General features: G+C 33.1%; 6 protein-coding genes and 1 pseudogene across 8 annotated transcripts; 6 read left to right on the plus strand and 1 right to left on the minus strand.

Annotated features, from left to right (window-relative positions):
- The first annotated feature begins 2,283 nt into the window (after positions 1-2,283).
- LOC130800829 (syntaxin-51-like) lies at positions 2,284-7,310 on the plus strand. 3 transcript variants are annotated; one of them, XM_057664533.1, is made up of 7 exons: positions 2,284-2,440; positions 3,021-3,290; positions 5,437-5,642; positions 5,741-5,841; positions 5,997-6,041; positions 6,706-6,842; positions 6,985-7,310. In XM_057664533.1, exons 2-6 carry the CDS (start codon positions 3,073-3,075, stop codon positions 6,829-6,831), a joined length of 696 nt encoding a protein of 231 aa, XP_057520516.1. In that variant the 5' UTR covers positions 2,284-2,440; positions 3,021-3,072; the 3' UTR covers positions 6,832-6,842; positions 6,985-7,310. The 3 variants fall into 3 exon arrangements, with proteins under 3 accessions (XP_057520516.1, XP_057520524.1, XP_057520507.1); XM_057664541.1 differs by having other exon boundaries at positions 3,052-3,290; XM_057664524.1 differs by having other exon boundaries at positions 3,068-3,290.
- Positions 7,311-8,894: 1,584 nt separating this feature from the next.
- Positions 8,895-17,226, plus strand: LOC130800844 (putative protease Do-like 14). The gene is made up of 12 exons (XM_057664552.1): positions 8,895-9,158; positions 12,821-12,989; positions 13,073-13,138; positions 13,340-13,438; positions 13,532-13,656; positions 13,732-14,019; positions 14,395-14,528; positions 15,485-15,599; positions 15,696-15,788; positions 16,565-16,642; positions 16,716-16,804; positions 16,893-17,226. The coding sequence occupies exons 2-12, from the start codon at positions 12,830-12,832 to the stop codon at positions 16,996-16,998; spliced, it is 1,353 nt and encodes a 450-aa protein (XP_057520535.1). The 5' UTR covers positions 8,895-9,158; positions 12,821-12,829; the 3' UTR covers positions 16,999-17,226.
- Positions 17,227-22,191: 4,965 nt separating this feature from the next.
- On the plus strand, positions 22,192-24,167 carry LOC130800854 (syntaxin-51-like). The gene is made up of 5 exons (XM_057664562.1): positions 22,192-22,509; positions 22,608-22,708; positions 22,864-22,908; positions 23,573-23,709; positions 23,852-24,167. Exons 1-4 carry the CDS (start codon positions 22,368-22,370, stop codon positions 23,696-23,698), a joined length of 414 nt encoding a protein of 137 aa, XP_057520545.1. The 5' UTR covers positions 22,192-22,367; the 3' UTR covers positions 23,699-23,709; positions 23,852-24,167.
- Positions 24,168-25,786: 1,619 nt separating this feature from the next.
- Positions 25,787-34,094, plus strand: LOC130815661 (putative protease Do-like 14). The gene is made up of 12 exons (XM_057682153.1): positions 25,787-26,025; positions 29,688-29,856; positions 29,940-30,005; positions 30,207-30,305; positions 30,400-30,524; positions 30,600-30,887; positions 31,263-31,396; positions 32,353-32,467; positions 32,564-32,656; positions 33,433-33,510; positions 33,584-33,672; positions 33,761-34,094. Exons 2-12 carry the CDS (start codon positions 29,697-29,699, stop codon positions 33,864-33,866), a joined length of 1,353 nt encoding a protein of 450 aa, XP_057538136.1. The 5' UTR covers positions 25,787-26,025; positions 29,688-29,696; the 3' UTR covers positions 33,867-34,094.
- Positions 34,095-39,062: 4,968 nt separating this feature from the next.
- On the plus strand, positions 39,063-41,038 carry LOC130826783 (syntaxin-51-like). The gene is made up of 5 exons (XM_057692375.1): positions 39,063-39,380; positions 39,479-39,579; positions 39,735-39,779; positions 40,444-40,580; positions 40,723-41,038. The coding sequence occupies exons 1-4, from the start codon at positions 39,239-39,241 to the stop codon at positions 40,567-40,569; spliced, it is 414 nt and encodes a 137-aa protein (XP_057548358.1). The 5' UTR covers positions 39,063-39,238; the 3' UTR covers positions 40,570-40,580; positions 40,723-41,038.
- A 1,619-nt stretch (positions 41,039-42,657) lies between these two features.
- On the plus strand, positions 42,658-50,965 carry LOC130815656 (putative protease Do-like 14). The gene is made up of 12 exons (XM_057682147.1): positions 42,658-42,896; positions 46,559-46,727; positions 46,811-46,876; positions 47,078-47,176; positions 47,271-47,395; positions 47,471-47,758; positions 48,134-48,267; positions 49,224-49,338; positions 49,435-49,527; positions 50,304-50,381; positions 50,455-50,543; positions 50,632-50,965. The coding sequence occupies exons 2-12, from the start codon at positions 46,568-46,570 to the stop codon at positions 50,735-50,737; spliced, it is 1,353 nt and encodes a 450-aa protein (XP_057538130.1). The 5' UTR covers positions 42,658-42,896; positions 46,559-46,567; the 3' UTR covers positions 50,738-50,965.
- Positions 50,966-55,653: 4,688 nt separating this feature from the next.
- On the minus strand, positions 55,654-60,493 carry LOC130811250 (putative kinase-like protein TMKL1; annotated as a pseudogene).
- Between the last annotated feature and the right edge of the window lie 10,734 nt (positions 60,494-71,227).

The raw sequence follows: 71,227 nt of genomic DNA on the forward strand, positions 1-71,227 counted from the left end.
GACAAGGCTAACGTGTTGTGTTGCAGGAATTCAGGTCGCTTCCTCTCATAAGTCGCTTCTCTTGATCCCACTTCTACTTATCTCCAGGTATTTCAAGTGTATCCCACTTCCTCGTTTCATTACCGAAACACTTAGGTTTGGTGCAATTTGAGATTTTTCAATCTATCATGAAATATATTATGTTTTCATCAAAAGATTAATTAAAAATTATATATTAATAGGCTACATTATTCTTATAAACGAAAAGTACATTAACAAATTAAACCATATATATAAGAGCTAAAATAACACATTAAAAACATAAATGCACCTATAATACAAATCAAATATTAATAAACAAAACCACACCTATAGAACCAAATCGTACAAATTATTTTACACTTATGGTACCGATGTTGTAATACCCCAGATTTAGCTTGAAAAGGGATTGATAGACTACTTATATCAACAAGGTGCATCTTCTTTTTAGGAGCTCATTTGCTAAGAACTCCACATTTAAGCGTGCTTTGTGGGGAGCAATCTTAGAATGGGTGACCTCCTAGGAAGCTTTCTCGGGCGCGCACGAGTGAGGCTAAAGTACGCTGGAAAGACTTGTGTTGATCTGTGGGGCCAGTCTACAGTCTCCATGAGTAGTCACCGATGGTCCGTTGAGTTGGGGTGTTACAAATGTAAATCATGAAAAGCACGTTGACTTGGTCAAATTGTCAACTTGACCTTGTCAAGAGTCAAGGTGTTAGTCAAAGAGAAATCATATTTGCCACAACGTAACTAATGAAGGTTAAGGTCTTGTTTGGATTAGAGAGCAAGTATCACTTTTTCATGTAAGGTTTTAAATTCAATTTTTACCTAAACTTCCTCCTATCAGGTAGTAAAAAAAAATCAAATTATGAACAAAGCCTTAGATGATCAGAATTTTACATCACTAGTTTGGACCAAGTCTTTTAGTCCTCTTATGATATGAAGTAAACAAGGGGGCAAATCTTTACTAAAGGGAATGTATATTAACTAGTAGTTTGTATTCAACCATGAATAAACTTTAAGTCTATCAGAGGAAATGGATACTCTTTTTATACATAAATTAGTATTTAGTGCTTGATGTAAACTTTTATGTAACTTTATTATTATTATTATTGGAATGATCGTGTATTTATCTCCTTTTCATGTTATTTTCCTTTGTTCCCATTTCACTAAAAATAGGAAATAATATTTAAGAATACCGTTAAGTCTGAGTGAAACTTACAATTACTTATTCGAGTTACTCTTATATTTTCTAGTTCAAAAAACTAAGCGTTCTCAAGTTTGACTTGAAGAATTGCGTAGTAAAGTGAGTGTTTCTTTTCAATGTATTTCGTGATTCTTACAGGTTGAGTTTTTATTGGTTAAGTTATACACTCATTATGTTTGAGTGCGTATTTTTTGCCTAAATATTCTAATTTGTCATGTTGTAAATTTCATATTCTTTCCTTACTTTGAAAACAAACCTTAGCCCCACAAATTCAACCCTATTTTACCCCCAACTTTTATAAATCAAACACGTTTTTTTCTTTCTCTAAATCTATATGACATTGTAAAGTCTAATATCCTTTTATAAGATTTTTCATCATTTAATGAATTCTATATGAAAGAAGTTGGAGACTTTGCTACTCTTATTCACTGTTATAGTCGTATTTTATTTTTGCACGTTATAATATACACATATTCAAATATAAATATTTCAAATGGTATTTAATTAAAAATCATAAAATATTAATGTTAATAAAATTTACATCAAAACGAATCAAATAAAATTTCTTTTAACTATATTTTTATTATAGACTAGTAATAAAATATAATTAAAAATATCGAATGAATATTAAAAAAAGCAAGTGAGACAATAATAGTGAATAATAGAGTAATATTTTTAAAAAAAAACATGTAAGTGTTGTCGAAGCAATGATTTTCTTTTAAGGGAAAATTGTTAATAATAAATCAACTTAGCTTGATCCGTTGAAAATAAACTTACTTATTGTGTATTTTAAAATAAATCCATTTATTAGATATATTTGTTAAAAATAAACTAACCTATTATTTATTTGTTTACAAACATCTTCAAAGTTTTTTTGTGACCAATAATTATTAATAAGCAATAGTTAATTTTATTTTCATCAAGATAGATTTATTTAAAAATAATTAAAAATTAAATTTATTTTCAGCAAATTAAGAAAAATTAATTTATTTTTAACATTTTTTCTCTCCTTTTAATAATGTCGTTATATTGACACACGACAACCAAAACCAACAACTTTTCTCCTCCTCATTCCTTAATCTTCCCTTGCCAATTTGCGCCCTTTCCACTCCACCGTTCCCCACACGGTCTCATTCTCTCTCCTCCCTTTTTTTCTGCTTCTTCCAAATTTTGATCGAAAACCCCATCTAGCGCTAACTCCATCTCCAAATTCAGGTATTATATTTTTCTTAATTGCTTCTGATGTTGTTTTCCTTTTCCAAATTGTTAAATTATTGCCAAATTTCGAGTAAACTATTCAGTTTTGTTCGTCAACTGTAGTGCTCAATTATTTATGTTGTATCTTATTTGATTTTGCTATTTATATCAACTTCAATGGTAGTAAAATTGGTGATTTTAAGTGAATTGTGCATTGGTTGTAGGAAAATCGATGAACATATGTGGAATTATTAGAAATATTTAAGATTCTGAGAAATTTTCTTGATCAGTGAAGATTTAGGGTTTATGCGAAATCGTTGGATTAATTCTACTGTTTTGTGTTTAATTATAGTAATTTTTGAGCTCTGCTTTGAGTTTCTCGTTGCAGGGATTAGTTTTATGGACTTTTGAATACTGAAGTCAATTTTGGTTATTAGTTTTGAATTTGGATTGAGCTGAAAAGTTACAGTTTGATGTTCGAATTGTGATTGCCATCACACTATATTTTGATATTTGTTGTTGAATTATGATGTTCTTTCAGCTACGTAAGACGGTGATGTGTAATTTTTTGGAAATCATTTATATTTTTTCTTCTTAGGTGTTGGGTTGCCATTTTATTTTGAAGTCAGTTTTGATTATTTTCAGACGAAATGACATCTCCTTCTGAGTCATGGATGCGGGAGTATAATGAAGCATCAAAGCTTGCTGATGATATAAATAGTATGGTATCAGAAGCTAGTGCTTTACCAGCAACTGGAACACAGACACAGCGTCATTTTTCTGCTACCCGAAGAAAGATCACCATATTAAATAACAAACTCGAGAATTTGGAGTCAGTTTTAGCGAAGCTTCCAAGCTTGCGAGCTATGTAAGTATCTAAATGTAAATTACCTGTTTTTATGCTAAGCGACTACATGTTCTTCCCTGGTATTCATAATTGTAGTGTTTTGTGTTTAACTGTTTATCATGAATCATGACTGTATAAAATTTTTCTAGAGGTTATGTGTGATTACATTTCTATGATGAATGTTTCTCCTCATAATTAGGTTTCTTTTTGTTATAAGGTGAATTGGTAGCCTATCAATTCCTCATATATTTGAAACTACAATGATAAGACTATGTATCTTGTTTTTGGTCTTATGCGAAGCTTATACCCAAGTGCGGACCTAGTGTATTATATATAAGCAGGGGTTTGCACTTTGCATAATATGCAACCCCACTTCAAAAGTATAAGAGTTGTAGAATAAAGAATTGTTTGTGACAATTAATGCCAGCTATACTCTTCCACTAAGATGTAATTGATATTTTTGTTACCGTTTTTGCTATTAAGTACTTAAATACTTTATGACATAAGTCGAGTATATTTTGTGGACGTTGTAGTACATAATCAATTAAGATGCACAACCTCATCCTTAAATCCTAGGTCCATGGTCCGCCAGTGCTTATACCATTAAACTTGTCATAGTGATATGCATTAAAGTTAACGTTGAAAGAGTCGTGAAAGTCCAAATTTGGGATTTAGTTTCATATTTTCATATCAATATGCTTTAACAAATTACTCTCCAAGTTTCAAATTTACCTTAAACTCAAAATTGGAATTTTTTTAATGAAAAAGACGAAGTTGGCTGCAGATATCACGGAGGTAAAAGAGCCAAGAATGGTATAATGGTTTTGAAAACATTTTTGTGATCTGCATATTCCTCGCCCTGCTTCTATATGTGAGGTTATGTGCATGAATTTAGGCATCGACTCTTTCTTCCTTTTTATCACGAGTTACTTTTGTATGGTGAGATACAAACTGATTAAGCATATTCTTCCGACTCCCATGAGTTCCTATCTGTTAAGATTGATGTCTGAGTGATTTACTAGCTGAAACATTGGGGTCATGTACTGAACAAAACTCCATGCATCCCCTACATTACAGCACTTCAGGGAAATTTCTCAAAAAGCAAGAGATTAAGCACGACGGAACTGCCCTCAATTTGAGTAGTGTGAAAATAGATGGAGTGGTTTTGGCTTTTGTTATATAGTGAACTAACTCTGTCACTCTTATTTTGCTCTTGATAGTGTTTCCTTGGGAGGAGAAATATGACTGTCAGGAGCAATGTAAAAGGGACAGAGGTCTATCGTAGTTTTGTGTTCTAGCTATAGGATTAGGACCTGACTACTTGATCCGCAAATTATTTTTCCAAGATGGTTTTTTTATTTGGGATTGAAATGCTTGACTTGGGAACATTTAACTTATTCAATATTCAACAATTATGATTCAAGTAGCTTTCATAAATTTTGGGCTTGAATTGAAAATAGAGTAGCTTTTGATCCTTACTATGACTATTGTTCAGATTTGGGCAAAACCTTCTTTCTTAACTGCATGGTTAAGGTGAGTTTACAATTGCATAAATTGAATATGATTTTCTTTTTTGTGGCTGCATATCAGCATATCTAACCTATATGTGATTTTGCTTGGTTACTTAAAAGAGTAATATGTATTCTGAGCAGATATTGTTATTTGTTCCCGATGTAACAGTAATGGGTGAATAAGCATTGCTCTTAGGATTGAATATTTCTATGGCCTTTTTTTTAATTGCTCTGAATTAGTTACACATTCGATGAAGGAATGCTGATGATGTTTATGATAGTAGGCATAGTTCATGAAGGCTGCAAATTGCAAAGGCAATAGCATTTGGCAGAAGACATTGACTTATTCTACTGAACTAGGATAACCCTTATTAATTTTTCTAAAAAGGAAAAAGAGTATTTTGGTCCAATGGATACAGGTAAAAAGAGACAAAGGGATAGCATTTGATATAGTTACATTGTTTTATCTTTTTGTCCTTAACCTAATGTTGGTGGAAAATTAGACTAGTATATTTAAAAATGAGACTGTGATATCTGTTGTTAACCTTATGATTTGTTTTACTCTTTTTTTATCAAATATATATTATCCCCTTTCTTTTTTACTTTATGGATTTCTTGGGTGTCATGCATTGCTGATTCTATACATGTTGATTCAGAACAGGGAAAGAGATAAACAGACGAAATGACTTGCTGACAAATTTGAAATCCAAGGTTAATCATATGGCAAACACTCTCAATTCGCACAGTGCTGCTTACAGGGATCGGTTGTTAGGTCCAGATTTGAAGTCAGACGATGTAATGAAGAGAGCATCTAACATGGACAACCAAGGGATTGTAGGCTTTCAACGTCAGATTATGAGAGGTATGGAAAGAAGCTTACATGTTTGAATTTTATGGTCTTTCCTTTAGGCACATTGCTAAGTGTCATTTTCTTTTCTTGTTTACTTGATGTCTAAGCAGAACAAGACGAGGGCCTTGAGCAATTAGAGGAGACAGTAATAAGTACAAAACACATAGCATTAGCAGTCAATGAAGAGCTCAACCTCCACACAAGGCTCCTGGTAGTGTATCAGAATTTTTTATTTTTTATTTGGGAGGGGAGGGGGGTTATGGTGTAAATATGATCATTCTTATTTTACTTATTGATGCATGATAAAGAAAAGAGTACCTAGACCCAATCTACGAGGTCATAAGCACTTTCAAAATTTTGATGTAGGATACCTTGGATGATCACGTGGAGTCTACAAATTCTCGCTTGCAGGTTAATACCTTGTCTCTACTTTAATTGTTGTATGCCTTTTGGGTTACCATTGTATATTCTGCTTTTGTCAAACACTTAAGTCTACTATTTTCAAGTCTGCTTCGTGCTCTACAGTTTTTCTTTCCCATCTCCTGGTAATTGAGATAGCACTTGAAAAAGTTTTTGTCTTATCACAAACAGTGCTTCAATGATTGTTGAAAACGACTAAATGAGTGTGCTTGTTTACCTGTGATATGCAATATCTATTAACTTCATATAGTAGGGTCTAACCACTGAAACTAGTCAAGATTGTGAATTGTGATTACTGGTTGTGAATGTAAGGCAAGATACTGGGACATACTCTCTTGGGGCCTGGGGGTTTAGGATTACGACTATTTTTTCTATTTTTTCTCTTTCAAGGTTGAGCTACTCTTGTAAGAGACTGTCTCTCGATAAGAAGAACTCAGAACAAGGAGCCCATATGCTAAATAATTGTATTAGTTGAGTTATTCAGCCTATGTATGGAGAATGTCTTACGGTGAGACCGTCTCACACAAGAATTTGTGTTCAAGGTTTCATTTTTCTCCACATGATAAATAAACGATTTACAACTTCATTTTGTGATTTTGTGTAAATTTATTTATATTTCCTCAGTCCTTATTCATTGTTATGGGTCATTGTGCAGCGTATTCAAAAGAAATTGGCGATTTTCAATAAACGCACCAAGGGAGGTTGTACGTGCTTGTTACTACTGGTTGTCTTGATTGTGTTTCTCATCCTTGTCGTACTGGCACTGATCAAATATGTGTAGACCTTTGTTTGGTACGTTCGATTATGCTTTACTCATTTCGAGAGAAATTTTCTTAATTTCTTCGTGTTTCTGTGATTGGGCCTTGCGGGCGTCACTTCACTCTTCTCATTAAAATTTCCTTCACATTACTTAATCTTTTGCATTCTTTTGTAGGTATTTGCTACTACCATAGAATGTTTCTTCACAGTACTTAAACTGTTGAACACTTTAATAGAAGTGTATATATTGGGATCTGCTTATGTTTCATTGCTGGAACTACCTATTTAGCCTATCTATGGTGATTATGGATATCCTTCTTGAAATATGAAGTGTGTAAATTCATTCGCCTTTTGTTGTCAACAAATTTCGCTATCGTGTTAGCAGCGATTTCCCATGCTTATTTGTTTTGGTTTATATTATCTACCCATATTATCGGGATCAAGGCTTATCGTAATTGATTTAATTAAAATTAATATCATTATTATTGTTATTGCTACAAATGGCCAATGTTTCTTTTAGTTAATATTCAGCATCTGCTAAATTTGTACATCTAATGGCCAGTTTTATCATCAGCATTTGTTCCGTAGAAAGAGGCAAATCTAAGGGCATGCTTGGATTGGGCGTAAATATTTAAGGGGGAAATAAAGTCAAACTAATAAATTAAAAGCAAATAGAGATGCATTTGAAGTAGTCGAGATAGTTGTGAATAAGGTAAAATGAGCATGAAATAAAAATAATGAAGGAAAAAGAAGTTAATTTCTCCTATTATGAAGGTAATATATTCCCCCATCCTCCCCTAGGATAAATATTTACCCCATAAAATTAAGAGTTTCCTTTATTTTTTATTACTTTGCAACCATTTTTCCACCTCTACAACTCACTAATTTTTTATTTATCAACTTTATTTTCTTGCTTTGACTTTTTTTACCCCTCAAATATTTACCCTCAATCCAAGCATGCCCTAAAATAAAATTTGTTCCGGTTAAAAATAGACTTCATATCGACGATGAATCACTACTTCTCAGCGACACCGTAGAAAGAGGCAAATTTAGAATAAAATTTGTTTCGGTTAAAAATAGGAAACAATCAAATGAATGAGTACCTTTGGGTGGTTGTAGTGGTAGAACGGTGGTTGGCCGGAGAACCATGGAATTTCTGCAAAATAAACACCAACAACCTCGGGACGGTCCCAGAGGCAGTGCCTTCGACGTCCAAGTTAGTACCCACTTTGAGCTACTATGAATGTATAGTAATATTATTAGTTTAGAGAGAGAAAGTACAACATTTTGCTATGTGAAAGCAAATGTCCGTTTATTTTATTTTCTTCCATCCTTCCTTTATTACCTCGTAAGAGGTATATATAGAGAGACTTTCTAGTAGGCTTTTTTGAAGAGTGGACTTAGGCCATTTAAAATGTAGGCTTATATTTTATTTACAAATAAAATTAAATGATATCGATAATATTTAAAAAAATGTACTTAAGGAGGTTTGAATTCAAGTCAATAGACTCACATAGCAAATCTTCTATCAACTTAAGGAGGTATATAAATTTATACTTCCTCCATTCTATTATACTTGCTACATATTAATTTTTACGCAATTCAATGCGTAATTTTAATCACTTATATCTTAAACAATTCTTAACTAAAAATTATAAAAATTTGATATGACGAAAATATGCGATTCGACGATTCAAACAGGACCTCACTTGACTATATTTTCTTCTTACACATTAGCAACAATATATAAAATAAACTTGAAAGATGAATAATACCATTATGTCTAATGTAGCAAGTATTTCAGAACGAAAAAAATACATAAGTAAAATATGTCCGTTGACCTCATTAACTAACCTCGGATATGCCTCAGGGACTAGAAATCACATTTATCTATCTTATGTTTACTTTTTAAAAACACAACTAATGTATATGTTAACATGTGAGACGACTTCAATTGGGTCAACTCAAACTATTTAGAAAAACTATTTTTTTTATAAATGAGAATTCAATTTGCATTATTTTTTAAAAATATTTTTATACTAACGAGCCTTTTGTATGAACTCCGTTCGATGGTTAGACAATCTTTTATAAGTCTGGCTGTGTTGAAAAAATAGTGAGGTGGCGGCATGCACTTTTACTACCTCAACACAACATTTTGCCGATAGGTTTAAATTGGTTTCTTTTGTTTTTGCCCTTATTCCTGATCTTATTTCACGCTTTGCGCTTTCTCGCTGTACGCCTTCCCCTCTCTCTCTCTCTCTCTCTCTCTCTCTCTCTTTCTCTCCCCCATTGAAGCGTACTCGAAATTCTCCATTGAAGAGGCTTCTGAGCTTTGAAGCAGTCTCTAAGGTTAGATGCTTCTTTTTCTTTAATCATCTAATATTAATTTTGACAATCTAGTGGTTAATCGTGTATTTAATTGTCAGTATATACTCAATTTAGGGTTCTTCGAAGCTGGATAATTGAACTATTGGTTATTGGTCAATTGAGATTTTTGAATTTTTGAATTGTAGTTTATTTATTTTATTTATAGGAAAAACACAAATTCTCAAATTCGGAGGGGTGGGGGAATGGTTTCAGGGGTAGGGGTTTCGAGTCTACGGCGGTTCGGATCAGGGAAAGGGATGCGAGTTTAGGGTGGTTTCGGGTTGGGGAACTTAAGTTTTGGGCGGTTTCGTTGGTGGGGCTGGGGCGGGGGTCTATTGCGCTCATGTGGCTCTGGAAGGAGGGTGGTTTCGGTGGTGGTGCAGGGGGAGGGGGTGGCTTTCGGGGCTGGGCTGGGGAGTGGCTGTCGGGCTGGGTGGGGAATTGTTTGATTAACTTTTTTGATTTTAGGGTTTTTGAATTTTAATTAGATAATTGAATTTATTTTAGATTTTGGGGTTTCATTTTTGAATTATCGAAGTTAATATGTTGGATTTTAGGGATTTTTGAATTCAAATCAAATGAGCTAGCAAGTTAATTTTTAGTTTGAATTTAAATTTTATTTATTTGTAATTTTATGTAATTGAGATTGGATGAAATCGGTTTTTTAGTGGTGATTCGATGAAATTAGGATGAAATCAGTTTTGGGAGTTGATATTCGAGTTGTTATTGTTGGGGTATTGTTTACTTGTTGTTAGAATTGGTTTTGGGATGTTGTTTACTTGTTGTTTGAATTGGTGTCTGGGTGGGGATGTTGTTTACTTGTTGTTATTCGAATTGGTGTTGGGTTGTTGTTTACTACATGTTCGAATTGGTTTTGAGGTGTTGTTGGATTGTTGTTGTTGTTGTTGTTGTTGTTGTTGGATTGTTGTTTGAATTATTCTTGGTATTGTTGTTGTACTTGGATTGAATTGAATTGTTTGAGTTGGATTGAATTGAATTGAATTGTTTGAGTTGGATTAATTTGATAAAAATTGTACTACTATTGGATTGTAATATAAATTTTTAAGTACTATTTGGTTGCAACATATGTTCATGTGTTCTATTGTACTGTAATATGAATTTTTAAAAAAATTTGGAATAAAATCAATTAAGAACTAGTGATCGGTACTTTACGTCCTTCAATAGTAATACCGCAAGTGCACGGCGTAGCGTAGTACGTCGGCAAATACGGGTCAAATCTACAGGGAGTGGGGTGTATATCAAGAGATTCTCAATCAATTAGTTGGTTCAACAACGTATATATAGATGTTTGTTGGTGTAATTAACTAAAACAAGAAAATAAAGACTAAAGCTAAAACAAAGTATAAAACAAGTAAAGATGCTAATTAACCAAGAACATAAGATCAAAGGAAATACAAACACATCAAAAGGTAATATGACGATGAAGAGGCAAAGACTAGGCTTTCTCACCAAAGTAGTGTTAATTATTAATCTTCAACCTAAGGTCATGGATATGGGTTATGGGGAAGAACACATCTTGGATACTAATGTTCTCTCTCGAGCAACAAAAGCTTCCTAAAACATACTCAACTACCTATTCTCATGGAGCTAAGCATATTTTAAGACATGGAGATGATTCAATTTTCAAGCATAGACTATCATTAGAAATCGACTCTCGCCCTCAATCCAATGACACTGCAACATGATAGCAAAATCCATCTTAAACCATAAACAACATAACCAAGCCAAAGGTAAAGAAAGCAAATCAAACTACATACATGGTGATGATGCCTAGCCTAAGCCAAATTGAACTACTCACTCATATTGAAATTGAACATAACTAAAGACATTGAATTCATGATAAATAACAACAAAATCAAAAGCAATAAATTGTAGAGAATAGGAATTACTAGCTTGGAATTCAATCCAAGGAAGACAACCAAATGAAGAATTAATGAATACCAATGATAAACTCCATGAGCTCCAATTGCAATCCAAATGTTTGATGAACTGCTTCAATAGATTGACTTAACCTCAATTACATGAATATATCAAATGATCTTCCTTAATGAACTAATCAAAAGTTTGAACCTTCTAATAAGTGTTTGAATAGAAATTGCAACTAAGAGTACAAGAATGAATCAAGGAAAATACATAAAGGAAGATTAAAACTAACTAATGAAAGCTTAAAATTCAGAACATGAGTTGTAGAAGAAATGGATGATTTGCTTGAGCCTTTTTCTTCTCTATTTATAGGAGGGAGGACAAGTGGTGGGTGGTGGCTTCATGATTTCTCCACCACCCTATGTGTGAGATAGGTAGGTTATAGATGGGTGGCAAATAGGGGTGGTGGAGCAGTAGAGTATGAGAGGAATAAGAAATGGGTAGGGCATCCAATCAGCAGCTTTTAAAAGCGTAATTATTTCTGACCGCCCAAATCGCTCGACCCGAGCCAATCCGCTCGACCTGTCGAGCGAGCATCAGGTACATAGGTCAAAATCTTTAAAAACAGAGCAGTCACAAAAAATAACTCCGCTCGACCCATTGAAAATGCTTCTGTCGACATTCTGAAGCTACTGGAAGTGAATAGTACTTTCACTCGACCCGAGCCAACATCGCTTGACCGGGTCGAGCGGCCTTCAGGATGGTCCTACCCAGCTTCTATCTCTAATACACGTCTTTTTCATGTTCGAGCAAGCTTGGCTCGACCCAGTTTTGGCCGAGTGGGCTTAGAAGGGTCTACTTTAGCTCCTTTTGGCCTTGTTTCCTTGACTTGGGTCATCAAGGTTTTGATTACTAGAGCTTTCGGAGTTAATATAGTATTGTATGCGCCAAATGTACTTGGTTTGTGATCGGTTTTGTTGAATATTACCTAAAATGCACAAAACACCAAAATACCCAACCAAGCTTAAAATCCCAAATAAAGCAAGCATAGTTATGCAAAAATCCCAATACAATAAAGCCAAATAATGGGGATTAAATATGAATAAAATGCAGCTAACAACTAGACCCTAAAGTTTTTTGGTTACCCACCGTCCTAGCAATCCTGTATCCGCCACTGGATGCAGCGACCATAGGCCAGGCGAAATACAGCCCAGATCTAATTACTATTTAGAACAACGAATTTTGCGTTCCTAACGAAAAACAAGAATGAAAAAGATGGAATGTTCATCGTCATCACTCAGTTTATTGAACCCGTAATTCTAAAGAAAAAATGGTCCCACGTTTCCCTTTTTTTTATATTATATATTGCTTAGGTGGCATAAAAATTTGAGCGAGATAAATGAAAAAGTTGATCTCAGAGATTAATGGGAACTCTACCTTACTCGCTCCTCTCGTTTTGTTTTTTCGTTTCGATTCTCCGTTTCCTACACTTTTGTCTTCTGCGAGAAACAATTTCTTCACCATCATCAGGTGGGTCTAATTTCATATTCCTCAATTACTTCATCCATTTAACTTTATGCATTTTTTTCGTTTATTGTGATTGATTTTCAAAAAATAAAAAATTAGAAATTGAATTCATTTATTTGCCATTCAAAAGTCTTATCTGCAATTCAATATTATGTTTTTTGTTTTTGGTAATGTCAATTTTATGTGTTTGCTATTGTGATTAAGTTGTCGTTTTGCCTTTTGTTTTCTCCTAGTGTAACGCCATGGATATGATGTTGGAGGGAACCTCAGTGTATTCTAATCCAATGTCGAGCCATTACGTTTCTTATCCGATGCATATTCCACCTCTACATCATCGATTCCCCGAGAAAAGCGGGACTTACTCAATTGATGCTGGTTTCGATCAATCTCCAGACTTGAAAAGTTTGTAATTGATTCTTTCCCTTATGTTAGTTTAGTTGCTTACTGTATATTTGATCATTATTTCAATGTTTATTACTCTACAGAAATTTACGATCACTATACTAAAGGAAAACCTTCCGTTCGAGTAGTTTCGCAATTGTCTCCTAAAGGTGGTGCTATAGAAATTTATTGTTTATGCTTTTCTTAAACATATTATATTATATTGCTATGGTAATTGTTTTGTACTATATGATTTTGGTTTATGTCATGAGATGTGTGAATGTGTCAAAGGTTTATACTTCCTGTGAATTCTTTATCCGACCACTTACGGGATTCAGGCTTTGATTGAATTGTTATGTATGACGTTGCAGATTTTGCTTCCTCCACGGCCAAGCCTGTGACTGTGCTGAAAAAGAAGGTTGAATATTTTCAACTCTTACCGTCTGTTGTATCAGTGTCTTCCTTTTATGGTAACTAAATATTTATTTTTTCTTCTTCATAATGACATTATTATTATAAAGTAGGGCAAAGTAAAGTAGATTAATTCTGATTTCTTGTCCTAGGTGTTGATAGAACAATCGATTGCTCTGGACTTGTAATTGAATGGGATGCGACTAAAAATGAAGCAGTCATTTTGACTTCGGCAAAACTTCTTTTAAGCCCCGTCCGTGAAACTCGAGAAAATTATGTTAGTTAATGTTCATTTGTTGTAATCTTTTCTATTAAATGAATTAGACTTAAGTAATATCTTTTTTCCCCCTAGATCATTGTAAGGCTGGCAGATGGAACTTTATTACTTGGGAAGGAAGATTATGTTGATTATCATCACAACCTTCTCACCCTCAGGGTTAAGTCAACAATGGAAATTAAAGCGGTAGACTTGAGGTCTAAGCAAGTTGATTGGGATGATCTAGTCGATGGAATGAAAGTGACAACACTAGGTCGTATGTTTCCCTTCTGTAGCTTGTTTGACCATGGCGGAGAGTTACTTTTGCAATACCCTTACTTTGGTTGTGGAGAACTTTTGAGGTCTTCTTGCCATGTTCATCCGGTATTTTCTTTACTCTTTTTATTTGATGTATTATTATTTGGAGCGGTTTTTTATTAGCGTAATTTGTTTTAAATATATTTATGCACTATTAGATGAGAATATTACATGTTGATTTGCATAGTGAATAAAGAAGCACATGGGGTTATCAATTTGACTTAATAGTGATATTTCAAGTTTGTTCAGTAGCATATATTAATCTCATGGACTTAAAGTTGCATTGATGTTTTTGTTTATTATATTAAAGTTAAAACTCCAGAGAATTGTATTCAATCACACAAGCTTGAATTTTTTCAACGATGACTTGTTCTTGTCCGGTTATTGTTTTAATAGCAGTAATTTTTTTGTATGTGTTGACAAAAAAAAATTCTTAAACAGGAGACCGAAGGAGGACCACTTATCACTGATGATGGATTTGTGGTCGGGATTAACTTTGTCGATAATTACGGTTTTGGCAATCCACTTCCTACTCCAGTTATCCTAGCTAGCTTGGATTTGTGGAAGTCTTATAGGTATGATTTGTAATGTCGTCTCATATGTCAATCTTTATGATCAATGCCTTTTGTGTCTACCAAAAAATGTTTTATTCATTGTTTCTTCTTTTCCACTATGTTAGTATTTTGGATGAATTTTTCTAATCTTCTTAGTTAAAACTTTTGTGTATGATTTGTGATCTTTGTGTAAAAGGTCCAACATATTTCATTAATCTTTAGGTTTTGAATTGATTGATTGAGTACCAAGTGGGTTTCAAATTTACGATTTCGTCTCACGATTGTTTGCCTATAGCTTACCTACCAAAAGTTGAGATCAATCAATCAAAGCCTGAATCTATATGAACCAAAAAGATTATTCCATGCGATCATCAACAAGGATTCTCCCCCTTTATCCCTTATGATCCAAAACCTCATCCTCAAGCAAATCCATTTGCTTCATATCTTTCCAAAGTCTTTCCTGCCATGTTATCTTCAGTCTCCCTCGACCTATTTTAAGCTCCTTGCGATCCTCCCACCTTAACGTGTTCCTTCTTAGAGCCCACCATTTTGTACCATATAACAGTATTATTATAGCTGTCCTATAGAATTTCTTCAACTTTAAAGGGATGCTTTGATCACACAACATGCTAGTTGTTATCCATTTTAGCCAAAAGTTGAGATCACCAGTGAAATTCAGTCGCGACTAAAGTTCATTTTTGTTGGAGATCGATTTGATTTTTGTGGTCTAGCACTCTGAAGAAAGAGAATTGCAAGAGAAAGGAATAAAAGCACAAAGAGAAGAGGAGGAAAGATAAATACAAGTGCGAGCGATTGTTGAACAAGTAGGAAGGACATTAAATGTATATTATTAAAATGTTGGGCCTCTTTGGGGTCTAATTATTTAGGAAGTAAAAACACATTACTTAAGCTTAGTGTAGAGAATTTGAGCATGCTTAATTTATATGTATAATTACATATATTTATTTCTATTGCAGGACTATTGTGCGACCGTGGTTTGGATTTAGTGTGGTTGACTTGCATCAGTTGCCTCTTGCTGCATGGGAGAGATTTAATGTATCCCCAACTGACTCATATGTTGTTGTCAAAGAGGTGATTAGATGCTTCAATGGTTTCCATATTGTAGTTGTATAATTAGATTTTATTTGCATATCCTGAATGCTGTGAAGGGTGTTATTTCAATATCAGGTATATAAAGGTTCAATTGCCTATGGAAAAGGTGTATGCCCTGGTGATTTAGTTGCTACCTGTAATGGAATTGCGATACATTCTGCCAAGCAGGTATGATATTTATGAGCCATTGATATATTAAGGTGTAAAATTACAGTTTTAAATCATGACAGTCATCTCATTCTCTGATGAGGTCCTTTAAAAAATGCAATAAAATTTTCCCAATTTTTAGCTTTTTTGTTGCATTATTACATCTTTGGATCAATTCATATTATTCCCACTTGAGGGACTTGTTGATAAATAGTCAAAATATCCTTTTTTTAAAAAACTTTTAAATGCATATCATGTATGAGCAAGATCTTTCCAGTTCATGAGTGTGGGAGCTTCTCTTCCAGTTCCATGGGCTGATGTTGAGATAAAGACAAGGATAGGAATTGGATGCCTATTTTGTTAGCTGACAGTCATATTCCAAAGTTGAGAGATGTGGTTATCTTGCTTTGCTGCAGAATAATAGACTTTTAGTTCCCTATTTATGTAGTCCTGGTTTTTAAGCGGTTTGATCTCAATCCTTTTGCTGATAACTTGAAATGATAAGTTCTTGATAGAGCTTATTGGTATCAATATATTTTCTTATCTTTTCCGTAAAATGGTTAGTTAGATACTTGGTGATCATCAGAGGGATGGGAATTGGGAATGAACACAAACTACACATAGCAAAGCGATTTGTCACAGGAAATATTTTTTGGTTCACCCACTTGTTTGCCATGATTCAGAATTTTGGATTATAGGAAGTGAGTTTCATATGGAATTGAAGGACAAATAATATCATTGGGTTTCTGCAGTTTTAAGCTGTGCTATCTATAATTAATGTCCTTTATCCTTGGCAGTATTTGCAGCTATTGTTGGACAGATCCAGTATGGTGACTGCTAGTGGTGATTCTAGTATGATTGATCAAAGTTTCAAAGTGAGTATGATTACTCTATTGTCAGTTTTGGATTTCTGGTCAGCATGTTAGTGATATCTTAAATTTGCATCAGGTTGTTATTCAATCAAATGATCGTCATATTGGTGAAATTAGCATTGAAGCTGAAAATGTAGCTGTTGTTGATAAGAGGTTTTGTGAATGGTAATCTTCCTTAGTACTCCTATAATTGATTGGAGATGTGTATTGTTTTTGGTTGTCCTGTAACAAATACTGTTTTTTTTGCTTTCAGGTGGCCTTGTTCAGAAGCTGAGTGGGCATCCAACAAAATTGGATCTCAAAGAAATGTAAATCCTAATTTTATCATTACGGCCGAAGGCGAAAAAAAATATTTTTAAGTGTATATCTATAAACTCTATTTTTGGTTGTCCTGTAACAAATACTATTTCCTTCTTTTCCAGCATACAAAGAAAGATTGTTTTTTGTAGGCATATAGCTCAAAAATCTCAATGGTTAATCACCATTTTCCTTTTCTCTCTGTTGTATGTAATAATTGTATCAATTAATTATTAGAAATGTAGGAATTTAGAACATAATCATAAATGTTAATCACCATTTTCCTTTTCTCTCTTTTGTTCGTCAACTGTAGTGCTCAATTATTTATGTTGTATCTTGTTTGATTTTTCTATTTATATTAACTTCAATGGTAGTAAAATTGGTGATTTTATGTAAATTGTGCATTGGTTGTAGGAAAATCGATGATCATATGTGGAATTATTAGAAATATTGAAGATTCTGAGAAATTTTCTTGATCTGTAAAGATTTAGGGTTTATGCGAAATCGTTGGATTAATTCTACTGTTTTGTGTTTAATTATAGTAATTTTTGAGCTCTGCTTTGAGTTTCTCGTTGCAGAGATTAGTTTTATGAACTTTTGAATACTGAAGTCAATTTTGGTTATTAGTTTTGAATTTGGATTGAGCTGAAAAGTTACAGTTTGATGTTCGAATTGTGATTGCCATCACACTATATTTTGATATTTGTTGTTGAATTATGATGTTCTTTCAGCTACGTGAGACGGTGATGTGTAATTTTTTTGGAAATCATTTATATTTTTTCTTCTTAGGTGTTGGGTTGCCATTTTATTTTGAAGTCAGTTTTGATTATTTTCAGCTGAAAACTTTTTATACGTAAGTAACAAATTATTTTTAAAATATATATTTATTTAAATTATTTAATATTGTTTCAATTAGGTTAAAATCAAAACAAATAAATTAGTATGAATCGACTCAAAATAAACTCAATTCATTCATAAATAGTTAGTTTATTTTAGTAAGTTATATTGTTATCTAAAGTAATAATTTTTATTAGAAAATGTTTACATACATTTCTTAAACAAAAGAGTAATTTTTTCTTGCAAAATTCTTTGAAAATTTTATTTACATATTTCTATGTTGCACGGTCTTCTAAAATAATACTCTTATGAGTAGAATAGAATTATTAAACAGACAGATTTCATCTACTTGTATTATAAGGTAAACTTGCAAAATTTTGTTATGTAATTTATCTTAAATTTGCAAAATATGGGTTTTGGTTCATTTTAAAGTAATATAGTACTACCTTCTATTCAGCTGAATTGTCCCATTTTTTTTTTGGCACTATTCACTTATCACTCTTAATTTGTATTTTACTCTTAATCTATAAGTTAAAACATAGTCATATGGGATCTTGTTTGATTCGTCTCAATACAAGGATTATTAATATCAACTTTTTATAATTTTTAATTAAGCATAATTTGAGATATTAAGAGTTAAAATGTTGCCTCGGCAAGTGTGAAAAATCAAATGGGACAGTTCAGCTGAATAGGAGGGAGTATATGATAAGGATGACCTATGGGCAAGCCTTATGATATTTATCTTTTTCGTAACAATCTTAACGTGACACTTACTAATAATAAAAGTCTAAAAGTGAAACACTGATATCTATAAGCTCTATACTATTTCATTCCTTTGTAGCAAACAAAAAAAATTGTTTTTATATGCACATAGCTTAAACATCTCATTTGTTAATCCCGATTTCTTCTTTCATTTTCTCTTGCTTTCTTGATTTGTGCTTCAATGATTCCATTCAATGACTGATCTTGAGCATCAACAATTAAATTACTTCGTATTATTCCATCCAAATACTTTGTATGCACGGCATACTTAAGGTGACATGTATGTATCGGAACTGATACTACATGACTCCAATCAAGCTGAACAACAGGAATAGCACGATTAACTTGAGCAGCCCAATCACGAGCATGGAGTAATGGAGCCCCACTAACTAACTGATAATGCTCGATGATATCTCCCGATTGCAACCCGACAACACGACCATTAAGATTCATTAGGGCCGACCCTGATGAACCAGTCACTAGGTCCAAATCATGCTCAAATACTACCATATTCTTATCATAATTGGCAGTAGCATCACCAAAGTAAGAGTCCTCTGAGCATTTTCGTCCAACTGAAAGTCGCCAAGCCCGCATACGTGGATGAGAAACCGCTAGTAAAGTATCACCAGGGCTAACATTCCATTCACTCTCTGAAGCAAAGAGGAGTTTAGGATAAGTTAATCCTAGCTCCAACTGAACACTCAATATAAGAATTTCACTTTCGACTTGCACAAATCGAGTTTTAGCTTCATAATTCCTACTTGGACCATTTTCACCGTAAAAACACACAAGGAAAGAATCATCAATTCGGTCTTCATTGGTTTTATAACAATGGGCAGTGGTTAATACAATTGCTAAGTCATCTACTTGACCAACCACAAACCCAGTCCAAAAAAAGTTAGTATTATCCCGATATAATACTTTCACAGTAGACATTCTTATATTACGTTCGACAGCTTTCAATGCATCATCATCAGTTGAAGTACTCATTGTTCTCCTGTTAATTTTAAAAAAACATAAAACTTTATCTTCTAGATTATGGAAAATATTAGTAAATCTTTCCAGAATATATTCTATCACATACAACTGTAAAATTGTTCTTAGCAAGTAGCAACAAACTGAAAAGCTTTTGTAAATATTGTATGATAAGTAAACAATTATACAGAAAAATAAAACACAAACAACAATACTGACGGTATAATTCATAGTGTAGTTGAAGTAGAATTCCTCTTAAAAAAAAAGAAAGTAGATTAGGATTTATTGATCAAGTAATTAAAGAAACATTATTTTTCAGAAGGGTATGCATAAATCCCAAATGCTTCCTTCATCATCACTACAGCATGTTAGCTACGAAGACAAACTTAAAAGTAATATAAAAAAAAAGTATTTTTTTTAATAAATTGTAGTCATAAGTAATGTGATTAATAAACTTATAGAAGTTGCCAACTTTCAAGGAAAAGAAACTTAAAAATTGACAAATATAACTTGTTAAAGAATACAACTAAGGTAATAAATGTCAATAAACAATACCTTAAAGATTGTAGGATTGCAGTTGGTGGTTCGCCAAATTATGCTCCAATGAAGGAGAATTGCTGCTCAAGAGTAAAGGAGCCTTGAAGAAGAAGAAGGTGAGTAGGGTAAGTGAAGGAGCCTTGAAGAAGAAGAAGAAGGTGAGTAGGGTAAGTGAAGGAGCCTTGAAGAAGAAGAAGAAGAAGAAGGTGAGTAGGGTAAGTGAAGGAGCCTTGAAGAAGAAGAAGAAGAAGAAGAAGAAGAAGGTGAGTAGGGTAAGTAAAGGTAAATGAGATGAGCTTCAATTATATAACAAATCATAAAAGTCTTGGTCTTGCAGAAGGGTAAATTGAAGCTCAACACAAGTTTGTTATGTAATTGCAGAAGGGTAAGTAAATGCTCAAACCAAGGTATCAAAGCTGCCTTAAGTTGATACCAGCTACGGCAGCTAGTACATTTTTGCACAAAAATTGTCATGTAATTGATGTTCAAGAAAAGGAATATACGGGTATAATTATTCTGAAATATTCGTTACATTATAATTATTAATATTATTTATTATTTAAGATTATTTTATATATTACGGCAATGTGTATGAAAAAATTTATTCATTTATATGTTTAAAGAACAACAACAATAAAAATAATAATAATTAATGTATTTAATTGAAATTAAAATCTATAATTTCATTATATTATTAAATGGTAGATTATAGGGTTCACTACAAAAAACTATCAATTTGGCGACAGACGTTTTCGTCGCCCTTTCATAGCTAAATGGTCAAAAAGTGGGGTTGGCGACGAGCTAGCGACGGCTAATGAGGTGGTCGCTATTTACGTCGTCGCTAATCCATAGATGGACGCCATTTCCTCGCCGGTTTCAAAGGCGACCACATGGCGACCTAAATTTCCATCGCCAAAAATGTTCTAAGGTAGCGACGAATGGGCGACGAAAAACGTTGTCGCCATTGCAGCTCTGAGAGAGGCGACCAACTGGCGACGAACCCGGCCATCGCCATCGCTGCCTGCATTGATAAGACTAATCTGTGTCAGTTTACAGCTTAGCGACCACTTGTCCGTCGGTAGGCCGTCGCTGGCAATAATTACCTTTGCGTGCTGGAATTTATTATTATTATTATTATTATTATTATTATTATTATTATCATTATTAGTATTATTATTATTTTTATTAATATTATTATTATTATTATTATTATTATTATTATTATTATTAATATTACTACTGTTATTGTTTTAAATATTATTATTATTATTAAAATGAATATTATTATATATATTAGTTATATATATTTTATATTATTTATAATTATAAAATAAAAATATAAACACATAAAACAAAAATATTAAAATGAAAAAACTGAAAATATTATATATAAATCTAAAGTTTATTTACAAAGTCACAAAAATTACAAATATCATTCATTGAGGAGGTGGAGGAGGGGGTTGATTTAAATTGAAATGCGATTCAAGGAATTTCAAAAATTGTTCTCGTTCTCGTGCTAATGCTTCAGTCATCCTTTGATGATTCTCATAGGCTGTCTGAGCATTTCCTCTTCGAATCGCTTCCCATAATTGATTATTAAACTCCATTTGCCGGGCTTCTAAGTCCGCAAACCTTTGTTGTATAATGGCGTCATAATCAGGTTGTGCAGGCTGAGAAGACGGAATATCCATTGGCTCGGGAGGATAAATAATCTGAGAGGCGGAACCAACCCCAAAAACCTCTTTGCTTTTTTTGTATTTTTTATTTGACCCGCTTTCTACGTTTTTTATTGCATCCAACCAAACTTTACTTGGGTCGCGAGTTGGATGCTCCTCCATCAAAGAACGATATTCATCCTACAATAAAAAAAAAATCAATTACTAATAAACTAAATATTAATTGATACTAAAATAAATAAATAAACAAGTTTAATAATTATTACATTAACTTTTTGTGACTTGCTATTTGTCCATTGGGAACAATCTCCTGTGTCATTGTCAAAGACCCCATGCGTTCGTGTAAATATTTCGTAGGGCGTGGGTCTTTGATATAGTTACATTGTTTTATCTTTTTGTCCTTAAGCTAATGTTGGTGGAAAATTAGACTAGTATATTTAAAAATGAGACTGTGATATCTGTTGTTAACCTTATGATTTGTTTTACTCTTTTTTTATCAAATATATATTATCCCCTTTCTTTTTTACTTTATGGATTTCTTGGGTGTCATGCATTGCTGATTCTATACATGTTGATTCAGAACAGGGAAAGAGATAAACAGACGAAATGACTTGCTGACAAATTTGAAATCCAAGGTTAATCATATGGCAAACACTCTCAATTCGCACAGTGCTGCTTACAGGGATCGGTTGTTAGGTCCAGATTTGAAGTCAGACGATGTAATGAAGAGAGCATCTAACATGGACAACCAAGGGATTGTAGGCTTTCAACGTCAGATTATGAGAGGTATGGAAAGAAGCTTACATGTTTGAATTTTATGGTCTTTCCTTTAGGCACATTGCTAAGTATCATTTTCTTTTCTTGTTTACTTGATGTCTAAGCAGAACAAGACGAGGGCCTTGAGCAATTAGAGGAGACAGTAATAAGTACAAAACACATAGCATTAGCAGTCAATGAAGAGCTCAACCTCCACACAAGGCTCCTGGTAGTGTATCAGAATTTTTTATTTTTTATTTGGGAGGGGAGGGGGGTTATGGTGTAAATATGATCATTCTTATTTTACTTATTGATGCATGATAAAGAAAAGAGTACCTAGACCCAATCTACGAGGTCATAAGCACTTTCAAAATTTTGATGTAGGATACCTTGGATGATCACGTGGAGTCTACAAATTCTCGCTTGCAGGTTAATACCTTGTCTCTACTTTAATTGTTGTATGCCTTTTGGGTTACCATTGTATATTCTGCTTTTGTCAAACACTTAAGTCTACTATTTTCAAGTCTGCTTCATGCTCTACAGTTTTTCTTTCCCATCTCCTGGTAATTGAGATAGCACTTGAAAAAGTTTTTGTCTTATCACAAACAGTGCTTCAATGATTGTTGAAAACGACTAAATGAGTGTGCTTGTTTACCTGTGATATGCAATATCTATTAACTTCATATAGTAGGGTCTAACCACTGAAACTAGTCAAGATTGTGAATTGTGATTACTGGTTGTGAATGTAAGGCAAGATACTGGGACATACTCTCTTGGGGCCTGGGGGTTTAGGATTACGACTATTTTTTCTATTTTTTCTCTTTCAAGGTTGAGCTACTCTTGTAAGAGACTGTCTCTCGATAAGAAGAACTCAGAACAAGGAGCCCATATGCTAAATAATTGTATTAGTTGAGTTATTCAGCCTATGTATGGAGAATGTCTTACGGTGAGACCGTCTCACACAAGAATTTGTGTTCAAGGTTTCATTTTTCTCCACATGATAAATAAACGATTTACAACTTCATTTTGTGATTTTGTGTAAATTTATTTATATTTCCTCAGTCCTTATTCATTGTTATGGGTCATTGTGCAGCGTATTCAAAAGAAATTGGCGATTTTCAATAAACGCACCAAGGGAGGTTGTACGTGCTTGTTACTACTGGTTGTCTTGATTGTGTTTCTCATCCTTGTCGTACTGGCACTGATCAAATATGTGTAGACCTTTGTTTGGTACGTTCGATTATGCTTTACTCATTTCGAGAGAAATTTTCTTAATTTCTTCGTGTTTCTGTGATTGGGCCTTGCGGGCGTCACTTCACTCTTCTCATTAAAATTTCCTTCACATTACTTAATCTTTTGCATTCTTTTGTAGGTATTTGCTACTACCATAGAATGTTTCTTCACAGTACTTAAACTGTTGAACACTTTAATAGAAGTGTATATATTGGGATCTGCTTATGTTTCATTGCTGGAACTACCTATTTAGCCTATCTATGGTGATTATGGATATCCTTCTTGAAATATGAAGTGTGTAAATTCATTCGCCTTTTGTTGTCAACAAATTTCGCTATCGTGTTAGCAGCGATTTCCCATGCTTATTTGTTTTGGTTTATATTATCTACCCATATTATCGGGATCAAGGCTTATCGTAATTGATTTAATTAAAATTAATATCATTATTATTGTTATTGCTACAAATGGCCAATGTTTCTTTTAGTTAATATTCAGCATCTGCTAAATTTGTACATCTAATGGCCAGTTTTATCATCAGCATTTGTTCCGTAGAAAGAGGCAAATCTAAGGGCATGCTTGGATTGGGCGTAAATATTTAAGGGGGAAATAAAGTCAAACTAATAAATTAAAAGCAAATAGAGATGCATTTGAAGTAGTCGAGATAGTTGTGAATAAGGTAAAATGAGCATGAAATAAAAATAATGAAGGAAAAAGAAGTTAATTTCTCCTATTATGAAGGTAATATATTCCCCCATCCTCCCCTAGGATAAATATTTACCCCATAAAATTAAGAGTTTCCTTTATTTTTTATTACTTTGCAACCATTTTTCCACCTCTACAACTCACTAATTTTTTATTTATCAACTTTATTTTCTTGCTTTGACTTTTTTTACCCCTCAAATATTTACCCTCAATCCAAGCATGCCCTAAAATAAAATTTGTTCCGGTTAAAAATAGACTTCATATCGACGATGAATCACTACTTCTCAGCGACACCGTAGAAAGAGGCAAATTTAGAATAAAATTTGTTTCGGTTAAAAATAGGAAACAATCAAATGAATGAGTACCTTTGGGTGGTTGTAGTGGTAGAACGGTGGTTGGCCGGAGAACCATGGAATTTCTGCAAAATAAACACCAACAACCTCGGGACGGTCCCAGAGGCAGTGCCTTCGACGTCCAAGTTAGTACCCACTTTGAGCTACTATGAATGTATAGTAATATTATTAGTTTAGAGAGAGAAAGTACAACATTTTGCTATGTGAAAGCAAATGTCCGTTTATTTTATTTTCTTCCATCCTTCCTTTATTACCTCGTAAGAGGTATATATAGAGAGACTTTCTAGTAGGCTTTTTTGAAGAGTGGACTTAGGCCATTTAAAATGTAGGCTTATATTTTATTTACAAATAAAATTAAATGATATCGATAATATTTAAAAAAATGTACTTAAGGAGGTTTGAATTCAAGTCAATAGACTCACATAGCAAATCTTCTATCAACTTAAGGAGGTATATAAATTTATACTTCCTCCATTCTATTATACTTGCTACATATTAATTTTTACGCAATTCAATGCGTAATTTTAATCACTTATATCTTAAACAATTCTTAACTAAAAATTATAAAAATTTGATATGACGAAAATATGCGATTCGACGATTCAAACAGGACCTCACTTGACTATATTTTCTTCTTACACATTAGCAACAATATATAAAATAAACTTGAAAGATGAATAATACCATTATGTCTAATGTAGCAAGTATTTTAGAACGAAAAAAATACATAAGTAAAATATGTCCGTTGACCTCATTAACTAACCTCGGATATGCCTCAGGGACTAGAAATCACATTTATCTATCTTATGTTTACTTTTTAAAAACACAACTAATGTATATGTTAACATGTGAGACGATTTCAATTGGGTCAACTCAAACTATTTAGAAAAACTATTTTTTTTATAAATGAGAATTCAATTTGCATTATTTTTTAAAAATATTTTTATACTAACGAGCCTTTTGTATGAACTCCGTTCGATGGTTAGACAATCTTTTATAAGTCTGGCTGTGTTGAAAAAATAGTGAGGTGGCGGCATGCACTTTTACTACCTCAACACAACATTTTGCCGATAGGTTTAAATTGGTTTCTTTTGTTTTTGCCCTTATTCCTGATCTTATTTCACGCTTTGCGCTTTCTCGCTGTACGCCTTCCCCTCTCTCTCTCTCTCTCTCTCTCTCTCTCTCTTTCTCTCCCCCATTGAAGCGTACTCGAAATTCTCCATTGAAGAGGCTTCTGAGCTTTGAAGCAGTCTCTAAGGTTAGATGCTTCTTTTTCTTTAATCATCTAATATTAATTTTGACAATCTAGTGGTTAATCGTGTATTTAATTGTCAGTATATACTCAATTTAGGGTTCTTCGAAGCTGGATAATTGAACTATTGGTTATTGGTCAATTGAGATTTTTGAATTTTTGAATTGTAGTTTATTTATTTTATTTATAGGAAAAACACAAATTCTCAAATTCGGAGGGGTGGGGGAATGGTTTCAGGGGTAGGGGTTTCGAGTCTACGGCGGTTCGGATCAGGGAAAGGGATGCGAGTTTAGGGTGGTTTCGGGTTGGGGAACTTAAGTTTTGGGCGGTTTCGTTGGTGGGGCTGGGGCGGGGGTCTATTGCGCTCATGTGGCTCTGGAAGGAGGGTGGTTTCGGTGGTGGTGCAGGGGGAGGGGGTGGCTTTCGGGGCTGGGCTGGGGAGTGGCTGTCGGGCTGGGTGGGGAATTGTTTGATTAACTTTTTTGATTTTAGGGTTTTTGAATTTTAATTAGATAATTGAATTTATTTTAGATTTTGGGGTTTCATTTTTGAATTATCGAAGTTAATATGTTGGATTTTAGGGATTTTTGAATTCAAATCAAATGAGTTAGCAAGTTAATTTTTAGTTTGAATTTAAATTTTATTTATTTGTAATTTTATGTAATTGAGATTGGATGAAATCGGTTTTTTAGTGGTGATTCGATGAAATTAGGATGAAATCAGTTTTGGGAGTTGATATTCGAGTTGTTATTGTTGGGGTATTGTTTACTTGTTGTTAGAATTGGTTTTGGGATGTTGTTTACTTGTTGTTTGAATTGGTGTCTGGGTGGGGATGTTGTTTACTTGTTGTTATTCGAATTGGTGTTGGGTTGTTGTTTACTACATGTTCGAATTGGTTTTGAGGTGTTGTTGGATTGTTGTTGTTGTTGTTGTTGTTGTTGTTGGATTGTTGTTTGAATTATTCTTGGTATTGTTGTTGTACTTGGATTGAATTGAATTGTTTGAGTTGGATTGAATTGAATTGAATTGTTTGAGTTGGATTAATTTGATAAAAATTGTACTACTATTGGATTGTAATATAAATTTTTAAGTACTATTTGGTTGCAACATATGTTCATGTGTTCTATTGTACTGTAATATGAATTTTTAAAAAAATTTGGAATAAAATCAATTAAGAACTAGTGATCGGTACTTTACGTCCTTCAATAGTAATACCGCAAGTGCACGGCGTAGCGTAGTACGTCGGCAAGTACGGGTCGAATCTACAGGGAGTGGGGTGTATATCAAGAGATTCTCAATCAATTAGTTGGTTCAACAACGTATATATAGATGTTTGTTGGTGTAATTAACTAAAACAAGAAAATAAAGACTAAAGCTAAAACAAAGTATAAAACAAGTAAAGATGCTAATTAACCAAGAACATAAGATCAAAGGAAATACAAACACATCAAAAGGTAATATGACGATGAAGAGGCAAAGACTAGGCTTTCTCACCAAAGTAGTGTTAATTATTAATCTTCAACCTAAGGTCATGGATATGGGTTATGGGGAAGAACACATCTTGGATACTAATGTTCTCTCTCGAGCAACAAAAGCTTCCTAAAACATACTCAACTACCTATTCTCATGGAGCTAAGCATATTTTAAGACATGGAGATAATTCAATTTTCAAGCATAGACTATCATTAGAAATCGACTCTCGCCCTCAATCCAATGACACTGCAACATGATAGCAAAATCCATCTTAAACCATAAACAACATAACCAAGCCAAAGGTAAAGAAAGCAAATCAAACTACATACATGGTGATGATGCCTAGCCTAAGCCAAATTGAACTACTCACTCATATTGAAATTGAACATAACTAAAGACATTGAATTCATGATAAATAACAACAAAATCAAAAGCAATAAATTGTAGAGAATAGGAATTACTAGCTTGGAATTCAATCCAAGGAAGACAACCAAATGAAGAATTAATGAATACCAATGATAAACTCCATAAGCTCCAATTGCAATCCAAATGTTTGATGAAATGCTTCAATAGATTGACTTAACCTCAATTACATGAATATATCAAATGATCTTCCTTAATGAACTAATCAAAAGCTTGAACCTTCTAATAAGTGTTTGAATAGAAATTGCAACTAAGAGTACAAGAATGAATCAAGGAAAATACATAAAGGAAGATTAAAACTAACTAATGAAAGCTTAAAATTCAGAACATGAGTTGTAGAAGAAATGGATGATTTGCTTGAGCCTTTTTCTTCTCTATTTATAGGAGGGAGGACAAGTGGTGGGTGGTGGCTTCATGATTTCTCCACCACCCTATGTGTGAGATAGGTAGGTTATAGATGGGTGGCAAATAGGGGTGGTGGAGCAGTAGAGTATGAGAGGAATAAGAAATGGGTAGGGCATCCAATCAGCAGCTTTTAAAAGCGTAATTATTTCTGACCGCCCAAATCGCTCGACCCGAGCCAATCCGCTCGACCTGTCGAGCGAGCATCAGGTACATAGGTCAAAATCTTTAAAAACAGAGCAGTCACAAAAAATAACTCCGCTCGACCCATTGAAAATGCTTCTGTCGACATTCTGAAGCTACTCGAAGTGAATAGTACTTTCACTCGACCCGAGCCAACATCGCTTGACCGGGTCGAGCGGCCTTCAGGATGGTCCTACTCAGCTTCTATCTCTAATACAAGTCTTTTTCATGTTCGAGCAAGCTTGGCTCGACCCAGTTTTGGCCGAGTGGGCTTAGAATGGTCTACTTTAGCTCCTTTTGGCCTTGTTTCCTTGACTTGGGTCATCAAGGTTTTGATTACTTGAGCTTTCGGAGTTAATATAGTATTGTATGCGCCAAATGTACTTGGTTTGTGATCGGTTTTGTTGAATATTACCTAAAATGCACAAAACACCAAAATACCCAACCAAGCTTAAAATCCCAAATAAAGCAAGCATAGTTATGCAAAAATCCCAATACAATAAAGCCAAATAATGGGGATTAAATATGAATAAAATGCAGCTAACAACTAGACCCTAAAGTTTTTTGGTTACCCACCGTCCTAGCAATCCTGTATCCGCCACTGGATGCAGCGACCATAGGCCAGGCGAAATACAGCCCAGATCTAATTACTATTTAGAACAACGAATTTTGCGTTCCTAACGAAAAACAAGAATGAAAAAGATGGAATGTTCATCGTCATCACTCAGTTTATTGAACCCGTAATTCTAAAGAAAAAATGGTCCCACGTTTCCCTTTTTTTTATATTATATATTGCTTAGTTGGCATAAAAATTTGAGCGAGATAAATGAAAAAGTTGATCTCAGAGATTAATGGGAACTCTACCTTACTCGCTCCTCTCGTTTTGTTTTTTCGTTTCGATTCTCCGTTTCCTACACTTTTGTCTTCTGCGAGAAACAATTTCTTCACCATCATCAGGTGGGTCTAATTTCATATTCCTCAATTACTTCATCCATTTAACTTTATGCATTTTTTTCGTTTATTGTGATTGATTTTCAAAAAATAAAAAATTAGAAATTGAATTCATTTATTTGCCATTCAAAAGTCTTATCTGCAATTCAATATTATGTTTTTTGTTTTTGGTAATGTCAATTTTATGTGTTTGCTATTGTGATTAAGTTGTCGTTTTGCCTTTTGTTTTCTCCTAGTGTAACGCCATGGATATGATGTTGGAGGGAACCTCAGTGTATTCTAATCCAATGTCGAGCCATTACGTTTCTTATCCGATGCATATTCCACCTCTACATCATCGATTCCCCGAGAAAAGCGGGACTTACTCAATTGATGCTGGTTTCGATCAATCTCCAGACTTGAAAAGTTTGTAATTGATTCTTTCCCTTATGTTAGTTTAGTTGCTTACTGTATATTTGATCATTATTTCAATGTTTATTACTCTACAGAAATTTACGATCACTATACTAAAGGAAAACCTTCCGTTCGAGTAGTTTCGCAATTGTCTCCTAAAGGTGGTGCTATAGAAATTTATTGTTTATGCTTTTCTTAAACATATTATATTATATTGCTATGGTAATTGTTTTGTACTATATGATTTTGGTTTATGTCATGAGATGTGTGAATGTGTCAAAGGTTTATACTTCCTGTGAATTCTTTATCCGACCACTTACGGGATTCAGGCTTTGATTGAATTGTTATGTATGACGTTGCAGATTTTGCTTCCTCCACGGCCAAGCCTGTGACTGTGCTGAAAAAGAAGGTTGAATATTTTCAACTCTTACCGTCTGTTGTATCAGTGTCTTCCTTTTATGGTAACTAAATATTTATTTTTTCTTCTTCATAATGACATTATTATTATAAAGTAGGGCAAAGTAAAGTAGATTAATTTCTGATTTCTTGTCCTAGGTGTTGATAGAAAAATCGATTGCTCTGGACTTGTAATTGAATGGGATGCGACTAAAAATGAAGCAGTCATTTTGACTTCGGCAAAACTTCTTTTAAGCCCCGTCCGTGAAACTCGAGAAAATTATGTTAGTTAATGTTCATTTGTTGTAATCTTTTCTATTAAATGAATTAGACTTAAGTAATATCTTTTTTCCCCCTAGATCATTGTAAGGCTGGCAGATGGAACTTTATTACTTGGGAAGGAAGATTATGTTGATTATCATCACAACCTTCTCACCCTCAGGGTTAAGTCAACAATGGAAATTAAAGCGGTAGACTTGAAGTCTAAGCAAGTTGATTGGGATGATCTAGTCGATGGAATGAAAGTGATAACACTAGGTCGTATGTTTCCCTTCTGTAGCTTGTTTGACCATGGCGGAGAGTTACTTTTGCAATACCCTTACTTTGGTTGTGGAGAACTTTTGAGGTCTTCTTGCCATGTTCATCCGGTATTTTCTTTACTCTTTTTATTTGATGTATTATTATTTGGAGCGGTTTTTTATTAGCGTAATTTGTTTTAAATATATTTATGCACTATTAGATGAGAATATTACATGTTGATTTGCATAGTGAATAAAGAAGCACATGGGGTTATCAATTTGACTTAATAGTGATATTTCAAGTTTGTTCAGTAGCATATATTAATCTCATGGACTAAAAGTTGCATTGATGTTTTTGTTTATTATATTAAAGTTAAAACTCCAGAGAATTGTATTCAATCACACAAGCTTGAATTTTTTCAACGATGACTTGTTCTTGTCCGATTATTGTTTTAATAGCAGTAATTTTTTTGTATGTGTTGACAAAAAAAAATTCTTAAACAGGAGACCGAAGGAGGACCACTTATCACTGATGATGGATTTGTGGTCGGGATTAACTTTGTCGATAATTACGGTTTTGGCAATCCACTTCCTACTCCAGTTATCCTAGCTAGCTTGGATTTGTGGAAGTCTTATAGGTATGATTTGTAATGTCGTCTCATATGTCAATCTTTATGATCAATGCCTTTTGTGTCTACCAAAAAATGTTTTATCCATTGTTTCTTCTTTTCCACTATGTTAGTATTTTGGATGAATTTTTCTAATCTTCTTAGTTAAAACTTTTGTGTATGATTTGTGATCTTTGTGTAAAAGGTCCAACATATTTCATTAATCTTTAGGTTTTGAATTGATTGATTGAGTACCAAGTGGGTTTCAAATTTACGATTTCGTCTCACGATTGTTTGCCTATAGCTTACCTACCAAAAGTTGAGATCAATCAATCAAAGCCTGAATCTATATGAACCAAAAAGATTATTCCATGCGATCATCAACAAGGATTCTCCCCCTTTATCCCTTATGATCCAAAACCTCATCCTCAAGCAAATCCATTTGCTTCATATCTTTCCAAAGTCTTTCCTGCCATGTTATCTTCAGTCTCCCTCGACCTATTTTAAGCTCCTTGCGATCCTCCCACCTTAACGTGTTCCTTCTTAGAGCCCACCATTTTGTACCATATAACAGTATTATTATAGCTGTCCTATAGAATTTCTTCAACTTTAAAGGGATGCTTTGATCACACAACATGCTAGTTGTTATCCATTTTAGCCAAAAGTTGAGATCACCAGTGAAATTCAGTCGCGACTAAAGTTCATTTTTGTTGGAGATCGATTTGATTTTTGTGGTCTAGCACTCTGAAGAAAGAGAATTGCAAGAGAAAGGAATAAAAGCACAAAGAGAAGAGGAGGAAAGATAAATACAAGTGCGAGCGATTGTTGAACAAGTAGGAAGGACACTAAATGTATATTATTAAAATGTTGGGCCTCTTTGGGGTCTAATTATTTAGGAAGTAAAAACACATTACTTAAGCTTAGTGTAGAGAATTTGAGCATGCTTAATTTATATGTATAATTACATATATTTATTTCTATTGCAGGACTATTGTGCGACCGTGGTTTGGATTTAGTGTGGTTGACTTGCATCAGTTGCCTCTTGCTGCATGGGAGAGATTTGATGTATCCCCAACTGACTCATATGTTGTTGTCAAAGAGGTGATTAGATGCTTCAATGGTTTCCATATTGTAGTTGTATAATTAGATTTTATTTGCATATCCTGAATGCTGTGAAGGGTGTTATTTCAATATCAGGTATATAAAGGTTCAATTGCCTATGGAAAAGGTGTATGCCCTGGTGATTTAGTTACTACCTGTAATGGAATTGCGATACATTCTGCCAAGCAGGTATGATATTTATGAGCCATTGATATATTAAGGTGTAAAATTACAGTTTTAAATCATGACAGTCATCTCATTCTCTGATGAGGTCCTTTAAAAAATGCAATAAAATTTTCCCAATTTTTAGCTTTTTTGTTGCATTATTACATCTTTGGATCAATTCATATTATTCCCACTTGAGGGACTTGTTGATAAATAGTCAAAATATCCTTTTTTTAAAAAACTTTTAAATGCATATCATGTATGAGCAAGATCTTTCCAGTTCATGAGTGTGGGAGCTTCTCTTCCAGTTCCATGGGCTGATGTTGAGATAAAGACAAGGATAGGAATTGGATGCCTATTTTGTTAGCTGACAGTCATATTCCAAAGTTGAGAGATGTGGTTATCTTGCTTTGCTGCAGAATAATAGACTTTTAGTTCCCTATTTATGTAGTCCTGGTTTTTAAGCGGTTTGATCTCAATCCTTTTGCTGATAACTTGAAATGATAAGTTCTTGATAGAGCTTATTGGTATCAATATATTTTCTTATCTTTTCCGTAAAATGGTTAGTTAGATACTTGGTGATCATCAGAGGGATGGGAATTGGGAATGAACACAAACTACACATAGCAAAGCGATTTGTCACAGGAAATATTTTTTGGTTCACCCACTTGTTTGCCATGATTCAGAATTTTGGATTATAGGAAGTGAGTTTCATATGGAATTGAAGGACAAATAATATCATTGGGTTTCTGCAGTTTTAAGCTGTGCTATCTATAATTAATGTCCTTTATCCTTGGCAGTATTTGCAGCTATTGTTGGACAGATCCAGTATGGTGACTGCTAGTGGTGATTCTAGTATGATTGATCAAAGTTTCAAAGTGAGTATGATTACTCTATTGTCAGTTTTGGATTTCTGGTCAGCATGTTAGTGATATCTTAAATTTGCATCAGGTTGTTATTCAATCAAATGATCGTCATATTGGTGAAATTAGCATTGAAGCTGAAAATGTAGCTGTTGTTGATAAGAGGTTTTGTGAATGGTAATCTTCCTTAGTACTCCTATAATTGATTGGAGATGTGTATTGTTTTTGGTTGTCCTGTAACAAATACTGTTTTTTTTGCTTTCAGGTGGCCTTGTTCAGAAGCTGAGTGGGCATCCAACAAAATTGGATCTCAAAGAAATGTAAATCCTAATTTTATCATTACGGCCGAAGGCGAAAAAAAATATTTTTAAGTGTATATCTATAAACTCTATTTTTGGTTGTCCTGTAACAAATACTATTTCCTTCTTTTCCAGCATACAAAGAAAGATTGTTTTTTGTAGGCATATAGCTCAAAAATCTCAATGGTTAATCACCATTTTCCTTTTCTCTCTGTTGTATGTAATAATTGTATCAATTAATTATTAGAAATGTAGGAATTTAGAACATAATCATAAATGTTAATCACCATTTTCCTTTTCTCTCTTTTGTTCGTCAACTGTAGTGCTCAATTATTTATGTTGTATCTTGTTTGATTTTTCTATTTATATTAACTTCAATGGTAGTAAAATTGGTGATTTTATGTAAATTGTGCATTGGTTGTAGGAAAATCGATGATCATATGTGGAATTATTAGAAATATTGAAGATTCTGAGAAATTTTCTTGATCTGTAAAGATTTAGGGTTTATGCGAAATCGTTGGATTAATTCTACTGTTTTGTGTTTAATTATAGTAATTTTTGAGCTCTGCTTTGAGTTTCTCGTTGCAGAGATTAGTTTTATGAACTTTTGAATACTGAAGTCAATTTTGGTTATTAGTTTTGAATTTGGATTGAGCTGAAAAGTTACAGTTTGATGTTCGAATTGTGATTGCCATCACACTATATTTTGATATTTGTTGTTGAATTATGATGTTCTTTCAGCTACGTGAGACGGTGATGTGTAATTTTTTTGGAAATCATTTATATTTTTTCTTCTTAGGTGTTGGGTTGCCATTTTATTTTGAAGTCAGTTTTGATTATTTTCAGCTGAAAACTTTTTATACGTAAGTAACAAATTATTTTTAAAATATATATTTATTTAAATTATTTAATATTGTTTCAATTAGGTTAAAATCAAAACAAATAAATTAGTATGAATCGACTCAAAATAAACTCAATTCATTCATAAATAGTTAGTTTATTTTAGTAAGTTATATTGTTATCTAAAGTAATAATTTTTATTAGAAAATGTTTACATACATTTCTTAAACAAAAGAGTAATTTTTTCTTGCAAAATTCTTTGAAAATTTTATTTACATATTTCTATGTTGCACGGTCTTCTAAAATAATACTCTTATGAGTAGAATAGAATTATTAAACAGACAGATTTCATCTACTTGTATTATAAGGTAAACTTGCAAAATTTTGTTATGTAATTTATCTTAAATTTGCAAAATATGGGTTTTGGTTCATTTTAAAGTAATATAGTACTACCTTCTATTCAGCTGAATTGTCCCATTTTTTTTTTGGCACTATTCACTTATCACTCTTAATTTGTATTTTACTCTTAATCTATAAGTTAAAACATAGTCATATGGGATCTTGTTTGATTCGTCTCAATACAAGGATTATTAATATCAACTTTTTATAATTTTTAATTAAGCATAATTTGAGATATTAAGAGTTAAAATGTTGCCTCGGCAAGTGTGAAAAATCAAATGGGACAGTTCAGCTGAATAGGAGGGAGTATATGATAAGGATGACCTATGGGCAAGCCTTATGATATTTATCTTTTTCGTAACAATCTTAACGTGACACTTACTAATAATAAAAGTCTAAAAGTGAAACACTGATATCTATAAGCTCTATACTATTTCATTCCTTTGTAGCAAACAAAAAAAATTGTTTTTATATGCACATAGCTTAAACATCTCATTTGTTAATCCCGATTTCTTCTTTCATTTTCTCTTGCTTTCTTGATTTGTGCTTCAATGATTCCATTCAATGACTGATCTTGAGCATCAACAATTAAATTACTTCGTATTATTCCATCCAAATACTTTGTATGCACGGCATACTTAAGGTGACATGTATGTATCGGAACTGATACTACATGACTCCAATCAAGCTGAACAACAGGAATAGCACGATTAACTTGAGCAGCCCAATCACGAGCATGGAGTAATGGAGCCCCACTAACTAACTGATAATGCTCGATGATATCTCCCGATTGCAACCCGACAACACGACCATTAAGATTCATTAGGGCCGACCCTGATGAACCAGTCACTAGGTCCAAATCATGCTCAAATACTACCATATTCTTATCATAATTGGCAGTAGCATCACCAAAGTAAGAGTCCTCTGAGCATTTTCGTCCAACTGAAAGTCGCCAAGCCCGCATACGTGGATGAGAAACCGCTAGTAAAGTATCACCAGGGCTAACATTCCATTCACTCTCTGAAGCAAAGAGGAGTTTAGGATAAGTTAATCCTAGCTCCAACTGAACACTCAATATAAGAATTTCACTTTCGACTTGCACAAATCGAGTTTTAGCTTCATAATTCCTACTTGGACCATTTTCACCGTAAAAACACACAAGGAAAGAATCATCAATTCGGTCTTCATTGGTTTTATAACAATGGGCAGTGGTTAATACAATTGCTAAGTCATCTACTTGACCAACCACAAACCCAGTCCAAAAAAAGTTAGTATTATCCCGATATAATACTTTCACAGTAGACATTCTTATATTACGTTCGACAGCTTTCAATGCATCATCATCAGTTGAAGTACTCATTGTTCTCCTGTTAATTTTAAAAAAACATAAAACTTTATCTTCTAGATTATGGAAAATATTAGTAAATCTTTCCAGAATATATTCTATCACATACAACTGTAAAATTGTTCTTAGCAAGTAGCAACAAACTGAAAAGCTTTTGTAAATATTGTATGATAAGTAAACAATTATACAGAAAAATAAAACACAAACAACAATACTGACGGTATAATTCATAGTGTAGTTGAAGTAGAATTCCTCTTAAAAAAAAAGAAAGTAGATTAGGATTTATTGATCAAGTAATTAAAGAAACATTATTTTTCAGAAGGGTATGCATAAATCCCAAATGCTTCCTTCATCATCACTACAGCATGTTAGCTACGAAGACAAACTTAAAAGTAATATAAAAAAAAAGTATTTTTTTTAATAAATTGTAGTCATAAGTAATGTGATTAATAAACTTATAGAAGTTGCCAACTTTCAAGGAAAAGAAACTTAAAAATTGACAAATATAACTTGTTAAAGAATACAACTAAGGTAATAAATGTCAATAAACAATACCTTAAAGATTGTAGGATTGCAGTTGGTGGTTCGCCAAATTATGCTCCAATGAAGGAGAATTGCTGCTCAAGAGTAAAGGAGCCTTGAAGAAGAAGAAGGTGAGTAGGGTAAGTGAAGGAGCCTTGAAGAAGAAGAAGAAGGTGAGTAGGGTAAGTGAAGGAGCCTTGAAGAAGAAGAAGAAGAAGAAGGTGAGTAGGGTAAGTGAAGGAGCCTTGAAGAAGAAGAAGAAGAAGAAGAAGAAGAAGGTGAGTAGGGTAAGTAAAGGTAAATGAGATGAGCTTCAATTATATAACAAATCATAAAAGTCTTGGTCTTGCAGAAGGGTAAATTGAAGCTCAACACAAGTTTGTTATGTAATTGCAGAAGGGTAAGTAAATGCTCAAACCAAGGTATCAAAGCTGCCTTAAGTTGATACCAGCTACGGCAGCTAGTACATTTTTGCACAAAAATTGTCATGTAATTGATGTTCAAGAAAAGGAATATACGGGTATAATTATTCTGAAATATTCGTTACATTATAATTATTAATATTATTTATTATTTAAGATTATTTTATATATTACGGCAATGTGTATGAAAAAATTTATTCATTTATATGTTTAAAGAACAACAACAATAAAAATAATAATAATTAATGTATTTAATTGAAATTAAAATCTATAATTTCATTATATTATTAAATGGTAGATTATAGGGTTCACTACAAAAAACTATCAATTTGGCGACAGACGTTTTCGTCGCCCTTTCATAGCTAAATGGTCAAAAAGTGGGGTTGGCGACGAGCTAGCGACGGCTAATGAGGTGGTCGCTATTTACGTCGTCGCTAATCCATAGATGGACGCCATTTCCTCGCCGGTTTCAAAGGCGACCACATGGCGACCTAAATTTCCATCGCCAAAAATGTTCTAAGGTAGCGACGAATGGGCGACGAAAAACGTTGTCGCCATTGCAGCTCTGAGAGAGGCGACCAACTGGCGACGAACCCGGCCATCGCCATCGCTGCCTGCATTGATAAGACTAATCTGTGTCAGTTTACAGCTTAGCGACCACTTGTCCGTCGGTAGGCCGTCGCTGGCAATAATTACCTTTGCGTGCTGGAATTTATTATTATTATTATTATTATTATTATTATTATTATTATTATCATTATTAGTATTATTATTATTTTTATTAATATTATTATTATTATTATTATTATTATTATTATTATTATTAATATTACTACTGTTATTGTTTTAAATATTATTATTATTATTAAAATGAATATTATTATATATATTAGTTATATATATTTTATATTATTTATAATTATAAAATAAAAATATAAACACATAAAACAAAAATATTAAAATGAAAAAACTGAAAATATTATATATAAATCTAAAGTTTATTTACAAAGTCACAAAAATTACAAATATCATTCATTGAGGAGGTGGAGGAGGGGGTTGATTTAAATTGAAATGCGATTCAAGGAATTTCAAAAATTGTTCTCGTTCTCGTGCTAATGCTTCAGTCATCCTTTGATGATTCTCATAGGCTGTCTGAGCATTTCCTCTTCGAATCGCTTCCCATAATTGATTATTAAACTCCATTTGCCGGGCTTCTAAGTCCGCAAACCTTTGTTGTATAATGGCGTCATAATCAGGTTGTGCAGGCTGAGAAGACGGAATATCCATTGGCTCGGGAGGATAAATAATCTGAGAGGCGGAACCAACCCCAAAAACCTCTTTGCTTTTTTTGTATTTTTTATTTGACCCGCTTTCTACGTTTTTTATTGCATCCAACCAAACTTTACTTGGGTCGCGAGTTGGATGCTCCTCCATCAAAGAACGATATTCATCCTACAATAAAAAAAAAATCAATTACTAATAAACTAAATATTAATTGATACTAAAATAAATAAATAAACAAGTTTAATAATTATTACATTAACTTTTTGTGACTTGCTATTTGTCCATTGGGAACAATCTCCTGTGTCATTGTCAAAGACCCCATGCGTTCGTGTAAATATTTCGTAGGGCGTGGGTCTTTGATATAGTTACATTGTTTTATCTTTTTGTCCTTAAGCTAATGTTGGTGGAAAATTAGACTAGTATATTTAAAAATGAGACTGTGATATCTGTTGTTAACCTTATGATTTGTTTTACTCTTTTTTTATCAAATATATATTATCCCCTTTCTTTTTTACTTTATGGATTTCTTGGGTGTCATGCATTGCTGATTCTATACATGTTGATTCAGAACAGGGAAAGAGATAAACAGACGAAATGACTTGCTGACAAATTTGAAATCCAAGGTTAATCATATGGCAAACACTCTCAATTCGCACAGTGCTGCTTACAGGGATCGGTTGTTAGGTCCAGATTTGAAGTCAGACGATGTAATGAAGAGAGCATCTAACATGGACAACCAAGGGATTGTAGGCTTTCAACGTCAGATTATGAGAGGTATGGAAAGAAGCTTACATGTTTGAATTTTATGGTCTTTCCTTTAGGCACATTGCTAAGTATCATTTTCTTTTCTTGTTTACTTGATGTCTAAGCAGAACAAGACGAGGGCCTTGAGCAATTAGAGGAGACAGTAATAAGTACAAAACACATAGCATTAGCAGTCAATGAAGAGCTCAACCTCCACACAAGGCTCCTGGTAGTGTATCAGAATTTTTTATTTTTTATTTGGGAGGGGAGGGGGGTTATGGTGTAAATATGATCATTCTTATTTTACTTATTGATGCATGATAAAGAAAAGAGTACCTAGACCCAATCTACGAGGTCATAAGCACTTTCAAAATTTTGATGTAGGATACCTTGGATGATCACGTGGAGTCTACAAATTCTCGCTTGCAGGTTAATACCTTGTCTCTACTTTAATTGTTGTATGCCTTTTGGGTTACCATTGTATATTCTGCTTTTGTCAAACACTTAAGTCTACTATTTTCAAGTCTGCTTCATGCTCTACAGTTTTTCTTTCCCATCTCCTGGTAATTGAGATAGCACTTGAAAAAGTTTTTGTCTTATCACAAACAGTGCTTCAATGATTGTTGAAAACGACTAAATGAGTGTGCTTGTTTACCTGTGATATGCAATATCTATTAACTTCATATAGTAGGGTCTAACCACTGAAACTAGTCAAGATTGTGAATTGTGATTACTGGTTGTGAATGTAAGGCAAGATACTGGGACATACTCTCTTGGGGCCTGGGGGTTTAGGATTACGACTATTTTTTCTATTTTTTCTCTTTCAAGGTTGAGCTACTCTTGTAAGAGACTGTCTCTCGATAAGAAGAACTCAGAACAAGGAGCCCATATGCTAAATAATTGTATTAGTTGAGTTATTCAGCCTATGTATGGAGAATGTCTTACGGTGAGACCGTCTCACACAAGAATTTGTGTTCAAGGTTTCATTTTTCTCCACATGATAAATAAACGATTTACAACTTCATTTTGTGATTTTGTGTAAATTTATTTATATTTCCTCAGTCCTTATTCATTGTTATGGGTCATTGTGCAGCGTATTCAAAAGAAATTGGCGATTTTCAATAAACGCACCAAGGGAGGTTGTACGTGCTTGTTACTACTGGTTGTCTTGATTGTGTTTCTCATCCTTGTCGTACTGGCACTGATCAAATATGTGTAGACCTTTGTTTGGTACGTTCGATTATGCTTTACTCATTTCGAGAGAAATTTTCTTAATTTCTTCGTGTTTCTGTGATTGGGCCTTGCGGGCGTCACTTCACTCTTCTCATTAAAATTTCCTTCACATTACTTAATCTTTTGCATTCTTTTGTAGGTATTTGCTACTACCATAGAATGTTTCTTCACAGTACTTAAACTGTTGAACACTTTAATAGAAGTGTATATATTGGGATCTGCTTATGTTTCATTGCTGGAACTACCTATTTAGCCTATCTATGGTGATTATGGATATCCTTCTTGAAATATGAAGTGTGTAAATTCATTCGCCTTTTGTTGTCAACAAATTTCGCTATCGTGTTAGCAGCGATTTCCCATGCTTATTTGTTTTGGTTTATATTATCTACCCATATTATCGGGATCAAGGCTTATCGTAATTGATTTAATTAAAATTAATATCATTATTATTGTTATTGCTACAAATGGCCAATGTTTCTTTTAGTTAATATTCAGCATCTGCTAAATTTGTACATCTAATGGCCAGTTTTATCATCAGCATTTGTTCCGTAGAAAGAGGCAAATCTAAGGGCATGCTTGGATTGGGCGTAAATATTTAAGGGGGAAATAAAGTCAAACTAATAAATTAAAAGCAAATAGAGATGCATTTGAAGTAGTCGAGATAGTTGTGAATAAGGTAAAATGAGCATGAAATAAAAATAATGAAGGAAAAAGAAGTTAATTTCTCCTATTATGAAGGTAATATATTCCCCCATCCTCCCCTAGGATAAATATTTACCCCATAAAATTAAGAGTTTCCTTTATTTTTTATTACTTTGCAACCATTTTTCCACCTCTACAACTCACTAATTTTTTATTTATCAACTTTATTTTCTTGCTTTGACTTTTTTTACCCCTCAAATATTTACCCTCAATCCAAGCATGCCCTAAAATAAAATTTGTTCCGGTTAAAAATAGACTTCATATCGACGATGAATCACTACTTCTCAGCGACACCGTAGAAAGAGGCAAATTTAGAATAAAATTTGTTTCGGTTAAAAATAGGAAACAATCAAATGAATGAGTACCTTTGGGTGGTTGTAGTGGTAGAACGGTGGTTGGCCGGAGAACCATGGAATTTCTGCAAAATAAACACCAACAACCTCGGGACGGTCCCAGAGGCAGTGCCTTCGACGTCCAAGTTAGTACCCACTTTGAGCTACTATGAATGTATAGTAATATTATTAGTTTAGAGAGAGAAAGTACAACATTTTGCTATGTGAAAGCAAATGTCCGTTTATTTTATTTTCTTCCATCCTTCCTTTATTACCTCGTAAGAGGTATATATAGAGAGACTTTCTAGTAGGCTTTTTTGAAGAGTGGACTTAGGCCATTTAAAATGTAGGCTTATATTTTATTTACAAATAAAATTAAATGATATCGATAATATTTAAAAAAATGTACTTAAGGAGGTTTGAATTCAAGTCAATAGACTCACATAGCAAATCTTCTATCAACTTAAGGAGGTATATAAATTTATACTTCCTCCATTCTATTATACTTGCTACATATTAATTTTTACGCAATTCAATGCGTAATTTTAATCACTTATATCTTAAACAATTCTTAACTAAAAATTATAAAAATTTGATATGACGAAAATATGCGATTCGACGATTCAAACAGGACCTCACTTGACTATATTTTCTTCTTACACATTAGCAACAATATATAAAATAAACTTGAAAGATGAATAATACCATTATGTCTAATGTAGCAAGTATTTCAGAACGAAAAAAATACATAAGTAAAATATGTCCGTTGACCTCATTAACTAACCTCGGATATGCCTCAGGGACTAGAAATCACATTTATCTATCTTATGTTTACTTTTTAAAAACACAACTAATGTATATGTTAACATGTGAGACGATTTCAATTGGGTCAACTCAAACTATTTAGAAAAACTATTTTTTTTATAAATGAGAATTCAATTTGCATTATTTTTTAAAAATATTTTTATACTAACGAGCCTTTTGTATGAACTCCGTTCGATGGTTAGACAATCTTTTATAAGTCTGGCTGTGTTGAAAAAATAGTGAGGTGGCGGCATGCACTTTTACTACCTCAACACAACATTTTGCCGATAGGTTTAAATTGGTTTCTTTTGTTTTTGCCCTTATTCCTGATCTTATTTCACGCTTTGCGCTTTCTCGCTGTACGCCTTCCCCTCTCTCTCTCTCTCTCTCTCTCTCTCTCTCTTTCTCTCCCCCATTGAAGCGTACTCGAAATTCTCCATTGAAGAGGCTTCTGAGCTTTGAAGCAGTCTCTAAGGTTAGATGCTTCTTTTTCTTTAATCATCTAATATTAATTTTGACAATCTAGTGGTTAATCGTGTATTTAATTGTCAGTATATACTCAATTTAGGGTTCTTCGAAGCTGGATAATTGAACTATTGGTTATTGGTCAATTGAGATTTTTGAATTTTTGAATTGTAGTTTATTTATTTTATTTATAGGAAAAACACAAATTCTCAAATTCGGAGGGGTGGGGGAATGGTTTCAGGGGTAGGGGTTTCGAGTCTACGGCGGTTCGGATCAGGGAAAGGGATGCGAGTTTAGGGTGGTTTCGGGTTGGGGAACTTAAGTTTTGGGCGGTTTCGTTGGTGGGGCTGGGGCGGGGGTCTATTGCGCTCATGTGGCTCTGGAAGGAGGGTGGTTTCGGTGGTGGTGCAGGGGGAGGGGGTGGCTTTCGGGGCTGGGCTGGGGAGTGGCTGTCGGGCTGGGTGGGGAATTGTTTGATTAACTTTTTTGATTTTAGGGTTTTTGAATTTTAATTAGATAATTGAATTTATTTTAGATTTTGGGGTTTCATTTTTGAATTATCGAAGTTAATATGTTGGATTTTAGGGATTTTTGAATTCAAATCAAATGAGTTAGCAAGTTAATTTTTAGTTTGAATTTAAATTTTATTTATTTGTAATTTTATGTAATTGAGATTGGATGAAATCGGTTTTTTAGTGGTGATTCGATGAAATTAGGATGAAATCAGTTTTGGGAGTTGATATTCGAGTTGTTATTGTTGGGGTATTGTTTACTTGTTGTTAGAATTGGTTTTGGGATGTTGTTTACTTGTTGTTTGAATTGGTGTCTGGGTGGGGATGTTGTTTACTTGTTGTTATTCGAATTGGTGTTGGGTTGTTGTTTACTACATGTTCGAATTGGTTTTGAGGTGTTGTTGGATTGTTGTTGTTGTTGTTGTTGTTGTTGTTGGATTGTTGTTTGAATTATTCTTGGTATTGTTGTTGTACTTGGATTGAATTGAATTGTTTGAGTTGGATTGAATTGAATTGAATTGTTTGAGTTGGATTAATTTGATAAAAATTGTACTACTATTGGATTGTAATATAAATTTTTAAGTACTATTTGGTTGCAACATATGTTCATGTGTTCTATTGTACTGTAATATGAATTTTTAAAAAAATTTGGAATAAAATCAATTAAGAACTAGTGATCGGTACTTTACGTCCTTCAATAGTAATACCGCAAGTGCACGGCGTAGCGTAGTACGTCGGCAAGTACGGGTCGAATCTACAGGGAGTGGGGTGTATATCAAGAGATTCTCAATCAATTAGTTGGTTCAACAACGTATATATAGATGTTTGTTGGTGTAATTAACTAAAACAAGAAAATAAAGACTAAAGCTAAAACAAAGTATAAAACAAGTAAAGATGCTAATTAACCAAGAACATAAGATCAAAGGAAATACAAACACATCAAAAGGTAATATGACGATGAAGAGGCAAAGACTAGGCTTTCTCACCAAAGTAGTGTTAATTATTAATCTTCAACCTAAGGTCATGGATATGGGTTATGGGGAAGAACACATCTTGGATACTAATGTTCTCTCTCGAGCAACAAAAGCTTCCTAAAACATACTCAACTACCTATTCTCATGGAGCTAAGCATATTTTAAGACATGGAGATAATTCAATTTTCAAGCATAGACTATCATTAGAAATCGACTCTCGCCCTCAATCCAATGACACTGCAACATGATAGCAAAATCCATCTTAAACCATAAACAACATAACCAAGCCAAAGGTAAAGAAAGCAAATCAAACTACATACATGGTGATGATGCCTAGCCTAAGCCAAATTGAACTACTCACTCATATTGAAATTGAACATAACTAAAGACATTGAATTCATGATAAATAACAACAAAATCAAAAGCAATAAATTGTAGAGAATAGGAATTACTAGCTTGGAATTCAATCCAAGGAAGACAACCAAATGAAGAATTAATGAATACCAATGATAAACTCCATAAGCTCCAATTGCAATCCAAATGTTTGATGAAATGCTTCAATAGATTGACTTAACCTCAATTACATGAATATATCAAATGATCTTCCTTAATGAACTAATCAAAAGCTTGAACCTTCTAATAAGTGTTTGAATAGAAATTGCAACTAAGAGTACAAGAATGAATCAAGGAAAATACATAAAGGAAGATTAAAACTAACTAATGAAAGCTTAAAATTCAGAACATGAGTTGTAGAAGAAATGGATGATTTGCTTGAGCCTTTTTCTTCTCTATTTATAGGAGGGAGGACAAGTGGTGGGTGGTGGCTTCATGATTTCTCCACCACCCTATGTGTGAGATAGGTAGGTTATAGATGGGTGGCAAATAGGGGTGGTGGAGCAGTAGAGTATGAGAGGAATAAGAAATGGGTAGGGCATCCAATCAGCAGCTTTTAAAAGCGTAATTATTTCTGACCGCCCAAATCGCTCGACCCGAGCCAATCCGCTCGACCTGTCGAGCGAGCATCAGGTACATAGGTCAAAATCTTTAAAAACAGAGCAGTCACAAAAAATAACTCCGCTCGACCCATTGAAAATGCTTCTGTCGACATTCTGAAGCTACTCGAAGTGAATAGTACTTTCACTCGACCCGAGCCAACATCGCTTGACCGGGTCGAGCGGCCTTCAGGATGGTCCTACTCAGCTTCTATCTCTAATACAAGTCTTTTTCATGTTCGAGCAAGCTTGGCTCGACCCAGTTTTGGCCGAGTGGGCTTAGAATGGTCTACTTTAGCTCCTTTTGGCCTTGTTTCCTTGACTTGGGTCATCAAGGTTTTGATTACTTGAGCTTTCGGAGTTAATATAGTATTGTATGCGCCAAATGTACTTGGTTTGTGATCGGTTTTGTTGAATATTACCTAAAATGCACAAAACACCAAAATACCCAACCAAGCTTAAAATCCCAAATAAAGCAAGCATAGTTATGCAAAAATCCCAATACAATAAAGCCAAATAATGGGGATTAAATATGAATAAAATGCAGCTAACAACTAGACCCTAAAGTTTTTTGGTTACCCACCGTCCTAGCAATCCTGTATCCGCCACTGGATGCAGCGACCATAGGCCAGGCGAAATACAGCCCAGATCTAATTACTATTTAGAACAACGAATTTTGCGTTCCTAACGAAAAACAAGAATGAAAAAGATGGAATGTTCATCGTCATCACTCAGTTTATTGAACCCGTAATTCTAAAGAAAAAATGGTCCCACGTTTCCCTTTTTTTTATATTATATATTGCTTAGTTGGCATAAAAATTTGAGCGAGATAAATGAAAAAGTTGATCTCAGAGATTAATGGGAACTCTACCTTACTCGCTCCTCTCGTTTTGTTTTTTCGTTTCGATTCTCCGTTTCCTACACTTTTGTCTTCTGCGAGAAACAATTTCTTCACCATCATCAGGTGGGTCTAATTTCATATTCCTCAATTACTTCATCCATTTAACTTTATGCATTTTTTTCGTTTATTGTGATTGATTTTCAAAAAATAAAAAATTAGAAATTGAATTCATTTATTTGCCATTCAAAAGTCTTATCTGCAATTCAATATTATGTTTTTTGTTTTTGGTAATGTCAATTTTATGTGTTTGCTATTGTGATTAAGTTGTCGTTTTGCCTTTTGTTTTCTCCTAGTGTAACGCCATGGATATGATGTTGGAGGGAACCTCAGTGTATTCTAATCCAATGTCGAGCCATTACGTTTCTTATCCGATGCATATTCCACCTCTACATCATCGATTCCCCGAGAAAAGCGGGACTTACTCAATTGATGCTGGTTTCGATCAATCTCCAGACTTGAAAAGTTTGTAATTGATTCTTTCCCTTATGTTAGTTTAGTTGCTTACTGTATATTTGATCATTATTTCAATGTTTATTACTCTACAGAAATTTACGATCACTATACTAAAGGAAAACCTTCCGTTCGAGTAGTTTCGCAATTGTCTCCTAAAGGTGGTGCTATAGAAATTTATTGTTTATGCTTTTCTTAAACATATTATATTATATTGCTATGGTAATTGTTTTGTACTATATGATTTTGGTTTATGTCATGAGATGTGTGAATGTGTCAAAGGTTTATACTTCCTGTGAATTCTTTATCCGACCACTTACGGGATTCAGGCTTTGATTGAATTGTTATGTATGACGTTGCAGATTTTGCTTCCTCCACGGCCAAGCCTGTGACTGTGCTGAAAAAGAAGGTTGAATATTTTCAACTCTTACCGTCTGTTGTATCAGTGTCTTCCTTTTATGGTAACTAAATATTTATTTTTTCTTCTTCATAATGACATTATTATTATAAAGTAGGGCAAAGTAAAGTAGATTAATTTCTGATTTCTTGTCCTAGGTGTTGATAGAAAAATCGATTGCTCTGGACTTGTAATTGAATGGGATGCGACTAAAAATGAAGCAGTCATTTTGACTTCGGCAAAACTTCTTTTAAGCCCCGTCCGTGAAACTCGAGAAAATTATGTTAGTTAATGTTCATTTGTTGTAATCTTTTCTATTAAATGAATTAGACTTAAGTAATATCTTTTTTCCCCCTAGATCATTGTAAGGCTGGCAGATGGAACTTTATTACTTGGGAAGGAAGATTATGTTGATTATCATCACAACCTTCTCACCCTCAGGGTTAAGTCAACAATGGAAATTAAAGCGGTAGACTTGAAGTCTAAGCAAGTTGATTGGGATGATCTAGTCGATGGAATGAAAGTGATAACACTAGGTCGTATGTTTCCCTTCTGTAGCTTGTTTGACCATGGCGGAGAGTTACTTTTGCAATACCCTTACTTTGGTTGTGGAGAACTTTTGAGGTCTTCTTGCCATGTTCATCCGGTATTTTCTTTACTCTTTTTATTTGATGTATTATTATTTGGAGCGGTTTTTTATTAGCGTAATTTGTTTTAAATATATTTATGCACTATTAGATGAGAATATTACATGTTGATTTGCATAGTGAATAAAGAAGCACATGGGGTTATCAATTTGACTTAATAGTGATATTTCAAGTTTGTTCAGTAGCATATATTAATCTCATGGACTAAAAGTTGCATTGATGTTTTTGTTTATTATATTAAAGTTAAAACTCCAGAGAATTGTATTCAATCACACAAGCTTGAATTTTTTCAACGATGACTTGTTCTTGTCCGATTATTGTTTTAATAGCAGTAATTTTTTTGTATGTGTTGACAAAAAAAAATTCTTAAACAGGAGACCGAAGGAGGACCACTTATCACTGATGATGGATTTGTGGTCGGGATTAACTTTGTCGATAATTACGGTTTTGGCAATCCACTTCCTACTCCAGTTATCCTAGCTAGCTTGGATTTGTGGAAGTCTTATAGGTATGATTTGTAATGTCGTCTCATATGTCAATCTTTATGATCAATGCCTTTTGTGTCTACCAAAAAATGTTTTATCCATTGTTTCTTCTTTTCCACTATGTTAGTATTTTGGATGAATTTTTCTAATCTTCTTAGTTAAAACTTTTGTGTATGATTTGTGATCTTTGTGTAAAAGGTCCAACATATTTCATTAATCTTTAGGTTTTGAATTGATTGATTGAGTACCAAGTGGGTTTCAAATTTACGATTTCGTCTCACGATTGTTTGCCTATAGCTTACCTACCAAAAGTTGAGATCAATCAATCAAAGCCTGAATCTATATGAACCAAAAAGATTATTCCATGCGATCATCAACAAGGATTCTCCCCCTTTATCCCTTATGATCCAAAACCTCATCCTCAAGCAAATCCATTTGCTTCATATCTTTCCAAAGTCTTTCCTGCCATGTTATCTTCAGTCTCCCTCGACCTATTTTAAGCTCCTTGCGATCCTCCCACCTTAACGTGTTCCTTCTTAGAGCCCACCATTTTGTACCATATAACAGTATTATTATAGCTGTCCTATAGAATTTCTTCAACTTTAAAGGGATGCTTTGATCACACAACATGCTAGTTGTTATCCATTTTAGCCAAAAGTTGAGATCACCAGTGAAATTCAGTCGCGACTAAAGTTCATTTTTGTTGGAGATCGATTTGATTTTTGTGGTCTAGCACTCTGAAGAAAGAGAATTGCAAGAGAAAGGAATAAAAGCACAAAGAGAAGAGGAGGAAAGATAAATACAAGTGCGAGCGATTGTTGAACAAGTAGGAAGGACACTAAATGTATATTATTAAAATGTTGGGCCTCTTTGGGGTCTAATTATTTAGGAAGTAAAAACACATTACTTAAGCTTAGTGTAGAGAATTTGAGCATGCTTAATTTATATGTATAATTACATATATTTATTTCTATTGCAGGACTATTGTGCGACCGTGGTTTGGATTTAGTGTGGTTGACTTGCATCAGTTGCCTCTTGCTGCATGGGAGAGATTTGATGTATCCCCAACTGACTCATATGTTGTTGTCAAAGAGGTGATTAGATGCTTCAATGGTTTCCATATTGTAGTTGTATAATTAGATTTTATTTGCATATCCTGAATGCTGTGAAGGGTGTTATTTCAATATCAGGTATATAAAGGTTCAATTGCCTATGGAAAAGGTGTATGCCCTGGTGATTTAGTTACTACCTGTAATGGAATTGCGATACATTCTGCCAAGCAGGTATGATATTTATGAGCCATTGATATATTAAGGTGTAAAATTACAGTTTTAAATCATGACAGTCATCTCATTCTCTGATGAGGTCCTTTAAAAAATGCAATAAAATTTTCCCAATTTTTAGCTTTTTTGTTGCATTATTACATCTTTGGATCAATTCATATTATTCCCACTTGAGGGACTTGTTGATAAATAGTCAAAATATCCTTTTTTTAAAAAACTTTTAAATGCATATCATGTATGAGCAAGATCTTTCCAGTTCATGAGTGTGGGAGCTTCTCTTCCAGTTCCATGGGCTGATGTTGAGATAAAGACAAGGATAGGAATTGGATGCCTATTTTGTTAGCTGACAGTCATATTCCAAAGTTGAGAGATGTGGTTATCTTGCTTTGCTGCAGAATAATAGACTTTTAGTTCCCTATTTATGTAGTCCTGGTTTTTAAGCGGTTTGATCTCAATCCTTTTGCTGATAACTTGAAATGATAAGTTCTTGATAGAGCTTATTGGTATCAATATATTTTCTTATCTTTTCCGTAAAATGGTTAGTTAGATACTTGGTGATCATCAGAGGGATGGGAATTGGGAATGAACACAAACTACACATAGCAAAGCGATTTGTCACAGGAAATATTTTTTGGTTCACCCACTTGTTTGCCATGATTCAGAATTTTGGATTATAGGAAGTGAGTTTCATATGGAATTGAAGGACAAATAATATCATTGGGTTTCTGCAGTTTTAAGCTGTGCTATCTATAATTAATGTCCTTTATCCTTGGCAGTATTTGCAGCTATTGTTGGACAGATCCAGTATGGTGACTGCTAGTGGTGATTCTAGTATGATTGATCAAAGTTTCAAAGTGAGTATGATTACTCTATTGTCAGTTTTGGATTTCTGGTCAGCATGTTAGTGATATCTTAAATTTGCATCAGGTTGTTATTCAATCAAATGATCGTCATATTGGTGAAATTAGCATTGAAGCTGAAAATGTAGCTGTTGTTGATAAGAGGTTTTGTGAATGGTAATCTTCCTTAGTACTCCTATAATTGATTGGAGATGTGTATTGTTTTTGGTTGTCCTGTAACAAATACTGTTTTTTTTGCTTTCAGGTGGCCTTGTTCAGAAGCTGAGTGGGCATCCAACAAAATTGGATCTCAAAGAAATGTAAATCCTAATTTTATCATTACGGCCGAAGGCGAAAAAAAATATTTTTAAGTGTATATCTATAAACTCTATTTTTGGTTGTCCTGTAACAAATACTATTTCCTTCTTTTCCAGCATACAAAGAAAGATTGTTTTTTGTAGGCATATAGCTCAAAAATCTCAATGGTTAATCACCATTTTCCTTTTCTCTCTGTTGTATGTAATAATTGTATCAATTAATTATTAGAAATGTAGGAATTTAGAACATAATCATAAATGTTAATCACCATTTTCCTTTTCTCTCTTTTGTTCGTCAACTGTAGTGCTCAATTATTTATGTTGTATCTTGTTTGATTTTTCTATTTATATTAACTTCAATGGTAGTAAAATTGGTGATTTTATGTAAATTGTGCATTGGTTGTAGGAAAATCGATGATCATATGTGGAATTATTAGAAATATTGAAGATTCTGAGAAATTTTCTTGATCTGTAAAGATTTAGGGTTTATGCGAAATCGTTGGATTAATTCTACTGTTTTGTGTTTAATTATAGTAATTTTTGAGCTCTGCTTTGAGTTTCTCGTTGCAGAGATTAGTTTTATGAACTTTTGAATACTGAAGTCAATTTTGGTTATTAGTTTTGAATTTGGATTGAGCTGAAAAGTTACAGTTTGATGTTCGAATTGTGATTGCCATCACACTATATTTTGATATTTGTTGTTGAATTATGATGTTCTTTCAGCTACGTGAGACGGTGATGTGTAATTTTTTTGGAAATCATTTATATTTTTTCTTCTTAGGTGTTGGGTTGCCATTTTATTTTGAAGTCAGTTTTGATTATTTTCAGCTGAAAACTTTTTATACGTAAGTAACAAATTATTTTTAAAATATATATTTATTTAAATTATTTAATATTGTTTCAATTAGGTTAAAATCAAAACAAATAAATTAGTATGAATCGACTCAAAATAAACTCAATTCATTCATAAATAGTTAGTTTATTTTAGTAAGTTATATTGTTATCTAAAGTAATAATTTTTATTAGAAAATGTTTACATACATTTCTTAAACAAAAGAGTAATTTTTTCTTGCAAAATTCTTTGAAAATTTTATTTACATATTTCTATGTTGCACGGTCTTCTAAAATAATACTCTTATGAGTAGAATAGAATTATTAAACAGACAGATTTCATCTACTTGTATTATAAGGTAAACTTGCAAAATTTTGTTATGTAATTTATCTTAAATTTGCAAAATATGGGTTTTGGTTCATTTTAAAGTAATATAGTACTACCTTCTATTCAGCTGAATTGTCCCATTTTTTTTTTGGCACTATTCACTTATCACTCTTAATTTGTATTTTACTCTTAATCTATAAGTTAAAACATAGTCATATGGGATCTTGTTTGATTCGTCTCAATACAAGGATTATTAATATCAACTTTTTATAATTTTTAATTAAGCATAATTTGAGATATTAAGAGTTAAAATGTTGCCTCGGCAAGTGTGAAAAATCAAATGGGACAGTTCAGCTGAATAGGAGGGAGTATATGATAAGGATGACCTATGGGCAAGCCTTATGATATTTATCTTTTTCGTAACAATCTTAACGTGACACTTACTAATAATAAAAGTCTAAAAGTGAAACACTGATATCTATAAGCTCTATACTATTTCATTCCTTTGTAGCAAACAAAAAAAATTGTTTTTATATGCACATAGCTTAAACATCTCATTTGTTAATCCCGATTTCTTCTTTCATTTTCTCTTGCTTTCTTGATTTGTGCTTCAATGATTCCATTCAATGACTGATCTTGAGCATCAACAATTAAATTACTTCGTATTATTCCATCCAAATACTTTGTATGCACGGCATACTTAAGGTGACATGTATGTATCGGAACTGATACTACATGACTCCAATCAAGCTGAACAACAGGAATAGCACGATTAACTTGAGCAGCCCAATCACGAGCATGGAGTAATGGAGCCCCACTAACTAACTGATAATGCTCGATGATATCTCCCGATTGCAACCCGACAACACGACCATTAAGATTCATTAGGGCCGACCCTGATGAACCAGTCACTAGGTCCAAATCATGCTCAAATACTACCATATTCTTATCATAATTGGCAGTAGCATCACCAAAGTAAGAGTCCTCTGAGCATTTTCGTCCAACTGAAAGTCGCCAAGCCCGCATACGTGGATGAGAAACCGCTAGTAAAGTATCACCAGGGCTAACATTCCATTCACTCTCTGAAGCAAAGAGGAGTTTAGGATAAGTTAATCCTAGCTCCAACTGAACACTCAATATAAGAATTTCACTTTCGACTTGCACAAATCGAGTTTTAGCTTCATAATTCCTACTTGGACCATTTTCACCGTAAAAACACACAAGGAAAGAATCATCAATTCGGTCTTCATTGGTTTTATAACAATGGGCAGTGGTTAATACAATTGCTAAGTCATCTACTTGACCAACCACAAACCCAGTCCAAAAAAAGTTAGTATTATCCCGATATAATACTTTCACAGTAGACATTCTTATATTACGTTCGACAGCTTTCAATGCATCATCATCAGTTGAAGTACTCATTGTTCTCCTGTTAATTTTATATATTACGGCAATGTGTATGAAAAAATTTATTCATTTATATGTTTAAAGAACAACAACAATAAAAATAATACTCCCTCCTATTCAGCTCAAATGTCCCATTTGACTTTTCACACTTGCCGAGGCAACATTTTAACCCTTAATATCTTAAATTATTCTTAATTAAAAATTATATAAAGTTGATATTAATAATCCTTGTATTGAGACGAATCAAACAAGATCCCACATGACTATGTTTTAACTTATAGATTAAGAATAAAATACAAATTAATAGTGATAAGTGAATAGTGCCAAAAATCAAATGGGACATTAAGGTTGAATAGGAGGTAGTAATAATTAATGTATTTAATTGAAATTAAAATCTATAATTTCATTATATTATTAAATGGTAGATTATAGGGTTATTAATTATGACATTTAATAATTATAAGTTTAAACTAGTATACACTAAATCTTTATAAAAAAACAAAATATTTAAACAAGCATATATAAATATTGCGACCCATTCTGTGATAACAGAATCTTTTTCGTTTTCACAACCACGACCGTAATTTTACACCATTCTTTGAGCCCACAATAAAGGGGCCCCAAAGAAGTGGTAAATAATTGAATCTCAAACAAATGAATATCGTGATTTTGTCATGATGGGGTTCGAAGGTAAATGATAGAGCTTTAAATTTAGTTTATTTTATTATCCTTATTTTTCTTAATTATATTATAGTTAATACTAGCTAAATATTATGAGTATTACTATTATTACTACATATGTTATAATTGGTATTATTATTATTATTATTGTAATTATTAAAGTATTCTTATTATTAGTTTTAACATTAAAGCAGCAGCAGAAGTAAAAGGAGAAGCCAAGTTTGCAGGCTTTGCGGCCCGTACAAAAACTAACTTTTGTTTCTGGAAAATTTTTAAAAAAACTCGGACAATAATTAAGAGAAGTAGCCAAGATGTCAGGGTCAGCTTTTGATCTTTGTGTGATCGCTCCCTCCCTTCCCTTTCATATGCTATCTCTCATTATTATCTCCCTAAAAATCCTCCCTCTTCTTAAACATCTTTCTCTCTCATCTGTTTTCTCTGATGCATATATATACTTGTACATTTTAAATTAATTGCAACATTTTAAAAATAATATTATTTATTCATCACTTTTAATTTGTGATTAGTTTCTAATCTATAAGTTAAAACGTAGTCAAGAGAGATCTTATTTGATTCAACTCGTTGCAAAGATTATTAATATCAAATTTTTGTAATGTTTTATTATACACAATTAAAAATAATAAGAATTAAATTAGTATATTAAACTGTGTAAAAAAGCAAACGTTACAACTGGACCAAATATTATGGAGTACATTTAGTATCACTGAATCAGCAACCTACTACCTGCAACTTTTTTTTTAAGCTTCTTGAAATATTTACTTCCTCCGTACTTTTAAGGGTAAAGTATTAGCACTAAGTACTTGTACGCCAACTCTCACCTTCTCTTCCCATTTCTCACCCTAAGTTGTCCTCTCCCTATAATTCTCTTCGGCTATGATGTCTAATTGGTAGTGACTCATTTTTTATTTTTATACTCTCTCTATTAATGTCTTATTTACTTTATGCACTCTATCCAATGTACTTATATAATTCTTAATATCTCTAATTGTGCATTATTAAAAATTATGGAAAGTTGATATGAATAATCCTTACATTGAGACGAATCAAACAAGATCCCACATGACTATGTTTTAACTTGTAAATTAATAATAAAATACAAATTAAGAGTAAGAGATGAATAGTGTCTAAAAAGCAAATGGGACGTTAGTGCTGAATTGGAGGGAGTATAAAATACTCCTAATTCTGAGTTAATATCACATTTGTTTTTTGAATACTATTTACATCTCACTTTTAATTTGTATTTAATTTTTAATCTATAAGTTCAATTGTAATAAATTAAGTGAAATCTTGTTTGATTCGTCTCAATGTGAAGATTATTAATATTAACCTTTTATAATTTTTAATTATACACAATTAGAGATACTGAGATATCATGAATTAAATTAGTGTACTGACAAACGTAGAAAAAGCAAATGAGACATTAACTCTGAATTAGATTTAATTTAGAACACTCGCAGATAAAAGAAAAATGTGGCTATTAAAAAACAAAAGTAGTATGTTAAAATGCGTTGTTGCAGACTTTGTTAAGTTGTGTACTAAGAATCACAATATGATAATGATTAAAAACATCATATTGAAAATTTTTTATTAGGATTTTGTGTTATCTGATATTGATGAACATTTAGATATTATGTTAAAATAAAGAGCTTGATAATCAAAAGACTTTAGTGTACTTTTATATGAAACATAAGAATAAAGCTAATTTTTTTTTTTTTTTTTTTTTTTTATCTTGTAAGTTGTAACTGGTTAATGGAGTTTTGTCATTGTTAGATTTAAAATACTTATTTTTTATTTTAAGCTTTATTTGCTAATTTGAATTTAGAACTTATTTTCACCTTGTCTTATCATACAAGATCAATTAAACTTTAAAATTCTAGGTTTATGACTGTTTAAAATTCTATTGGTCTTGATATTACTTGGCGTAAGGATTCTGAAAAACAATACAATTTGAAAGTTAGTCTAAAAGATGTAGAACATTTGATGATCAAATTTAAGCAGCTATATCCTCATCATAGTTACCAAGGAGGCATGAAACAGTATCCATGATTATCAAGACTGATTTCGTAAGGTTCTTCATCAATGGAACTCTTTGATTTCATGCATGCTTCAATCCCTGAAACAAATCAAATCATTCAAGTAATGTTCGTAAGTTTATCCTAAGACTGCAATCAGATAAACTGCGGGAGATCACAAGAGTGTGTACAAATGGAGATGTCTTATAAGCCCCTATGATCGAGTCAACATCAACAATAGTGAAAGGACATGATAAAAGACAAGGAAACTTACAATCAGGTTTAAGTATCCATCTCCCATTAAGAATAGCCATAAGAACTTTCAACATCCTACTGCAAGCACCATTTGCATCAGTTGCATCGATCACATGAATAACATTTGGTTTTAATATTGGCTTCAAGGCCCCTTTTCTCCATGTCCTTCAAAACCCGAAATGCAAATGATATCTTCCCAATTTTACAGTAACTACGTACAAAAGTATTGTACATCGTTGAATCGGGATAAAGATTTTTACCTACCATCTCAATTACCTTCTTTTTAGCATCTTCCATCCTTCTAGCTTCCCATAGTATCAAACTTCTAACAAAATTTCTCTTAATTCCAAGCAACTTTCAACACAACGAAAATAAAAACGAAAATCAAGAAAGCAGATGAAGATCCAAACTTAAATGAAAATCAAAAATTCATTCCAAAAATCAGATACTTAGACACTTCATTTTAGGCGTAAAATTGAATATTTAGACGTATCCGACACTTGAACACGTACCAGTATTCGACATCAGACATCAATACCCGAGTCCAAGTAACATATAGTACAAAAACACATCAAAGATAACCAACACTCTGAATAACAGAACATTAATAATCAACAATAAAGAGAACTCTTTCAACGCATTGGGAAGAAAAAATTTAACCAAATTGAAGGAACATAAGAAATATTTTTTCTAGATATCTACAGCAATTGAATGAAACTTGCTAAAAGAAATAATGCAATCTAGGTGCAATACTTATTGACAACTTGTCCATTACTCCTTCCATCTCAAGTTTGCAATATTTAACTCTAGAAGCTCTCATATAATCTTGTCAGAATACTGAAAGCTATGTGCAATACTTCTTGACAACTTATCCATTACTCCCTCTATTCCTTTACGTCTGCAATATTTGACTTTATAAGCTCATATATTCAACTCGATTGTTGCAAACTCAGAGGAATAGGAGTAATATAATTATCTTATTAGTAGTCTATAGAGTACTTACTTTCACATAGTGGTGTTCAGTCAGGTCATCGGCTAGATTTCGGGTCAGGTGTTTCGGTCGGTTCTTAAACGGGTCTTGTGTACACATTGATTTTACATTATTTTAAATGCATTTGAAAGTCGGGTAAAGTCGGATTTGTTTATAAGGTCAAATAAACATCAGGTTATCATTCTGAACACCTCTACTTTCACTCACTTAAAGGAACGAAATTAGGTATCTTCTGCAATTTTCTATTAATGTATCTATCTTAAGTCAAAGATTCTAGTATAGTCCAATGAAAAGGCACAAGAAACAGCAAATAGAACAACATATTGAAAGAAACATACCATGTAGAAGCTCATAAAGAGTTCTGGTAGAAACATAATTATAAATCAGCAGCTTCTCTCCTCTCTTTCCTTGATAAAAAGCTCTTAATGGATCCAAATTTTCATGACCAAGACGACCAAGCTGCTTTACAACAGGCAAACATGAACTCCTATCCTTGCAACAACCTTCTCTCAATAACCTCAATGCAATAGTCCCTCCGTCCGTCTTGTAAGACGTTCCATAGCTCCTTTTCTCAATAACTTGTCTAGTAGCATTCAATACATCCTCCAATGTCAGATTCTCATCTCCTTGAAACACAATAAGCTTTGCTTCACCTGTTTCACCACCAGTTTCATCCTCCTCACAATCCTCCAAATAATCCTCATTATCTCCCCTATTTTTCCTCCTATTTTGCAAATAACCAATCAACACAGACACAGCAACAGCACTACCAGTCATCATACCAATCACAAGACCAGCAATTGCACCAGGGCTCATATTACTCCCGCTATTACAACTTTTTAAAGGGTACCCACATAATTAAGGATTGTTCCCTATAAAAGCCTCAGCCCCAAACTTACTCCCCACAGAATTTGGTAACAACCCACTAAAGTTATTAAGATAAGTTCAATTTATCAAGTTGTAATTGAGCTACATCATCAGGAATCACACCAGTAAACATATTATGACTAAGATCCACAACTTTAACATTTCTAAACCTTGTTATAAATTCAGCAAACAACCCAGAAAATTTATTATCCCCTAAATCAAGTAGAGTTAGGTAACCAGGTGCAGGGAGAGAACCAGAAAGAGCATTACCATGAATCCGAAGCGAAACGAGCCTCCAAATGGAAGGAGATAAAGACCCGGTAAGCAAATTCTGACCCAAATCAATATCTGTAAGTGAAGAACTGTAACCAAGCTCTAATGGCACACCTTGAGACAATACTCAAATAAAGGGTCTGAAGAGCAGAAAGTTGTCCGATTTCTCTAGAAATAGAGCCAGAAAGATTAGCAGAAGGAAGTTGAAGAGACAGAAGGTGAAGAGAAGGGTCTTCGTAAAGAGAAAGACTTGACCAACTAGGTGAAAAAAGAGTATCACAGTTAATTGAAGTACCATTAGAGAAAACCCATTTAAGACCTTTCCATTGACAAAGAAAAATGGTTGCATACCATGAAGAAAGGAGAAGACTTTCAGTATTACCTTGTAAAGTAGGCTTGATTTGTACAGTATAAGTTCAACATCATTAGGAGGAATGTACCTTAAGATCAATGATGAACAACCGAAAAAACCAAAAAGGAAGGAGGAAAGAGGAAAGAAGAGGGAGAGGAAGCTGTGTTATGAGAAGCGTGAAGAAGCCGGTTAAAAAAATAATGAGTGAACAAAAGCTTTACTGTTCATAATGAACAGTTTTAATGTCTTCCCCTCTTTTATAGCACGAGGTCCCCAATTACACTATCGAATTTTATAATATTATTTTTTACACTTACATAAAAATATTAAATTGTTAATGTATTTCAAAGGTGTGAATAATGCAATAATTGAATATGTATATGTAGCACAACTGACAATATCAAAATAAGGCATGAAAATGTATTAAAGACTGTATGTGTTCAACCATAAAGTGTGACAAGACTGTTCAAGTAATAATAAAGTGAAATAAACTAATTTCAATGTAAATTGTCTTTTCAATTAAAAAGTATTGAAGTATACCTCAAAACCATAAACATGGACATTTAATTTGGAAGCAAAATTGGTTGAAGATATATCATTATTAAACACATTATTAACAGTCATTATTGATTTGACTCATGAAAAGATAATTTCGTACAAGACAAATTGATTGCAAAATCATTAATAAACTAAATGTCTGATTTAGCTAAGTCAAATATATAATTGTAATAAAAATACTTACTACTTAGGTTTGTGAAACAAATAGTAACATCATAGCAAGCTATGTTAGTAATGAATTAATTAAATTTGTATTTGTAGAAATAATTAACTTAGGCATATAAAATTAGGAATGAGAAATCTTATTTCAATTTTAAAAGTAACTTAATAATTATTTTAATTGAGTTAAATTTGTAGAAATTAAAACTTATTAAATTGAATTTGTATTATGGTGTAGGTGTAGCTAAGGAGAACCAATGTAATTGAACCTTTTGAGACAAAATGCAAAGGCAAACATAAAAAATTAGAAATGAAAAAGCAAATTATTCATACATTGATTCTATCATCAAGCGTAACTATCTAGTGAAACTGTCATAATAAATTGAAAGTCCCACTTCATATTTCATCATTATTTTGCTTACAGCTTAATTCATAAAAATTCAAATAGTATTTAACCTCAAACAACATATATTCAATATGTAAACATCAACCGAAAATCACAAACACCATAAGAAATCTTGTATAATTTGGTATCTAATTAGACCATACACTTAAGCCAATTGCATTTTTCATATCCCTTCTCTTACGATTTATATGAACCCATATAGATAGAACTCTTAAAATTGATTAGGTCAGTTTAGACCCTTAAAATCCAAGACCATATATACATATCTATTGCCAATTGACAATGTGCTCTCTATCAACAAACATTCAAATTAAATAAATACAAAGGATTTTATTAGATTCGCAAAACTTTACAAAACTAAAATTGAGATACAAATTTTTTTGAAAAATAAAAGAACAATGCATTAAATTTTGAGTTGCTCTTAACTTTGGATTTCCTTTGGTTCCAACACTTTGCATAACTCCTTTTAAGGTAAATTGTCTCCTAACAATAACTCCCGATGAATTCCATAACTGTCAATATCTAGGCTTGCTACCCATTGAGGTTATCGTGTTGTCAAAGGATGCTACATTTAGAGCTTCACTCTAGAGGTAGTATTATTGAAAAGCTTTGCCCTTGAATTCCTTCATGACCACTTTTCCTCTCAGTTTCCTTGTACTTGGTCCTCATTTCAAATTGACTCTACAACTTGATAAAAAATATACAACTTTTTTGATGTTTTTCTAGTAGTAATATAGTTAAAAAGCTATGCCCAAAAATGTCTTTTGTTGCACTTTCCTTGAACTTATTCCTTATTACTATGTACCCTAATCCAAACAAATATCTCATTCAATCCTTTAAATATATAATTGCATTCTCCTTTAAAAAACATGACCATATATATAGCAACATAAATATGTACTCCTTTAATTTTTGAGTTAAGTGTTTGATTTACTTTTACACACGAAAATATAAGTTAGCAGATAAAAAGTAAAAATTATAGTGAGACAAAGGGAGTAGAAATTATGAAGATCTCATCAATAGAGCTTAGAGATTGAAAGTTACACAACCTTATTCAATCCTTTAAATATATAATTGCATTCTTTTGATGGTTACTTAGTTTTTGGGCCAGTTTATTTGTAACTGTTAACTTAATTTCTTTTCATTAAGTGACATACTATATAAACCCCTCTTGTAATTAGAATTAGGGTATGATGATGCATGAAACACAAAGTGAGGAAAACTGATAGGAAAAGCTTGGAGAGCCATTGTTGTGGTTTCTCGTTCATCTTGTAATCTCCCAATTTATAGTGAAAAGTTTATTCTCGATGCCCATGGATGTACTTATCACATTGATAGTGAACCATGTTAATTTCTCGGTGTGATTTCTTTATTGTTTGTTTGAATCTTTATTGCTTTCCGTTATTGTTTTCGATCTTTACTTTCGTTGTCGCACAACATGATGAATTATATAATCCCTTCATATATACATGGCTTCCAGCCCCAGAAAGACAGCTACTCACGCATATTTAACAAAGAAGATGAAACCATAACGAAAATAACAAAGTATGACATAATAATATTAAAATAGAAAATCATATGATAAAACAATAACAAGATCATAAAATAATAAAAGGGAATGATAAATAAAGTGTTGAATAACAATAACTAGACCTTACATAACGAAGGAACGATCAACCAATGTTCGGGAATGAAAAGGGTACTGAAAACTGTAAAGCGTAGAATGAAATCTCCCTAGAAGACTTAAAACTAATCTAAAATTGTATGATATTAAAGCCTAAAATGAAGTAAACCCTAAGTGTGTATTTATACCTCGTACAAAATTTTCTAATAAAACAAACTAAAAATCACGAAACAAGTGCATAAAAGCCGAGAGAATCAATCTGCTATTCAGTCGGCTACCATGAATGTCAGTCAGCTGGCTTCCCTGACTATCAGTTCCCCGACTGAGTTAGTTGGGGTCCAGGCTGCTGCTCAATCGACTATTTTCCAGGAGGTTGCGGTAAAATGCTCCAAAAATTGACTTTAGCTTCTTCGGTGCTCTAAATCATGGGGATAACACCCTGTAGCTCATATTATGATCAAACCAAGCAATATACATAAAAATATACTTCAAGTAGTAAAATGACCAAAATACCCCTCACTAGTGTAGCGAAATAAATAATGCAATTATAGACCAAGAAAACAAGCTTTATTGTAATACACTGAGATTTTAATGACGTAATTATTTAATATTTTAATAGTTTTTAAAGATTTTACAATTATATTAATTAGTTTAATATAGTTACGATTATAAAATAAAGAGGTTCGAATCAAAATGATTATTTTAAGAAAATGTGTGAGCCCACGAAGGTGAATCTCTTAGTTGAGTCTCGCAAGAAAATGAATCGAGATAAATAAATATAATAATAATAATAATAATAATAATAATAATAATAATAATAAGAATAACAATGATAAAAAAAAAGCATAAAACCCTCATTGCTCAAAACCTAGCCGTCACTCTCCTTCTCCTCCTTCTCCTTCTTTCTCTCTTCTCCCCTTGCGCCGCCAGTGAGCAGCTGTGCCACCACCAGCCTGCTGCACGGCCCCACAGAAACGCCATTCGCCACTCCTCCTCCTCCTCCAAAAGCAGCAACCGACTTTTCCCCCGTTTTCCCTCACTGTGAGCAGCCGGCAGCCACCAACCTTGCTTCACCACCTAGCAGTAGCAAGCTGCTGTGATGCAGCCCCCGCAGCCTCCTCCACCATCCTTGTGCTCCACACCACCACAACAACCACCTATACTCTCACCCATTTCTAATCCCCCTTTGTAAGACATCTCACCTTCCTCTAATTGATTTTCTTTCTTGTTTTAATTGGGATTTTTTTAATAAGTTTATGAGTCTTATGATGATTTTGTATTATTTCTTTCTTTCTTTTATTTATTGAATCTTGCTATGAGTAAGAGTTGGATTTATGAATTGAATATATTTATGAATTAAGGTTTAAAGTATGAATATAAATGATAGTTGTACTACTTTTGTGTTTAGGGATGTTTTATAACTTTAATAAATTGGTATGAGATTTGAATATATGATTATATTGTGAATGGTGATAAATGTAGAATCGATGGTTGAATTTATTAGTCCCAAAAATGGGTGTTAAATGTCACTTGTATTATTAAAATAATAATAATAATAATAATAATAATAATAATAAATGATGGTGGTTATTGTTTATATTATTGAGTATTATTGCTAGTTAATTGTGTTACGATCGTAGCTATTAGAGTTTAATTTTATTGTTGTGGAAATCGAGAGAAACTATTGTTGTTATTGTTGCTAATTATTAGAGGAAGTGTTTCTTTTCATGTTCTTTTCCATTGTGAGTAATTTTGTATGTTGTAGTGAGTTATACGACAACTTGAGGTTATTACTAACATCAACATTATTTCAAGTTATTAGTATTAGTGTTGTTGTACAAGTGTTATTAGTTGATGACATGACATGGTGATATGGTCTTCTTACTCGAGTCCCATAGGTTTAAAGAAATGGTCTTAAAGTACACTTTGTTGTTGTGAAAGCTTATTTGATCCTTGGTTTAGTGGATGTAAAAGCTCATTTGATTGTTGAGTTAATGTTATAACTTATGAACAAGTATAGATTGAGTAATGTGAATTGGTCTAGTATGCGTTAGAATAAGTGGAAGTTACTTTGAATGGGTGAATGTTAGCTTGTTGTAGATGTTAGATGCTCTTAAGTGGAGACAATTAGGCTTATTAGTTCTATTCCTAGCTTGTATAGGTTTTCAGTTCATAAGAGGAAAGTAGAACCTTAGTTGGGTGATTTTTGTAACTTTGGTCGTGCAGTGACGCTTGTAGGTACGTACACGCAGTAATTAATTATCATATTCATTGTTTCAAAGCATTATCAATACACTATGAAAAAAGAGAATAGCAAGAGAAAGGGATATAAGCACAAAGAGAAGAGGAGGAAAGATAAGTACAAGTGCGAGCGGTTGTTGAACAAGTAGGAAGGATACTAAATGTATATTATTAAAATTGAAGACTCAACTCTCTTAAATAATAAGGAAAGATTAAAGACTTAATTCTCTTGGATGATGATAATTCAAAACACATATTGTTTAAACAAATAAATTAAGTAATTACATTTAATTGTTTAAGTAAGTTTAAAATCATATTTGATACACATTTGATTTATATTTTTAAGTAAGAAGTCGATGGAATATGCTTAAAGAACTTAAGTTTATTTTAAAGTGATTTTATAAGTTCTGAAATATGTTTCAAAGTCTTGAAGATAATTACGTTCTTAATCAGGTTAGTTTCGTAATTATATTTGAAATATTTTAATAGGTCAATGTTCCTTGAAATTATATTTGAAATATTTTAATAGGTCAAGGTTCATTAAAATTAACATTGGATATTATTTGAATAAAGTTTAAATATTTTGTTATACATTGTTGCTTAACGTTTAAATATTTCATATTTAAACTTAGATTTAAAATATGTGGTTAAAATCAATTTGATAATTAAATATAGTACAAGGTACACATGTTTTATTATTAATTGTACACGGCTATATTTAAGCAAGATCTAGATTTACTATTATTTGGATGAAATTTGAATTTATGCTAAAAATAGTAAATAGCGATCCTAAAAAATAGGAATTAATTTAAATGGTTATTTAAATGTTGATAAATCTGGTTTATGCTTATTATTCAATATCTTGTATAAGTACTAACATGGCAGCATAGCATTGGACAATTACAAACACAATGACGAAATTATTATTAAGCTGTCAGTACACGTCAGTTTGAAGATAACCTCAAGATCTTGAAGTCAGGCGCTGAAAGACCAGGTCAACAGAAAATAACGGATAGGAGCCTTCTTGTTTTTGAAGATGTGTTGAGGCGTACACTATATATATGAGGCTTCCGTCCAGAACTAAGAAAACATCTTGATACACCTTTTCTTACAACTTTCTATCTTGATTTAAGATTTCTCTAAGTGTTTAAAGAGTTGTAATTCTTAGTTCATCTAGCTCTTACATTTGTAATAGGCTTAAGAGTTCAAAAAGAGTTAGATTAAGTTTAATACGCCTAATCAAGAATACTTTTCAAAGTGTTCAACTTGTGAATCTCTATTGTGAGATTTGGGATTTTGCTTTTATTAAAGGGACTTGTAATACGGTTCTTCAAGGGGAAGAACGTGGTGAGAGGAGATAGTGAGATCTTCTTGGTTGTATTAAAGTCGGATTAATAAAAGGCGTTGAAATCCTACGGGTTGAAAGAGAACCCATAGGCGGGGAGTAGGTTGGTTAGAACCGAACCTCGTTAACATATCGTGTGTTATACTTTAAAGTTTATTTTTCCGCACATACGTTATAGTTTACGAATTGGCTCAAAACTGTTCCAGCAGACAAGTTTTGACAGACTCCTCAAACTCTTGAGACAAACTGCCAGAAAATTTTAAAAGTCCAAACTCTCTATTCACCCCCCCTTTAGAGAGTATTCTACCTCCTATTAACTTTCAAAAATGTTGGGCCTCTTCGAGGTCTAATTATTTAGGAAGTAAAAACACATTACTGAAGCTTAGTTTAGAGAATTTGAGCATGCTTGATTTATATGTATAATTACATATATTTATTTCTATTGCAGGACTGTTGTGCGACCGTGGTTTGGATTTAGTGTGGTTGACTTGCATCAGTTGCCTCTTGCTGTATGGGAGAGATTTAATGTATCCCCAACTGACTCATATGTTGTTGTCAAAGAGGTGATTAGATGCTTCAATGGTTTCCATATTGTAGTTGTATAATTAGATTTTATTTGCATATCCTGAATGCTGTGAAGGGTGTTATTTCAATATCAGGTATATAAAGGTTCAGTTGCTTATGAAAAAGGTGTATGCCCTGGTGATTTAGTTGCTACCTGTAATGGAATTGCGATACATTCTGCCAAGCAGGTATGATATTTATGAGCCATTGATATATTAAGGTGTAAAATTACAGTTTTAAATCATGATAGTCATCATCTCATTCTCTGATGAGGTCCTTTTAAAATGCAATAAAATTTTCCCAATTTTTAGCTTTTTTGTTGCATTATGACATCTTTGGATCAATTCATATTATTCCCACTTGAGGGACTTGTTGATAAATAGTCAAAATATCCTTTTTTAAAACTTTTAAATGCATATCATGTATGAGCAAGATCTTTCCAGTTCATGAGTGTGGGAGCTTCTCTTCCAGTTCCATGGGCTGATGTTGAGATAAAGACAAGGATAGAAATTGGATGCCTATTTTTTAGCTGACAGTACTCATATTCCAAAGTTGAGAGATGTGGTTATCTTGCTTTGCTGCAGAATAATAGACTTTTAGTTCCCTATTTATGTAGTCCTGGTTTTTAAGCAGTTTGATCTCAATCCTTTTGCTGATAACTTGAAATGATAAGTTCTTGATAGAGCTTATTGGTATCAATATATTTTCTTATCTTTTCCGTAAAATGGTTAGTTAGATACTTGGTGATCATCAGAGGGATGGGAATTGGGAATGAACACAAACTACACATAGCAAAGCGATTTGTCACAGGAAATATTTTTTGGTTCACCCACTTGTTTGCCATGATTCAGAATTTTATATTATATATTGCTTAGGTGGCATAAAAATTTGAGCGAGATAAATGAAAAAGTTGATCTCAGAGATTAATGGGAACTCTACCTTACTCGCTCCTCTCGTTTTGTTTTTTTCGTTTATTGTGATTGATTTTCAAAAAATAAAAAATTAGAAATTGAATTCATTTATTTGCCATTCAAAAGTCTTATCTGCAATTCAATATTATGTTTTTTGTTTTTGGTAATGTCAATTTTATGTGTTTGCTATTGTGATTATGTTGTCGTTTTGCCTTTTGTTTTCTCCTAGTGTAACGCCATGGATATGATGTTGGAGGGAACCTCAGTGTATTCTAATCCAATGTCGAGCCATTACGTTTCTTGATTTAAGATTTCTCTAAGTGTTTAAAGAGTTGTAATTCTTAGTTCATCTAGCTCTTACATTTGTAATAGGCTTAAGAGTTCAAAAAGAGTTAGATTAAGTTTAATACGCCTAATCAAGAATACTTTTCAAAGTGTTCAACTTGTGAATCTCTATTGTGAGATTTGGGATTTTGCTTTTATTAAAGGGACTTGTAATACGGTTCTTCAAGGGGAAGAACGTGGTGAGAGGAGATAGTGAGATCTTCTTGGTTGTATTAAAGTCGGATTAATAAAAGGCGTTGAAATCCTACGGGTTGAAAGAGAACCCATAGGCGGGGAGTAGGTTGGTTAGAACCGAACCTCGTTAACATATCGTGTGTTATACTTTAAAGTTTATTTTTCCGCACATACGTTATAGTTTACGAATTGGCTCAAAACTGTTCCAGCAGACAAGTTTTGACAGACTCCTCAAACTCTTGAGACAAACTGCCAGAAAATTTTAAAAGTCCAAACTCTCTATTCACCCCCCCTCTAGAGAGTATTCTACCTCCTATTAACTTTCATTTGGTATCAGAGCTAAGTTTCACACAAAAAGATTAATATCTTGTGATGGATCCAATAGGAGAAGGGTTGTTTGCTCAAGGTCGTTCGTGTTCAAGACCTCCTTTGTTTTGCGGTACAAATTTCTCACATTGGAAAACTTTGATGAAAATGTTTGTGATTGATCAAGATATGGAGCTTTGGGAGATCATAACTAAAGGACCTAAGATTCCCATGAAAAAGGACGCTCAAGGAAATGATGTAATAAAGTCCGAGTCCGAATATTCACAAACAGATTTGGAATGGGTTTCCAAAAACTATAAAGCAATGAATCAATTATGTTGTGCTTTGAATGGTACTGAGTTCAATCGAGTTTCTTCATGTACAAGTGCTAAAGAAATATGGGACAAGTTGGTTGTGACATACGAAGGAACAAGTCAAGTAAAGGAAACAAAGATCAACATCCTCATGCATCAATATGAAATGTTCAAGATGAAAAAGGATGAGAATATAAATGAAATGTTTACTCGTTTTACTTTGATTACTAATAGTTTGAATTCTCTTGGAAAAACTTTTACTAATGCAGAAAAAGTCCAGAAGGTCTTAAGGTGTCTTCCAAGATCCAAATGGGGTCCAAAAGTCACCGCCATAGAGGAAGCTCAAGACTTGAGAGTTCTATCGCTTGACGATCTCCTTGGAAAACTCACAACTCACGAACTTACCCTACATGATGATGGAGATAATGATGTAATACCTTCCATGAAAAATCTTGCATTAAAGGCAAAGAAACATCATGAATCCTCAAGTGATAGTGAAGATAGCGATGATGAGGAAGATCCATTTGCGTTAATTACAAAAGGTCTTGAAGGAATTATGAAGATGCGAAAACGATTTAAGAAATTTAAATCCAGAAATAAAGGTAAGTCTTCTAATTCTAATTCAAATTCTAAGACTAACAAACTTGCTTGTTTTGAATGTGGTTCTACAGAACATATCGTAAAGGACTGTCCTAAGAAGAAAAGGCAATCCTACAAAAAGAACAAAAACAAACAAGCGATGGTTGCAACTTGGAGTGATTCCGAAGTATCATCCGAATCTGAAAATGAAGATGGACAAGCTCATGTATGTCTTATGGCTGATAATGATGACAATGATGATTTAGATCAAAATCACAAAGAGGTACGTGAATATCTTAACACATGCACAAAAGATGAATTGGTTATAACACTCCTAAATATGTTTCAAATTGAGAAAATTTTAAAAGATGAGAAAAACACTTTGGAAGATCGAATACGTCATTATGCTGAAGGTTGTGAAGAAATTATAAATAAAAATAATTCGCTAAAGGCTGAAAAATCAAATCTTGAAAAGACTGTCAAGGTCTTGAAAGAACAGAATCTCAGTCAGACTAAACAGCTTATTGATCTTAAAAATGAGAACAATGATCTTGAAGCCAGGATCAAAACCTTGAAACTGGAATCTGAGAAAAATCTACAAGCATTAAACAAGCTTAATGAGTCTGAATCTAAACTCACTAAAATGCTTACACAACAAAAATCAACTAGTGATAAACGTGGTATTGGTTATAATCATGTTACACATAACTATAAGAGTAAAACCACATTTGTAAAAGGTGCAAATAAACATAAACGTACTCCTACTTGCACATTTTGTTGCAAAAAAGGACATATAAGATTTGCATGTCCTTACAGACGTAAAGATGATTATATTATCAAGAATTCCTTTCCTTTTGAATTACGTGAACAGATAAAGCAAATATGGGTTCCTAAAGGAACAAGACCACCCAACATGGTCTATCCCGAATATGGTTCCAAATTTGTCACTTGGATAGCCAAGTAAGGTTGAGAAAGGTTATTTTCTTTTGTTTTGTAGGATAAACAAAAATGGATTCTAGATAGTGGATGCTCGAGGCATATGAGTGGTAAAATATCTTTATTTTCTGAAATTAAAGAAAAATGCAATGGCTCAATCACCTTAGGAGATAAAGGTAAATGCAAAATTTTAGGCGTTGGTAAAATTGGTAAGAATCCATCTAAAACTATTGACAATGTTTATTTAGTTGAAGGTCTAAAATTTAATTTGCTAAGTGTGTCTCAACTATGTGATAAAGGTAATGAAGTAATTTTTGACAAAGAAAAATGTGTTGTTAAAAATCCTAATACTGGAGATACTCTCATTACTGCTCTTAGAAATGATAATGTTTATGCTTTACATACTAACGAAATTGCAGTGCAAAATTTCAAGTGTTTGAAAGCTATTACAGATAATCCAAAACTTTGGCATAGACGTCTTGGCCATATCAATACTCACACCATGCTGAAGTTGGTAAGTAAAGGTAAAGATTTAGTTAAGGGACTTCCAGCTCTTGACTATAAACAATGTTCTATTTGTGACGCATGCATTAAAGGTAAACAAGTAAGAAGTTCATTTAAACCGAAGAAAATGGTAAGTACATCAAGACCATGTGAACTATTACATATTGATTTATGTGGACCAATGCGTGTACGGAGCATAAGAGGTAAATCTTATATCCTAGTTATAGTTGATGATTATTCTAGATTTACGTGGGTTGATTTTCTAAAGGATAAAAGTGAAGCCTTGAAACCGTTTTCAAGACGTTGTAAAGAGATGCAAACTCAACTGAACCTTCCAATAGTCTCGGTTAGAAGTGACCATGGAAGAGAGTTTGATCAATTAGGCTTTGACTCCTTTTGTGAAAAATATGGTATAACCCATAACTTTTCAGCTCCTAGGACACCTCAACAAAACGGTGTAGTTGAAAGGAAAAATCGAACTTTAGAAGAGATGGCAAGAACAATGCTTATTGAAAATGGATTAGCTAAACACTATTGGGCTGAAGCTGTTAACACAGCTAATTATGTCTTAAATAGATGTCTTATAAGACCCATACTTAAGAAAACTCCTTATGAGTTATTCAAAGGAAGAAAACCGAATATAGCATACTTTAGACCATTTGGTTGTAAATGTTTTATTCATAATAATGGTAAAGATAATTTAGGAAAATTTGATGCTAGAAGTGATGAAGGTACATTTCTTGGATACTCACTTAATAGTAAAGCTTATCGAGTGCTGAACAAACGTACAGGTATAGTTGAAGAAAGTATACATGTTGTTTTTGATGAATCCGAAAATGAAACTTTAAGTGAAGTTTTTAAAGAGTTAAACCTTAATAAACATTTTGATGATTTAAGTGATGATGAACTGGATATTAAAAATGCTAGTGCAGTTAAAAAGATTAACATGCAGGATACCATACAAAGTATTGAGGATGAAGGAAAACAGATTGTTAACATTGAAGACTCACAGTCTGATCTTGAGACCCAACCTCAAGATCTTGAGATAGTTCCTGAACATACTGTTTTGGGTACACCAATTAGAAATACCTCAAATGAAGTAAGTACAAGTTCATTAAATGAAAACACACCATCCATACTACGAAGAAGAACTAGAAAGTCATATCAACATCCTCCAGAGAATATTATAAGTGATCCAAACAAAGGTACGCAAACTCGATCCTCTCTTAAGAATCTATGTGCATTTTCTGCTTTTGTTTCTCTCATAGAACCTAAAGATGTTAAAGAAGCATTACAAGAACCAGAGTGGATCATTGCAATGCAAAATGAATTAAATGAATTCGAAAGGAACAAAGTTTGGGATCTAGTTGAAAGACCTCCAGATCGTACTATTATTGGAACAAGATGGGTCTTTCGAAATAAACTCAATGAGGATGGAGATATTGTAAGGAATAAAGCAAGACTGGTAGCTCAAGGCTATAATCAAGAAGAAGGAATAGATTATGATGAAACTTTCGCACCTGTGGCAAGGTTAGAATCTATCCGTATTATGCTTGCTTT

The sequence above is a fragment of the Amaranthus tricolor genome, chromosome 1, assembly GCF_026212465.1.
Source record: "Amaranthus tricolor cultivar Red isolate AtriRed21 chromosome 1, ASM2621246v1, whole genome shotgun sequence".
Taxonomy (NCBI): domain Eukaryota; kingdom Viridiplantae; phylum Streptophyta; class Magnoliopsida; order Caryophyllales; family Amaranthaceae; genus Amaranthus; species Amaranthus tricolor.

Excerpts from the sequence above, each read along its gene's own strand:
- LOC130800829 (XM_057664533.1), top strand. The coding sequence starts at position 3,073 with ATGACATCTCCTTCTGAGTCATGGATGCGGGAGTATAATGAAGCATCA. Across the intron at positions 5,643-5,740 it reads TCAACGTCAGATTATGAGAG|AACAAGACGAGGGCCTTGAG; the intron begins GTATGGAAAGAA and ends ATGTCTAAGCAG. Across the intron at positions 5,842-5,996 it reads ACCTCCACACAAGGCTCCTG|GATACCTTGGATGATCACGT; the intron begins GTAGTGTATCAG and ends ATTTTGATGTAG.
- LOC130800844 (XM_057664552.1), top strand. The coding sequence starts at position 12,830 with ATGGATATGATGTTGGAGGGAACCTCAGTGTATTCTAATCCAATGTCG. Across the intron at positions 13,139-13,339 it reads TTCGCAATTGTCTCCTAAAG|ATTTTGCTTCCTCCACGGCC; the intron begins GTGGTGCTATAG and ends ATGACGTTGCAG. Across the intron at positions 16,805-16,892 it reads GATAAGAGGTTTTGTGAATG|GTGGCCTTGTTCAGAAGCTG; the intron begins GTAATCTTCCTT and ends TTTTGCTTTCAG.
- LOC130800854 (XM_057664562.1), top strand. The coding sequence starts at position 22,368 with ATGGCAAACACTCTCAATTCGCACAGTGCTGCTTACAGGGATCGGTTG. Across the intron at positions 22,510-22,607 it reads TCAACGTCAGATTATGAGAG|AACAAGACGAGGGCCTTGAG; the intron begins GTATGGAAAGAA and ends ATGTCTAAGCAG. Across the intron at positions 22,909-23,572 it reads CTACAAATTCTCGCTTGCAG|CGTATTCAAAAGAAATTGGC; the intron begins GTTAATACCTTG and ends GTCATTGTGCAG.
- LOC130815661 (XM_057682153.1), top strand. The coding sequence starts at position 29,697 with ATGGATATGATGTTGGAGGGAACCTCAGTGTATTCTAATCCAATGTCG. Across the intron at positions 30,006-30,206 it reads TTCGCAATTGTCTCCTAAAG|ATTTTGCTTCCTCCACGGCC; the intron begins GTGGTGCTATAG and ends ATGACGTTGCAG. Across the intron at positions 31,397-32,352 it reads GATTTGTGGAAGTCTTATAG|GACTATTGTGCGACCGTGGT; the intron begins GTATGATTTGTA and ends TTTCTATTGCAG.
- LOC130826783 (XM_057692375.1), top strand. The coding sequence starts at position 39,239 with ATGGCAAACACTCTCAATTCGCACAGTGCTGCTTACAGGGATCGGTTG. Across the intron at positions 39,580-39,734 it reads ACCTCCACACAAGGCTCCTG|GATACCTTGGATGATCACGT; the intron begins GTAGTGTATCAG and ends ATTTTGATGTAG. Across the intron at positions 39,780-40,443 it reads CTACAAATTCTCGCTTGCAG|CGTATTCAAAAGAAATTGGC; the intron begins GTTAATACCTTG and ends GTCATTGTGCAG.
- LOC130815656 (XM_057682147.1), top strand. The coding sequence starts at position 46,568 with ATGGATATGATGTTGGAGGGAACCTCAGTGTATTCTAATCCAATGTCG. Across the intron at positions 47,177-47,270 it reads ATCAGTGTCTTCCTTTTATG|GTGTTGATAGAAAAATCGAT; the intron begins GTAACTAAATAT and ends TTCTTGTCCTAG. Across the intron at positions 49,528-50,303 it reads CGATACATTCTGCCAAGCAG|TATTTGCAGCTATTGTTGGA; the intron begins GTATGATATTTA and ends TATCCTTGGCAG.